This window comes from Myodes glareolus, chromosome 4 (assembly GCF_982192425.1).
Source record: "Myodes glareolus chromosome 4, mMyoGla1.1, whole genome shotgun sequence".
Lineage (NCBI taxonomy): Eukaryota > Metazoa > Chordata > Mammalia > Rodentia > Cricetidae > Myodes > Myodes glareolus.
The window spans coordinates 51140834-51206395 of NC_142029.1; the positions used below are offsets into that span (position 1 = coordinate 51140834).

Genomic DNA, 65562 nt, shown 5'->3' on the forward strand with positions numbered 1-65562 from the left:
AATAAAATATATATAATTTTATGTAAGAAACGAAAGTGGTTTGAGGAAGACAGAGGATGTGATGCTGCAGAAATCCTGAGGACGGAGTGGGACCTGAATGCTCGAGGAACAGAAAGATGTCAGGATGACTGGAGGACAAGGCTGAGCACACAAAAGTGAGAGAGGAGGTGGGAGCTGCTGGGCCACTTGGGTCACTGTGAGGACTTTGGTTTTTCCTCTGAAAAAGCAGGTGAACGCAAGCAAGCAAGTCAACTATTTTATTCTGAATTTTCTGGATGAAACTTCTAAGTAGCCCACAAACTCATATTTACCTGTTCCTAGAAGAGGAAGGTCTTTCCCGTGCTTCAGTTTCTTCTTGTCTTTACCTCAGGCTGTCTCCAGAGAGTCCATGGTCTAACAGACCACAGTTCTACACCAGTTGCTCATTCCATAAAACCATGGATCACAGTGCTTCACAGGCACACAGAAACTCACTGACTGAGAAGTAACAAGCCCACCAGAACTGCTGATGGAAGCAGGGTGACCATTTACTACTCCCCCAGAATCTCCTGCTCAGCAATCTGTACTGCATGCATTTATTGTGGTCCAATTCTGCAAAGTTTTTTTTTTCTTTTTTCTTTCTTACTTTGTCTGACTGTATCTGCCTCTACAACAGATTACCTAGTTCTGTGGCTACACATGACACCAGCATGTCTGGATCCATAATGTTTTCCTAGTATACACATCCTCACATTCCAAACTAATTAATAAAATAAGAAATCAACAATTAAAATGAATGCATTTTATAAATAAATCCATAACATTTAAGACAAATATTTACTTGACATTTTTCATTTTTTCCTTTTATTTAAACTAGATTTTCTCATACAATATATCCTGATTAGTTTCCCCTCCCTCTACTCCTCCCAGTTCTTCTTCCCCTTCCCTCAAGATCAACTCCCTTCTGCCTCCCATGAGAAAAGAAAAGACTTCTAAGATATAACAACAAAACATGACAAAACTAATAAGGTATAATAAAAATATAATAAGGTAAAACAAAAATTATTACATCAAGACTGGATAAGAAACATAACAGAAGGAAGAGAGCCCCAAGAGCAAGTACAAGAATCAGAGACCCTCTTATGCACATACTGAGAAGCCCCATAAAAAGAGTAAGCTGAAATCTATAATATTTCCCCAGTGGATCTGGTGCTTATTGCTTTAGCCTCTGTGAATTCATAAGAGTCTTTCTTAATTAACTCAGAGGGCCTTGATCCCCTGGTGTCTTCAACCCCTCTGGCTCTCACTTTTTTCTGCTTTCTATTCCAAGGAGTTCCCTAAGCTCCGAGGAAAGGGATTTGATAGAGACCTTGCATTTAAAGTTGTGTGTTCCAAGGACTGACTCTCTCTCTCCCTACCCCCCTTCTTCCCTCCCTCCCTCCACCATCTCTCATTCTTTGCATAACGTCTGGCTGTAAGTTTCTGCATCTGTTCCTGTCTGCTGCAGAAGTAACTTCTCTGATTACTGAATAAGACACTGATCTATGAGTATAGCAAAGTATCACTAGGAGTCATTACATACACACATGTATGTATGTATGTATGTATGTATGTATGTATGTATGTATGTATACATGCATGCATGCATGCATTTTTGTACCAGTAGTGTTTGGTTTTATCCTAGTTTTGGGGCTAACTAGTCTCTGGTTCTTGGTTACCCAAGCAGTGTTGGTCATGAGTTCTGTCTCATGGAGTGGACCTTAAGTCAAATCAGACATTGGCTAGTCAATTTCACATCTGTGCCACAGTCATTCCAGCATACCTTGAAGGGAGGACAAATTGTAGGTCAAAGGTTCTGTGACTGAGTTGGTGTTTATGCTTCTCCGTTGGTAGCCTGCATAGTAGGTTCCCACACCAAAGACATTAGAATGTAGGCATGGAGGCTCCATGTAGGCACCAGCTGGACTTCTGTGTGTTAAATGAGTTGTGTGGGTGTCCTTGACAATGGAACCTCTGCTGCCATTTTGGAGGAAGCAACCCATTATCTTAGCAATAGCCAGGGTTGTTTGGAGATTTCCATGGGACCCCCTTGTTCAACTACTCCACTGAATACTATCAGGGACCTCATTTTGACAGGTTCAAGATGTCATCTCAAAGTAAGCTTTGATTTTCATTTACCTGAACTAAAGATTCTGAAATTTCTTTTAAGTATTTCTCAGCCATTTAAGTTTCCTCTGTTCAGATTTGTAGGCTGTTTTTTTTACTTTATTAAAATACCGAGTTTATTTCACATGTATATTTTTGTCTCCCTAGCATTTCCACATCTGAACACCACTATTACTATGTCCTATTATAATGTTCCATACATACTTAAAACCAAGTAAAGGGTGGAGCTCCATTCTTGAAAACTAAACAGGCATTTTAGACAACACATTCTTGGCAATGGAACCTGGACAACATTTATCAAACACAGTAGGGAAAGTTCTCACTTTGCATTATAAAAAGGACAGCCGGATATACAACTGTTACAGAAATTAAGTAAGATGGAATATTTCAAACTGTTTAAACCATTTTCTTAAAGAGACTTCCTCCGCTGCCAGAGATCTTGAATAGCCTCCTGTTCAGTCATCCGGAAGCAATTCTTCACATAATTAATGAACTTGGCTTCCACTTCGGGAAGAGAGCCACCTTTTTCTATACTCACTTGCATTTTTTGCCTTACTGTCTTCTACAGAACTAGGTCCTTTTGATGTTTTAGGGTTTTTTTTTTTCCTGTTTTTTGAATGACTCTTGACCCTTTGATCTTGGTGTTGATGGTTTTAAGTCTTTTTTATTTTGGCTTGACTTTTGAGCATTTTTGGCTGGGGTATCTCGTACTGATTTCTTCACTGGAACTTTTTCTTCAGCTTCCTCATCATCAAAATTATCATCATCATCATCCTCATCAAGTTTTACTTTTTTCTGTGGAAACTTGTTGCCACCTCCAGGAGCAGCTCGCTTTCCAGACACACTCAACAGCTTTACTTCCTCCCCGTCTTCATCTTCGAACTCTACATCCTTCCTCGACAGCTACTGGGTGCGGTCCACTAATGTGCACAGGCCCTGAACCACACTTCAATCTTAAGACCACAGGAGGTGTGATTTCAAATCCCCCAAAAGAAACTGTTGGCTGTACCGACATTTTCAAAGTTGCCAGTGTTACTTTAAGTGGACTGCCTTCATAGTTCATTGCTTCTGCCTTACGATGTGCAATTCGTCTTTTGCACCCAGCACCTAACCGTTCTTAGTGATAACTGGTGCTCATTCTCATCATTATCCACCTTAAAGTGATAATCTTTGTCGGCTTTTAGTTCACAACCGAAAAGGTAGTTCTGAGGCCTTAGAGGGCTCATGTCCATCGAGTCTTCCATGAGGTGGAGGCGCGTTCTTCGGTGGCAGAGAAGTCGGAAAGAGGGTACTGCCTGCTGCTTCTCAGAACAGGCACACAGGACGGAATCACGCCGGGCTTGTACCCTGTTTTTAATTAGATTATTTGGTTTTGTTTTTTGATACCTTTCTTCTTGAGTTCTTTATATAATTTGGATATTAATCTTCTACTGGATATAGAGTTGGAAAAAATATTTTACCAATCTGTAGGCTACTACTTTGTTCAATTGACTATGTCCTTTGCTTACAGAAGCTTTTCAGCTTCATGTGGTCCCATTTATTTATTATTGATCTTAGGGTCAGCACTTTTGGTGTTCTGTTCAGGATGACATCAAGGCTATTCTCTCCTTTCTTGTTTTTTTTTTTTTTATATCAGATTCAGTGTACCTGGTCTTATATCAAGGTAATGATCTCTTTGGACTTGAATTTTTGTGAGAAGATAGGTGTTGATCTACTTGCATTCTTCTATATGTAGCCATCCATTTTGATCAGCACCATTTGCTAAAGATCCTGTCTATCTTTCCAGTTCATATTCATGACTTTATAAAAAATCAAGTGTACATAGGTGTGTGTATTTATGCCTGGGTTTCAATTCAATTCCATTGATGAGCATGTCTCTTTTAATGCTGATAGCTTACAGTATTTTCTTAGTATAGCACTGTAGTACAGCTTGAAATAGGGAATAATGAGACCGCCTGCTGTTTGTTCATTGTTCAAGATAGTTTTAGCTATGCCATGTTTTTGTTTTTCAATATGAAGTTGAGAATTGTTCTTTTAAGTTCTGTGAAGAATTGTGTTCAAATTTTGATGGGGATTGCATTGTATCTCTAGATTACTTTTGACAGGATGGCCACTTTTATTATGTTAATCCTACTGATCCATGTGCATGAAAGTTATTTCCTTCTGATAACCTTTTCAATTTCTTTTGTTAAAGAATTGAAGTTCTTATCACTTCACTTGCTTGGTTTGAGTTACGCCTAAGGGTGTTTATATTGTTTGAGGTTATTGTGAAAGGTGTTGTTTCGCTATTTTTTTCTTAGTCTGAATGTCATTTGTATATAAGAGGGCTACTGATTTTTAGGAGTTAATTTTGTATCCAGCTACATTGGGGGAAGTGTTTATCAGCTGTATGAATTCCCCAGTGGAATTTTTAGAATCTCTTATGTATACTATCACATCATTGGCAAATAACAATACTTTGACTTCTTCCTTTCCAATTCGTAGCCCCTTGACTCCTTCAGTTGACTTATTGTTTTAACTAGCTAAGACCTCAAACACTATATTAAGAACATACATAGAGAGTGGGAAATCTTGTCTTATTTCTAATTTATTAGTACTACTTTGAGTTTCTCTCCATTTAATTTGATGTTGGCTATAGGCTTACTGTGAACTGCCATTATTAAGTTTAGGTATATCTCTTGTATTCTTATTATCTCCAGGACTTTTATCATGAAGGGGTATTATATTTTGTCAAAGACCTTTATTGAATCTAATGAGATGATCATGTGTTTTATTCTTTTTCTTTCAGTTTGTTTATATTGTGGATTACATTTATTGACTTTTGTCTCTGCATCTGTGGGATTAAAGTCTACTTAATCATGATAAATGATCTTTTTCATGTGTTCTTAGATTCAATTTGCTAGTATTTTATTGCATATATTTGTATCTATGTTCATCAGGAAAATTAGTCTGTAATTCTCTTTCTCCTTTAGGTATTTATGTGGTTTTGATATCAGAATAACTGTGAACATAAAGAAGAATTGGGCAAAGTTTATTCTGTTCCAATTTTGTGGAATAATTTGAGGAGTAACTCAATAATTCCTCAATTTGAGGAATAATTTGAGAGTTGGTGTTAACTCTTATTTGAAAGTCTGGTAGAATTCAATGCTAAAACCATATGGCCCTGAGATTTTTTTCTTTTGTTTTGGTTGGGATACTTTTAATGACTGCTTCTATTTCACTAGGGGTTATAAGTCTATTTAAATTTCCTATCTGATCTTGATTTTTATTTATCTTTGGTAAGTGGTAACCATTGAGAAAATTATTGTTAGTCCTGGTCTCTGGCCTCAATCTTTGGAGGCCCTATCCCTGTGCCTGCAAGACTTGACCCCTCTCCGGAGGAGGGTCAAGACAAGCCCGCCAAAATCTTGACCACTCCCTAAGTTCCCCCAGTTTCACCTCATGGTCTTCTCAAAGAACCAACTCTTTGTTTCATTGATTCTTTGTATTATTCTTTTTGTTTCTACTTTATTTATTTTAACCCTGAGTCTGATTATTTCTTTCTGTCTACTCCTCATGGATCTCTTCTTTTTATTCTAGAGCTTTCAGGTGTGTGGTTAAGTTGCTAATATCAGATCACACCATTTTTTTTTTAAATTTAGGCACTTAGTGCTATGAACTTACCTTTTAGCGCTACCTTTATTGTATTCCACAAGTGTGAATATGTTGTGCATTTATTTGTATTGAGTTCTAGGAACTCTTTCCTTACTTCTGTCTTGACCCATTTTTCATTCAGTAGAGAGTTGTTCAGTTTCCCCGAGTTTGTAAGCTTTCTGCTGTTTTTATTGTTACTAATATCCAGCTTTAATTTGTGGTGGTCTGACCAAATAAAGGGAGTTATTTCAATTTTCTTGTATCTGTTGAGGCATGCTTTACATTAGAATATGTGGTCAATTTTGGAGAAAATTCTTGAGGTGCAGAGAAGAAGGTATTTTTTGTGTGTTTTGTGAAATGTTCTGCAAATATCTGTTAAGTCCACTTGGTTTATAACATCTCTTAGTTCCAGTGTTTGAGTTTTTAGTTTTTGTCTGGATTACCTGTCCAGTGGTAAGGGTTGGGTCTTATGTATTCAGCACTATCAGTGTGTAAGGGTCAATATGTGATTTAAGCTGTGATAATTTTTCTTTTACAGATTTGGGAGCAAAGATGTTAAGAATTGCAATACCCTCTTGACAATTTTTTCCTTTGATGAATATGCAAAGTCCTTTGTTATCTCTTTGGATTAATTTTGGTTTGAAGTTTACTTTGTTAGATATTAAAATGGCTACACCATCTTGCTTTCTATGTTTCTACACCATCTTGTTTCTTAGGTCTATTTGCTTGGAATATCTTTCTCCAACTATTTACCTTGAGGTAATATCTTTCCTTGTTGTTGAGGTGTGTTTCTTGTATGCAATAGAAGGATGGGCCCTGTTTTTGTATCTGTTCTGTTAATCTGTGTTATTATATTGGGGAATTGAGGTCATTTGATGCTGACAGATATCAATGAATAATGACTGTTATTTCCTATTATTTTATTGTTTTATCGGCATTGGCATAGATGTTGCTGTTGGTGGTGGTGGTAGGGTGTCTGTGTCTGTGTCTTCTTTATTTGGTTTTGCTGATGTGAAATTATTTAATTCCTCTATTTTCATGTGCATAGTTAACCTCCTTGGTTTGGATTTTTCCTTCTAGTGTCTTCTATAGGACTGGATTGGTAGCTAAACATTCAAATTTGGCCTATTATTTTCTCTATCTATGGTGATTGAACATTTTACTTGGTATAGTAATCTGGACTTGCATCTGCGGTGTCTTAGAGTCTTCAGCACATCTGTCCAGACCCTTCTGGATTTTAGAGATCTACTAAGAAGTGAAGTTCAATTCTTACAGCTCTGCCTTTATATGTTACTTGATCTTTTTCCTTCCAGCTTTTATTGTGCTTTGTTTTGTATGTTTAGTGTTTTGATTGTTATGTGCCAAATGGATTTTCTTTTCTCATGCAATCTAATTGTTTTTCTGTATGCTTCTTGTACCTTTATAGGCATATCCTTCTTCAGGTTAAGACATTCTTCTTCTATAATTTTATTTTGAAGATATTTTTCTAGGCCTTAGAGCTGGGTTTCTTCCTCTTCTATTCCCATTATCCTTATGTTTGGACTTTTCATAGTGTCCCAGATTTCCTGGATGTTTTCTATCATGATTTTATTTAGATTTAATATTTTTTTTAACTGATAAATCCATTTTTTCTATTGTATCTTTAATGCCTGAGATTCTCTCTTCCATCTCCTGTATTCAGTTGGTGAAGTGTAACTCAAAAGCTTTTGTTCAGATTCCTATTTTTTCATTTCCAGAATATTCTCAGTTTATGTTTTATTTATAGTGTCTATTTCCCTTTTCAGGTCTTGAACACTCTTCCCTGTTTCCTTCCACTGTTTGTTTATATTTTCTGCATTTCTTCAAGAGATTTATTAATTTGTTTTTTAAGGACCTCCATCATCTTCATACAGGTGGTTTTAAGACCTTTTTCTTGTGCTTCAGCTATGTTGGAATATTCAGGGCCTGCTGTACTGAGATATTTAGGCTCCAATGGTGTCATATTTGCCCTGGTTGTTGTGATTGTGCTTTTTCTCTGGTATCTAGGCTTCTGGGACTGGGATGTTTCTATGTCTAGGTGCTGATTTCTGGATTTGTCTTTGTTGGATGGGTGGTGGTTTTTTTTTCCTTTGTTGCTGTTTCCTCTTTGGATTTTCAGAGACTTTTATGGCTATGTGTTGCTGCCTGATAGAAAGTTTTCTTTGAACTTAATAGTCGTTGGTGGTTCTATGTAAAATATGTCTCTGGTTATTTGTAGTTGCATTTCATTTGTATTGTTATATAAAAAAAAGTTTGCCTGAAGATGAGCAGCCTTGCATACCAGGCAGTGGTCACACCCACCTTTAATCCCAGTAGCCACACTAGTTGTCATAGAAACCAGGTGGTCCACGGCTTTAACCCCAGTGGTGCATGCCTTGCCTTTAATCCCAGTCTTAGAAAGAATTATAAAATGGGAGATGACAGTTTTCAATCTCAATCTTATTCTGAGATTCCTAGAGGCAGAATCACCATTTCAGACTGAGGTCAAGGTAAGAGCCAGTGGCTGGCTGCTTTGCTTTTTGGATCTTCAGGATGAACCCCAATTTCTGTCTTTGAGTTTTTATTAATTGTGGTTCAGTTGTTGGGAACTGACACTTAGAAAAGAGGATAGGCTAGGAACCTAAAGGGTTTCACTAGAGGGAAGAGAGCAGTGTTCAACAAGGACCTGCTTTTTTCATCTCCTTTGAATGGGGAGAAACAGTGCAGAGAGGTCACCCCAGAAGGTCTGCTACTGCACCAGGGAGGAGATTAGGGGATTGGGCAAACAAAGGGAGAAGAAAAAAACTGCAAGCAGCCTACTTAGATTTCTGGTAGATGTGGCCTGTGGGTTAGCAAGGGGTACCTGCTGGAGTTGGGGCTGGGAAAAATCAACAAGTGGGGAGAGAGGGGGTAGACTGGGAAAATCTTGAAATCCACAGGAGATGGGAACAGGGGAGTTAGGGAAGGTTGACATGTGTGTTCTGCTGCAGAGCTGCAGGTGAGGCTGCGGGAACAAAGGGAGAAGCAAGGCAGGATCTGCAGGCAGTCATCTAGCTTTCTGGCAGGTGTGGCCTGTGGGTGCAGGCCAAGCAGCGCCTGCTGGGGTTGAGGGCTGAGATAAAGTTACTATGAGATAAAGTTACTAGTAGACAGAGGGAAGTTTGGAGGGGGTAGTCTGTGGGCTCCACAGGAGATGTGCACGGGGGAAGGAAAGCTGCAGCAGGTGTTCTGTTGTAGAGCTAAGGATAAGACTGGCGGATTGGATTTGGATGGGAGGAGCGAAGGTCTTCAGTTAATTTACCTGGTTCCCTGGCCGGCTCAGCTGGTGTGTTCCCAGTGAAAGCCTGCTGGTGTTGGAGACTGGGATAATGAGATGAGTTTGGGAAAGGAATGTTAGAGGAGAAGATCCTCGGGATCTATTGAGGATAGGGTCCAAGAGGAAAAGGAGACTCCAGCAGATTTCCAGATACAGAGCTGGGGATGAGACTGGCAGGATTCTTACCTGAGTTTTAACAGTGATTTTTTTTAATAAGACCATACTGTTTAATAAACCATAGTTTTGTTTAGATGATTGTAAAAACCAAAAAGCCTAAGTCTTGATGTTATAACAACCTATACTTGAGTCCTCCAGGGAGCTCTCATTAATTAGAATTATTCTTGCTTGCCACAAGCATCACTGATACTAAGTAAATTATTTCCAGCACTTTGTGTTATAAGTTCTTTATAGATCCAGTGTTCTTAGGTGTCAAAACTACCCATCAGTACTACCGATTGACAATTTGCTGGCAAAAGGGACACATACAGAGGGTCAAGTGCATGTTGGTAACATCTGGTCTTGTTTGACTGAACAACACAGCGTCTGCTCCCTGTCCACAAATGTTGGAAAGAATACAGAATATTTTTTTAAAACATGTAAATCTGTATTACAAAATCCTCCCTTCTGTTTGATCTATTGGGAAATTCAAGACTTGCCCTAATGAGCACCATTCAGCTTGCAACAGAGTTGGGCAGCAACAGCTTTCTATTCTCATCTCTGCCAGGATGACACGGGACAAGAATTATAAACATTAGCTCCACGGTTCTCTCTCCCTTAAAGAGACAGCTTTCATGCGAGGGTATTAACTAAGTCTCTGTCTTTGATTCTGTCTTCTGATCACCAAAGGGTATTGTGCCACAATAGAATGTAGTATACTAGTTTGAATTACTCATCAAAAAAAAAAAAATGGAGAAAGATTAGGAGAACAAATGTACTGTCTCTAACTTCTCAACTCTGAGGGCAAGTGATTGTGACATTTTTACTATCACCATTTTGTCCCAGCTGTAGTTGTGACCATTTCTAGAGAAACTCTTTCTATGATTAAAGAATTAGATATCATTGAACTACAAAGGAAATGCCCTGACTCGTGATCATGTTAAACTGTTGGAAGCAGAATAGAAATAATGCGTATGTACAGAGACTTTCAAAGCAACCCTGGAGAGCTGTGTGGGAGGAAGCTCTTTAAAACTTCTGAATATTACAAAGTTATATACTGAAAAGAAATTGTTTGCTTTTCCCCCGAGAATCTGATTACTTGCTTCTATCTGTAATTTACCAAGATTTCAAAGTTGCTTCTAAATATTTCTTCTATCTCATGGTAAGTGACACATTCTTCTTTCCTAATTTTTATTTGTCTGAGCTAACTGTCTGAAGCATAGCGTTGTTAAAATTAACGTGTTTGTACGTATCCTCTTCCTTCAATACCCTTCTTTAGAACACTTTCACCTTTCACAGTCTCGTTTGCAGTGAGGCCACAGGAGCTAAATGATGTTACAAAAACACTCTCATCATTGCAGAGTGCATAATCAATTTTACTTTTTGTGCAGGGACAGTCAGTCTCTACTAATATTGTCTACGTGTCCATCAACATCTTGAGCACTCACATGCAATTACAGTGCCTTTTGGAGTAGAGATGAATAACTGTGGGTTTTGCTTATATAGTGTTTATTTTCGTCAGTGTTGGCTATTCCCTCTTCAATTATGTTTTTGATGTTTTAGTGGACATCGATGCACTAAAAGGGGTGGCCCACTGAAAATCAAGTCATTAGCTCACTGTTACAACAATCTTCTTGAATTAATACAACAGTCAGTGAGCTCAAGTTTATGACAGTTGTAACACTTAAGTTTACAAATTTCTTCTTGACAAAAATTAAGCTTGCCTACCTTTGGTTTAGTGTACACACACAAAGAACCTGTAGAGTAAAATAAAAACAAAAATTAAAAATATAAAATTAAATGAAAAGAAAAGCTCTGAATGAAAATATAAGAAAAGGAACTTCCAAAAATGCCGTTGAGTTCATCTTCTGTTGGCCATCTACTGTCCGTCATGAGGCCTACTCTTAAGTGTTTCTCCATGAGACTTTCTTGGAGAAAATTCAATTTTCATTTGCAAGTGGCTATTGATGGAAGAGAGCTTCTGAGTTAGGGATGGGGCTTGTGTTTATTGTTCCTTTTTGCTCTAGGATCCCATCTGGACAGACCCATGCAGGCCGCGTGCCTGCTGCTTCAGTCATACGTGTGACTGTGAGTTCATATGTGTGTCATGAGAAGTATCAGTAATTCTTGGGCTCCCTCTACAAGAGCTGGCTGCCACATATTCTTTTCAGATGAACTTGCACAGACTCTCACTCAAGATATGTCTCTAACATCTCCTTCCACACTTTCGTAGGAGTCATGCAAGTCTTCTGTATTGGAAGTATTTTCCAGGAATATATCACATCTCTCTCTCTCTCTCTTTTTTCATCAATAGTACAATATTTAAAGATTATTTGTCAGCTTTTCCTAGAAAATTCTTTGGCACCTTTCTTTTTTATTCAAACCCTGGGTGGATTTTGTGGATGCTTTCTTTTTTAGTGAATTTTTATATATTTCTTCTAGCAATTGCACCAGATTTTTGTGACCGTCTTGTATTCTTTCATCTACTACCAATGAAGATTTATGCCAGTAAAGGAACCCTCACACAGGTCAAATTGGACCTGGTCTGCATAGAAATTTGCTTAGTCGTAGAACAAACATTAAACATAATAAATTCAATTCCCTTCTTGATATCTTAAAACTGTTACTATGCTTCCACGATGACACTAGTTTGTCCACGTTTTTTATGTTTCAGTGGATTCTTGGAACTTTATTTCTTCCATGTCACAGTGCCAGTCCATCTGCATAACTCACCAGAATCCCATGTTCACCCAGATCACATGATTTCTGATTTGTTTCTTCTTACATTGTTCTCACGAGTCTTGGTGGTCTGATTAGTTTCTTTCTCTTGTGTATTAATTCTCAGGAATCTTTTATTCCCTTCGTTCTCAAGATTTTCTTAAGACTCAACAAATAAGGTGATACTAAATTTTACTTTACCAAGAAAATGTTCCTTTAGTGTAGCTTCTTTTACTTCTGTGTTTTCACGATCTGTTCAATGACCTCAGTCTAATTTTTTATACTCTCCAATTAATCCTGACTTATTTTTTTCTGTCTTAGTTCTGTCTTGGTCTTCTACCACCTAAATGTCTTCTGTTGTGTCTCTTAATTTGATAGTAAGTTTATAAGAATATGCAAAAAATCATTTTCCCTAAGAAATAGAAAATACGTTCAAACATGACCCAAACCCCAGTATCAGGCATGCGAAACCCCCCTTAAAGTTACTGGTCATGGGGAATTCAAGAAACTCCCTGAACCATATAAGCTATTCCCATTGACTTTGATTGTCTTCCAGAACTTGAAGGAATCACCCCATTGCTGAAGACACTACACTCTTGGGACAGAAATCATGAAGAAATCAAGCTCTGTGTCGCCTGGAAGTCTCTTCGCTGAGGACTGGCTGTCTAAAGGAGCTGCAAGCTTCCAAGAGAGAAAACCATCACCTGCCCAGATGAAAAGTCTGTGAACATCAACAAAAATCATGCAGGCAAGATCTCTCCAATGGTGTAATATTGGGACTTTTTTTATTGTGGTCACCTACAACTGTCTAATTCAACTAAAATCCTGCATATCTGATCTTGTAAAATCATCCAACTAATCTTGACTGGAGGAGTCATAGACCCTAGGGTAGAACTTTCCATTGCCATTGTCCTAAGCCAGTATCATTTCTACCACTATTGTAAATACTTGTTTTTATACCCATGAATAAGTACACAGTTCTCTGTCCTCACCAGACACTTCCTTTTGTAGTAGACAGAGAGTACAGAGATCTACAACTAGACAAAATGCAGAGAATCAATGATGATGGAGTATCCAGTCCCAGTTGGTCTATCTATAATTCAATTCATATATCTGAGGCTCAGGAAAAATGGTGAAAGTGGAGGTGGATAGAACTGTAGAGAGTCAGAGGACCAGAGCATCTGATCATAGATGGTGCCTTCTAGGCATGACAAGAATGCTGCATCCATGAAAGCTCACCAACATGGTTGCCTGAAGAAGAATTGTGTGATGATAAGCTCAGCCAGCATGCGTATATTATGGGGGAGGGGCATTTCACAAGACCCTGTCCTTAGATAAAGAACTGCAGACAATTATTGGTTGCTAAGGAAGAGAGACAGTCTTCTCTAAAGATCAATCCCCTGATAGCTTAGCCAATTCCAGTGGTGGACCCTAAACACATGTACATAGAACCTACTCTGAAATTTCTCAGTAGGTGGTATACATATATATATATGAATATGTATGACAATAATAATTATAGATGGATCATAAACCTGAGAGAAGGGAATGGGAGGAGTTTGAAGGGAGAGAAGGATGTGTAAAAATGACATAAATACAGGACTCATGTATGAAATTCTCAAAAACAGTAATTTTTCATAAAAGTAATCCATAAAGGGCATAATCATAAAGCCCTTCAATTGAATAAGAAATTGTGAATTGTTCAATAAATTCGATTGTCTAGCATGCCGGAGTTACTCTAATCCTTTGAGTATCAGCGGTGAAGTTGCTTTCATGAAGCCTTCTTCCCGTTAATAGATGAGAAATTTCTTTGAAATACAAGGACTGACATGATTAGGACAATAATACATGACCATTCAATAGCTCTTCTGAAACAGTTCACAGATCCCCACATTTCTGTTTTCTCTAAACTTTAATAATATTATTTTGTTGTAATTTAAACTGTGTTTGTTATTAAGACAGTGAATAAAAATTTAATTATGAAGAACAATCATTGTGTCCTATTCTCATATTATACTTTTTAGCTTGAAAAATTCATAGTTTAACCTATTGTAGCTTGCTATCTTATGCCATAGTATACTTTTTAAAGCAAGTTGCCCCATTTTAAGTAGAACTTCCCCTTCTTACTTTGACTCTTTTCTTCAGAGACAGTTACAGCTCAGTTTTGTGTGGTTTTACACAAACACATTCCAAGATAATGAAGAAGCAAGTGCACACTTGGTGGCGCACAACAGGATATTCTTCCCACTAGATCTTTTGATGCCTCTGATAGGTATGGCCCACCACAGCTAAACTTATTGTCAAGAGCCCTTTTAGATTTATGAAACTCTAGGAAAATCCACTAATGAATGTGTTTATCATATATTAAGAAATCTCAGTCTATTTCTTGCCCAAAATCTTTTTCATATAGCCAAATAAGAATATTCATATACTAATTTAATCCAACTTTGCTGTGTTTTTAGTTCTAGATTCTCCCTTCTGGCCAAATATCTTACAAGATCATTTGAAATTACTTTTAAATTATCTTTTAAAATTATGAATCTCTGGTTGATTGTACTAACAATGACATTTCAGAACACACCTAGTTGAAATATATTATAGCTATAAATCATTATATCAAGAACCAGGATGTAACTTATGGTAAAACACTTATCTAGCATGCATAAGACCCTGGGTTTAGTGCCAGGACCTAAGTAAAGTATTAGTGAATAAAACTATTATATACCCATACTCAATTTAAAACTTAAGTATGCAGGACATGATCATACAAAAATAAACAAATGGATAAACAAAATCAAATCAAAACAAAGCAAGACAAAAACCTCTAGTATACAGTGTCATTTTCTAAATCCCTAAGCTGATGGTCTTTTTCATGGGTAGGCAGAGCAGGACTGGAAAGAGGCAAGTCAACAAGCTCCATGGAGAAGTGAAAATACAAATGAATCAAACTCATGAAGAGAACATTATCACATACCACCCTCTCACTCTAGCAGCACAGTCTTGTTTGTTTTACAGGATTCATATCTTTTTTTCATTTTTTATTTTATTTTTCCATTCAATTATTTACACTTCCTTCCCTCCTGCCAATCCCCTCCCGCTCCCCCACATCCCCTCCTCCCTCTCCCACCCTGCTTGAGAGAGGGCAGGGAACCCTGCCCTGTGAGAAGTCCAAGGCCCTCCCCACTACATCCAGGTCTAGGGAGCTGTGTATCCATATAGACTAGGGTCCCAAAATGCCAGAACATGCCGTAAAGTCCCAGTGCCTTTATCAATGGCTTCTCAGTCAGCCCCATTGTCAGCCACACTCAGAGAGTCTGGTTTGATCGCATGCTCATTCAGACCACGTCCAGCTGGATTTGGTGAGCTCCCATTAGAAAAGGCACACTGCCTCAGTTGGCGGACCAACCCCTCGTGGTCCTGACTTCCTTGCTTGTCTTCTCCCTCCTTCTGCCTTTCAACTGGGCCTTGGGAACTCAGTCTGTAATTCTAATTAACCCAATTAAAAACAGGGGCAGTGAACTGAACAGAGAATTCTCAACAGAAGTTCAAATGGCCAAGAGACACTTAAGATCGTGTTCAACTTCCTTAGTGATCAGGGAAATGCAAATCAAAATAATTTTGAGATACCATCTTACAGCTGTCAGAATGGCTAAAATCGAAAACACCAATGATAGCCTTTGCTGGAGAGGATGGGGAACACTCATCCATTGCTGGTAGGAATGCAAACTTGTGCAACCACTTTAGAAATCAGTGTGGTGGTTTCTCAGGAAATTCGGAGTCAACCTACCTCAGAATCCAGCAATTCCACTCTTGGTAATATACCCAATAGATGCCCAATCATACTACAAAAACATTTGCTCAACTATGTTCATAGCAGCATTATTTGTAATAGCCAGAACCTGGAAACAACCTAGATGTCCCTCAGTGGAAGAATGGATAAAGAAAGTGTGGAATATATACGCATTAGAGTACTACTCAGCGGAAAAAAAAATGGCATCTTGAATTTTGCATTCAAAAGGATGGAAATAGAAAACACTATCCTGAGAGAGTTAACCCAGACCCAAAAAGATGAATATGGTATGTACTCACTCAAGTCATGACCTTAGCCATAAACCAAGGTCATTAAGCCTATAGTTCACAAGCCCAGAGAAGCCAAATAACAAGGTGAACCCAAAGAAAATCATATAGTTATCCTCCTGGAAATTGGAAGCAAACAAGATTGCAGAACAAAAGTTGTGAGCATGGGTGTGGGGGCAGGAGTGGGAGTGAGGCTGGGGGAAAGGGGAGAGAGGGAGAGGAAAGGGAGAAGAGAAGGACTGGCAACATCTTGGGGGAGTGGAGCATGGAGATAGAGGAAGGGCGGATACAGGAGCAGGGAAGAAGATACCTTCATTAAGGGATCCATTTTAGGCAAGAGACTTGGCGCTAGAGGGGATTCCAGGTTTCCACAGGGATGTCCCCAGCTAGGTCCTTGGACAGCAGAGGAGAGGGTGCCTGAACTATCCTTGCCCCACTATCACACTGATGATTATCTCAAATATCACCATAGAATCTTTCAACATAAAGCTTATCTTTCCCTCAGGGTGGTTCTGCTTTTCTGTCTTTATGTGCATGTACATATTTATTTTTTTATCTCATTTTTATTTCTAATCATTTGACATGGACACCACTTTCTCAAATGATCAAGGACCTTTTTCCAAACATTTGCAATGGAATCCACCCCTTTATCTTCCATCTCTTTACTAATTTATTTCATGGATACTATTTATCATGATCTAAAGTTACTCTGAAGTCCACTTATTTATTTCTTTATTTTCATTTATTAAAAGTCAAAGTTCCTTGACAAGAAAGTCCACCATCATATTTCTACATAGGATCCCCAGCACAGGACTGAGTTCAGAATATAAGAATGGAAAGATAAAGAGAGATGCCCAGGGCATTTGATACTTTGAGATTGGAAGAATTAGAAGCTAGACTGAGAAGTGGGGACAGGTGGTGATAGTATTATCAAGGTCATGACTCTCACAATAAAAAACCCTCTTGAGCATAATAAGGCAATTGTGTATGGCGTAAGAAACATAGGATGAACACAGCATGGAGCATGTGTGGGGAAATGGTAGGTAGTAGGCCAGATAAGTAGGTGCCTTTAAAAAGTCAGGACTTTCCATTTTGTGATAAATACTGAATTCATTTTGAAAACAATACTTTATATAAATATATTTCTTTAAAAATGAATTTATTACAGAAAATTTGGGGAAAAAATATGCATATTTGTTGAAACTAGATTTTCTTTCCTTATGTGACTTACTTATAAAACATCAGTAATTTTTTTAAAGTTCCTCATTTTAAAACTCTAACTTATTATAAAAGTTCACATTGCTGAATATAGTTTTAGGTGTCAGGCTACTCCAATAAAGTCCCTGTATAAAACAGGGCTCTGTTAAGTTAATTATTTGCCTGTATTTAATGACAAGAGATAAATCCCTCCATATTAGAATAATTTTATAGACTGGGAACCTGACATGGGTAAACTGAGTTTGAAATTATCTTATAATCCACATATGAATGAACTTCCAGACTTGAAGAAATAACTGTTCTTCACCATTTTTCTTTATGGAAATGCTGATCCATTTTGCAGTTCCAGAAATTTTTGACAAATTGCATTAAACATTTTTGAAACATTATTACATTTAGCATTATTACAAAATTTATAAATAAATGTTGAACACATAAATAAGTCATTCCTGATATAATTATTCATACATAACTTAATATATTTAGATGATAGGCCATCTAAATATATTCAACACATAATAAGCAAAGGAAAACCACACCCTATCTCCCGATTGTGTATAATAAGTAAATGGTATTTATTACTCTAATAAAGCCATAAATAAGATTTAATATAAGTAAATTTTTATTGAATCTGTTATCATAATTACAACTCAATAAAAGCTTAAGTAATTAGTGTAGATTTAATAAATACTCTGCTTTGGACCTTTGACCCATTACAGGGTAGCCACACTACTTGACTCTCTCAAGCCACACTGTCCCTATTCCTTGTCATATTTTACCACTGATGCATTTCTGATAACCTCTTCCATGAATTCTTGTCTATCCTTTCCTCACAAGATCCCAGGCACAAATCTAAGTATGATTCCACCAGAGGAATCTTGGGCTTACTTACAGAACATGGGTGAGGACAAATGCCTTACTCAGCATGACGGTTTCTCCATAACAGCATAGGTAGAGCCCTTTCAGTTAGCCTTCCCCAGCTACTTTCTCTAGCATCTACTGAGACCAGCCAATAGCTTCAAACTAAAACAGAGTGTTATACAAATGGCTGGGAGGAGTAGGTGGAGTCTCAGGAGAGAGCTCAGTGATCGCTCCAATGCCTGTCTAGTCAAAGGATGTCAACAGTCAACAATCTCCATGATGATGATCTTCTACAGTCAGGCACAACTGATCCACTGAAGATGGTGGCTGTTTTGCTCAGAGACTGTGTTCTACGACATGGGTTATATTTATAACAATGATTTATGCTTAACATTATCAGGTTTATATAAGTACTATCATTGTGTTATGTACATATATATGCATATTAAATACATCTGTTTTATTGTTCTAATTATTATTAGTATGTGAGGGAATAAGTACAGATGAATGGGTGGCATGTACTTTCAGGAGTCACTTCTCTTTTTTCACCCTAAACTCATGATTTGGGCAGGACTGAACCAGTCAGACTTTCACTGGAAGCATTTTTTTTTTACCATTAAACCATTTCACCGCCCCTTCTATCTACTGTCCTCTTCTGCTACTTGAAAAAAAAAATGGTTTTATACTAAATATACTAAAAACAGCAACAAACTATAACTCTCAGCTCTGGAGACAAGGATATATAAGACCATAGTTCCAGAGGATGATTCTGTCACCATTTCCTCCTTCCAACTCCTGCTAGTGACCCCCACCCTATCTTCCTCCCAACTTCATGTCCTTTAGTTTTGGTTCTTAAAACACCTAAGTCCAGTTAATACTGCCATATGTTCTTGGGTACAGCGCTATTCACAATGAAATGTACAACCTACCATAAGCTATGTCCTAAAAGAGAGTGAATCTTACTCTCTAAACAATCACCCACTGGTAGTAGCCACTCTACCAAGGGTAGAACCTCTGGAGACCTATCATTCATGCTGGAATTTTGATTAACGAGACTGCATGGGTCTGATGCAGGTAACCATAGCTGCTAGGAGTTATATATGCAGCAACCATGTCTTCTTCAAAAGTCAGCATTTCACAGCTCTCATCTTCCCTCACCACCTCTTACATCTGTTTCCCCTATTCTGCGATGTTCCATGAACAAAAGAGAGAAAAGGAAGACCTACATCCCAATATCTCAATCAAGGCCATAGCTGTAACCACTTTTCCTCCATGAGGCCTCATTAGCTACAAGTTCTGTCACCTTTCAATAGTTGTCATGGCTAGGGACTGAGAATTTATTAACATGCTCTTGCATGGTGAGGTTTGGAAGGACAAAGCTTAGCAGAGACTCCTATGATATCAGCAGGAGATTGAATGCAGCAGATGGAAGGATTAGACAAAGATTTCAGGTCTTGTCCACAGCAATTTGGGATTTGAAAAATGGCAAAGATAGATAAGTTTTAACCTCAGGCATTTAGTAGACCTGCTTAACCAGAGTATATACAAAGCTCTTTAGAAATTAATGATTAGCCTATGACCACCCAAATGACTAACTCTTGAGAGGAGTAAGATAGAAGTCAAAATCTTTATTACCCACAATATCCTGCACGCACACACACACGCACACACGCACACAGCTTTGCAATGCATCCTAAGAAACAGGCGCACATGACTCATTGCCAAAGATCAGTGTTAGCCCACAGAAACAGAGGAAGCAATATTGGAATACAGTAGAAAAGAAATGTTAAAAAGATGTTAAAGAATTCAAAGAAAACAATGGTTCTCGTTAATTACTGGTTATAAATTTTCATCAAGAGATATAAATGTTTCAAGAAGGAATCAAATAGAGACAGTTCAAATCCAATATTTGACTTCCTAGCATATTAAAGTTTATATAATTTAAAAGACAAAAGTGTAAACAAAGACTTGGTAGACAATCAGTTAGCCTAACACAAATTTAACTGAATTGCCAGCAGGAAAGGAAGAAAAATGTTTGAAGGGAATATGAATAAAAGAAAGAAACTGGTTCATAGTTTTCAAAATGGAAGAAAGAAACCAAACCATTTATGAAGTTTAAAGAACCCCAAATAGCATTAATACAAAGAAATCAAACATTGTAGACTAGCTGCACAATAGTAAATATTGGAATGTTAGTATTAGAACCATGACTATAAGTCCCAGCAGATAAAAGGAAGCAAAAAAAAACTATTGAGGAATTAAAGAAAAATCTGTGCACACAGAATTCCATTCTCAGTGAAAATGCTTTTAAAAAAACGCATGACATTCTAGACAAACTGGTGTTGACAAGTTGTTTCTTCTGTGATCTATTGAAGGATAAAGTCAGGAAAGAAATGAGTAGACTCCATCCTTAAAACAGAAAGAGTGTAAGAACAATAGAAACAAAGCAGGAAAGTAGCCAAGAGTAGCACAACAGTTGAAATGGAGTTTGGTGAGCACTGCAGAACGAGGAAATAAGCAGAGGAAAGAGCTACAAATCCCTCTGTGGGAGAAGTAGAAAGGAGCAGCCACCAGCTAGTGCTCTTAAAGAACCATGCTGTACACACTGGACTGGTTGGCAATGAAAGAAAGAGAGCATCTAGTTCCTCCTGAGTTTGGGCGCCAAAGAAATGGCAAGTTGGAAAGAGACTAAGGATTGCTGAAGAGACGTGACCAGGGCATAGAAATTGACTACAGCCTGGGTATAGAGCTACCTAGGACCGACTGGCTATGGGAAGTGTGGTAGAAGTGTGGCTCAGGGGCCTGAAGATCGTATTCTTCACAAGAATCCCAGTGACTAACCTTAAGAATATATAGAATATATAGAAGGCACTACCAGGCATCACTGTCTAGGTAGTTAACACAGGATCCTGGAAAGTGTGCCAATACAAGTATCTCAGGAAGAACCTGTGGGGTATTGCCTAATAAAACAGCCAGGATGCTGGCAGGAAGGGAACACCCAGGGACAAAGGTTAAAGCAGATGTTTCAGAGTCTGAAACACAGAAAAGCTCCATGGAAAGTAAGATGCCCAGCTCTTCAGAGAGAGGGTATGTCTGGTAAGCAGAGTCTTTGACTGGGACACTCTTACAGAATGGTGAACTCCATGCAGAAATTTCATCCAGTAAGTAGGACTGTCCATCAGTTTTGAATTACAAAGTCTAGAAGGTCCTCTTGCCACCTACTGAAAATCCAAATAAGTTGGGAAGAACACATTTCTTCCAGGTATGTGACAGTATTGTTCTATTTAATTTAACTTACCATTTTGAATGTACACTTTTGTATCTAAATCTTTTATTTGCTTTTAGCTTGTATCTTCCTTGGGTAGGCTTTTATAAATGTTCTTTTTCTGTATTCATTCCGCAATTTTTAAATCTATTATTTCTCACATTACTAACCCATAGATTTTCCCCTTTCATTCCAATTTTACTTCCTCTTTTCATTTGTTCCCATTCCCTTTTTAGGCCTTATTTATTAATAGGTTTAGATTTAAAAGACTGTATACTATGTGCTCTTCATTTAACAATGTTTTAAGAATTTCACATGGGAATACTATATTTATATTATTTCCAATCCTTCTTCTCCCCTCACTTCCTCCTGTATCCATCCCTCACCATTTCCCCCGAAGCTCATGATCTCATAACTTATTCCTTCCTTATTGTGATGTGTGTGCTATGAAAACATACACACTCACACACATATGTGTATATATATATATATATGCATATAAATACAGCCTGAAAAGTCTTTTCCATGTTGTTTATATGTGTATGTATTTAGGGTTGACCACATAGGGTTAGATAAAGTACTGAGGACTAACCCCTGAGAAAGATTGATTCCCCTGTCAGGAGCCATTAATTGCCTGCAGCTCTTCATATAGGGGTGGGGTCTTCTGAGATTTCCTCTATCCATTTTGACATGCCAATTCACAGTGTTGTCACTGTGAAGATCTTATTTGTGACCACAACTGTTGAGATTTCATGGCTGTAATTTCCTTGTCATGCCTCACAGAATATTCTGACTCTTACACGTGTGTTGCTTCTATTTTCTGATCGTCTTAGGTGTACAGAGTTTTTATTGTAGATATACGAACTGGGGATAGTCACCTCACAATCACTTCATTGTTTTCTACTTTTCGATCAGCTGTGTCTCTCTGTGGTGGTCTCCATCTACTGAAAGAAGAAGCTTTTGAAGGGTGAGAGCTACACTTATCTCTTTGGATAAGGAACAGTATTTGGAGTAAAGTCAGAAATTACAATCATTTAGGAAAAGGGCAGTTGTAGGTTTACCTCTTGGAAACATGACGTCATCAGTTATGGGTAGTTAGCGAGGTATACAGTATTGGCCATGAATTCCCTCATATTGAATGGACCTTAAATCCAAATATACAGCTGTGGATTGCTTTCAAGTTAGTCTCATTTCTAGACAGTACAGCTGGATAAGACTGTTCATGGCACTATATTTCCTTCTCTACCTCTGCAAAAGCACAAACATAGGTGACTTTGCTTCAGAACATTACCAGAAATATATGTGAAGTTCACAAGAGTCTTTCACTTTAAGCAAATAACAAGATTGTAGTAGTAGGAGACCACTTATTTCTTTCTGGCTGCTTAGTCCTGAAATAATCACACAGAAACTGTATTAATTAAATCACTGCTTTACCTATTAGCTCTAGCTTCTTATTGGCTAGCTCTCACATCTTAATTTAACCCATTTCTCTTAATCTGTGTATCGCCACATGGCTGTGACTTACCAGCAAGGTTCTATCTGGCAGATTGTGTCTTTCCCTTCTTGTGGCTCCATGGCATCTCCCTGACTCTGCCTTCCTTCTCCCAGCATTCAGTTTAGTTTTCCCCGTCTACCTCTACTCTGCTCTGCACATGTCCAAGACAGTTTTCTTCATTAACCAATGGTGTTTATAGCATACGAAGGGGAATTTCACACCAGATTGTGGTTTCCATTACTTCAGGAGGTTTGCACTTAAATGGAATGGAAAACAGAAGTTCAAATGAAGATAATTTACCCAGCACCAAACATCATCCTCTGACTTCTACACACAAGCCAAGGCAAGTGCCTGCCCTCCTACATACACCAAAAATACAAAAAATTAAAAAGCATGAGAATGATGACAAATAAATGGCCTAACAGTCTACTTCAAGATCATAGATAAACAAAAATAAGCCAAACCCCCAAATAGTAGAAGACAAAGAATAGTAAAAAATAGGGCAGAAACTAATGAGATATGTATGAAAAGAACACCACATAGGATAAATCAATGAAATGTTGGTTCTTTGGAAACAATGAATGTGATTACCAAATCTGCATCTAAACTAAGAAAAATAGAGAGAAGAGATGAATTAATAAAATTAGAGATGAAAGAGATGTGTTACGACAGATTTTAAGGAAATGTGGAGAATAATTAAAGAGTATTTGAATATTTATATTTTAAGAAATTGGAAAATCTAGAAGAAATGGAAAATTTTCAAGACACACATGACTTTCCACAATTAAATCAATAAGACATAAGCAACAAAAAAAGATTCATAACAAGTAATGACTTTGAAACAGTAAAAAAAAAAATCCCCTAAAAAGAAGAGTCAATGATTAGGAAAATTTACTACCCAATTTTACTAAAGCTTTAAGGATAAGACAATGTTAATATTTTTTCTGTTTGTTCCATGCAATAGAAATAGAAGGAACACTACTAAATTTTAAGAAGCCAGCATTACCTTTGCAACAAAACTGGCTTAGAAAACAAGAAAGAGAGAAAAAAAAGCCCAACAAAATAAATTATTATCAATTGCCTTTATGAGCAAGGATTCATGTGTTTAAACATATGTTTAAACCAAGTCCTAGAACATATTAAGAACATCATGTACCATGACTAAGATATCTTCATCCCGTGGCAGGGTTGGTAAAACATACCCAACTCAACTCCTGTATTTAACACAGAAAAAGACTTGAGGACAGAAATGAGGTGCTCATCTCAATCGATGCAGATAAGTTCTTTGACAAATTTCAGTATCTATTCAGTATAAAAGCCCCAGAAAAACTAGAGAAATATATTTCATCATAATAAAGGCAAATATGACAAATTAGGGTCAATGTTTTGCTAAAACAAGAAAAAGCAAAAAACAAATCCTTCTTACCATTCTTATTCAGTACAGTGCTCTAACTTTTATTCAGCAATAAAACTAGAGGAAGAAATAGACAGGAGAAAATGGGAAAAAAAGAAGTCAAAGTATTCCTGTTGTGGATGAAGTGGACTTCTACTTAAAAGAAATGAACATTTCAGAACACTTCATGTGGTTAGTTAGTGAAAACTGTCAAGACAACCTAGAATCACTTGGAAAGAAAAACTTAATAGGGAATTTTCCAGGTCAAGGAGGCCCATGGGCATATTTGTATCTATTGTTTTTTAATCAGTCTAAGAAAATCTAGCCTTGTGGACAGTACCATTCCCTAGTAAGGGATCCTGAATAGTATTAGAGAAGAAAGAGAAGGCTGACTGAGAACAAACAAGCAAAGATCCATGCCTTTAATCTTTCTCTCCTCTTGACTGTGAGTGTGAGGCTTTAAGTTTCTGCCTTGACTTCCTTTCATCTGTATAACCCAGAATTGCAAATCAAACTCTACCTTCCTTCAGTTGCCTTCACTAGGCTATTTTATCACCTCAACTAAAATGAAACTAGGACAGTTTTAGACATAATAAACTCTTTCAGCAGAGAAGTAAATTACAAAATCAAGATACAAAAGTCAGTTCTTTTGGATGTAAACATAAGGGGGAAAATCTCATTCACAATAATCTAAAAATGTTTTTACTTGCAAGAAAGAAGGAGGTAAAAAACTTGGTAATAAAAGTTTAGAACACAAGAGAAAGAAGTTGAAGAATATACTAGAATATATATTCTATTAACAGAGTGATATCCCAACGGCATAGACTGGCAAAATAAATACTCTAAAAATGGCTGTGTAACAGAAGCAAAACCACAGATTCAAAGTATTCCCCACTAAAATTTCAATGGTATTTTTTTCACAGAATAACAACAAAAATTTAAAATTCATATTGGAAGCACAAAAGACTTAAATGGCCAAAGCAATACTGATTAGAAAGGTGATGGCTGGATTATCTCACACAATGTCTGATCTCAAATTATATAAGACCTGGAGTTGTAGAAATAACATGGCGCTGTCCCCAAAAGATGGAGTAGGAGACACAACCCAGAAGTAAGATCCAAGAGCTATAGTCACTGTCACTTAATTTTTATTTTTTTACATAATTGCCAAAAACTTACACAGGGAAAGAGGGTGAGCTCTTCAGTAAATGTTTCTCAGAAAACTAGATCCATGTAGTTCACCAACACAAATATCAATTAAAAATGAATAAAATAATTTAATGTAAGACATTAATGCAGATAGACTATCATATAGGTAAGTTGTAACATCAAGATACAGGCAAAGACTTTCAGAAAAGAAAGTGCATGTCACAGAAAACAATTCTCAGGTTTGACAAATGGGACTACAAGATGATAAAAGTTTCTATACAGCCAAGAAAACAATCCTCTGAGACAGCCTACAAAATGAGAAAAAATATCTGCCAAATATATATTAGAACAGAGGTTAGTGTTTACAATGTATCAGTGATAACTGCCAAACAAAAAAATCTAATCAATAAATGGTCCAATGAATTAAATAAATGTAAAGGGCCAATGAATATTAAAGATGTTTGATATCTTTAGCCATTAGGGAAATGAAAACTAAAATTTCTTTAAAATTCCTACGTGCTCCAATCAGGATGCCTAGCAACAAGAAAGCAATGTGGTAAAGATGTGGGAAAGTGAGACCTCTATCTAGGGTTGGTAGTTCTGTAAACTAGTGTGACCACTATGAAAAATCATTATCGTGACTCCCTAAAAAACTAAACTACCATACAAACCTTACCACTCCTGGTTATATACCCACAGGATTCTAACTGTTAACTACAGAGTTACTAGTGGATTTACTTTCTACTAGGAAATAGAAGCGGTTTAGATCATCATCATCATCAAGATGAGTGAATAAAGAAAAAGTGAAAGCATACCATTTTATTTTATTCAGTCATAAAAATAAATTAGAACATTTGTATGAAAAAAGAATGAAACTGGAGATCATTACATTTAGCAAAAAAAACATTTTAAAATATCATATGGAGTCCTTATTGTTGAAGACACCATGTACTTTGGACACAAAACCAGGAAGAGCTGAGGTTGTTCTAAGCCAAAAGCCTCCTCCATGAGAATTAGCCTACATAGTTCCAGAAGATGCCATGGAAGCTCCCAAGGGAGGAGTAGTCCTAGTCAATAGGAACCAATAGTCCTAGTCAGCTGTGATTCCTATGAACCACAGCAATGACCGGTATCGGGGGATAACACCAAGGGGATAGTAGTGGTGCACAAACTTTGGTGATAACCAGCAGCTTACTGGTTGAATGTGAGGCCCACCCAACATCAGGGAAATCATGCCTGGTACTGGTAACCACAGAACTGCTTATAGCTAGTGAAGTCAGGAGTCTTGGAAGTGAACCTACAGCGACTATTTTACTAAAACAGGAGAATTCCTATCTACATTTTTAATATTTTTCCTTCTATTAACAAATAAGTAATCATAGATCGTGCTATTTATGAAATTTTAGATTTATAAGTAGCTCTGTCTCTCCCTCCCCCTTTCCATACCTCTTCCTCTCTCTCAGCAGTGGATCATGGGGAAAAAGCGGGTTCATGTGATAATTAATGCCATCAATTTTTTAGAATTTAGAATTACATAGGAGAGCAGCCTCTGGAAATATCTGTGGAGGAGTGTGTGTGTGTGTGTGTGTGTGTGTGTTAAGTTAACCTCTGGGCATGCCTGTGGGGAATTGTCTTAATCAGGTTAGTTGGGCTTGAGTGGTCCTTTCCCTAGGTTGGGTTACACGGAAATGAGAAAGCGATCTGAGCATCAGCATGAACTCTTTATTCTCTGCTTTCTGACCATGTGTGTGGTATGACCCCCTACTTCCAACTCTTGCTGCCTTGACTCCATTCATGATGGGCTGCAGCCTTGAACTGTGAGCCAGAATAAACTCTTGCTCCTTTGAGTAGCTTTTGCTGGAGATCTTTATCACAAAAACAGGGAAAGAAACTAATGAGAACAGAAGCTAATGGAATGGATGAACATGAAACCAGAAAGGGAATTGAGGTAGGGTGGGGTGGCTCCTAACCAGAAGGGAGACCTTACAAGAAGGGAGAAGGGGGATGAGACAGGGTGGTGGAGAGCAGCATGAATAACAACAAGATATATTGACATATATGTAAGAAAATAGCGCAATGCAATCCGTTACTTTGTGTGCTTATGTATAAGTTTTAAAAGTCTACAAAATATACAGGATAAAATATTTTCAGATTTTATGAAAGCTGTGCAATCAACAGTTGTGCCCTACAAAAAAATATTCATTTCCAGGCTTAAGAGAACTGAAAAGACAGATATAAGCAAGCAGGCAAACAAAAACAGTAAATTACAAGAAATCACATCCATGGAAAGTTATACATGCTATCTTTTTTTTTCCTCTAAGTTTTGACAAAAGACAAATGATTGACTGCCGACATAAACCTCACATTTTATACCGTTTATAACATGTGTATGTCAACATCCGGGCAGAAACACAGGATTGTGAAAAATGCAAGGTACCATTATTAAAAATTTAATTTTACTGGACTACTCCAATAGGAATTGTCTCAGCTAGGGTTTTTATTGCTATGAAGAGACACCGGGACCATGGCGACTCTCATAAGGGAAAACATTTCATTGGGACTGACCTACAGTTCAGAGGTGTATGTAGTCCATTACCGCCATAGTGGAAAAAGGCAGCATGCAGGCAGACATGGTGCTGGAGAGGCAGCTTAAGAGTTCTGCACCTTGATCTGCAGACAGCAGAAAGTCGTCTGAGAGTCACACTGAGCAAAGCATAAGCAAAGGAGACCTCCATGCCCACTCCCACAGTGACTCACCTCCTCCAACAAAGCCACACCTCCAAATAGTGCCACTCCCTACGAGCTTATAGGAGTCAGTATATTCAAACTACCCTATTCATTAAGAATTGCAAATCGGACACAAAAACAACCCAAAACCCGAATTTCAAAGAGACGCTGGCGGGAAGCAGCAGGGAGTCACACAGATGGCAGTTTATCAATCACCCACTCTCCCACAGAAGGGTTCATATTGGAGGCTCACCCGATCTGAAAACACAGAACCCCTTGGTTGCTGGTCATTCTGCCCGCGGCTCAAGGCTTGTGAGAGGGGCGTGTGGTTGCTCTTATATTTATTTTGTATCCCAAACAATGCTTCACAGACATGTTTTGATCTCGAACTTTTGGTGTCTCTCATGTGGCCACTGCTGATACTAACACTCATTAGCTCAATTTCTTGATTCCTTCAACAAGTCTAAAACAAAGCTAAGCATTAATTTTTGCTAAGACTTTGATGTCAACTTCTCCGTTTTATGCTTTCAATACAATACCATTTCTTCATTTGAGACGTGTTCTTGGCAGTTATTACTGACAAGAACATTATTAATTGTTAAATCAATTTTGACAAATCACGTGCGAAGCAAAATGGAAAATTCCAGTACTTCACTCCCTAGGGCCTGCCCCTTGTAAACTCCTCCCAGAGCACAGCAAGGCCCAAGCTCTCAGAACTGTTTGGGTCCAGCTGTGGTTTTGTGTGAGATCAACGGGCATTTCGGTTCGCCCTCTTCCTTCATCTTCCTATGTTGGACTGACCCACATTAGTCTGATATAGCATTTGTGTCCGAGAGCGTTAATTAACCAGTTAACCAATGTCCTCTTTCTAGAGTCAGAAACCATAAGCAAGCCTGCTCTTGCCCCCACCAGAACCCCATTCCTGGCTGTCCCTCCTCCTCCCAGATTAGAGCAGTGAGGCCAGACCCAAAACAGAGGAGCGGATTCGGAGCTCTGCCCTGCGGGCTCCGTTGGCGACCACAACACGTTTTCCCCGCGCTTGGCTGGGGTTCAGGAGGCCGGTGCCCCACCCTTCAGGAAGCCCTTCTCCAAAGCCTCGCCCGCTGCCCGCTCTGGATCGCCCCACCTCCTCTGCACCTCCCGCCTTCCCGGGGCTGAATAGTGGATCGCGGCTGGAGGCGCCTGCAGATGTGGGCGGTGAGCGGGGGCCGTCGGGGAGCGGGGGTCTCGGGAAGTTTGCGGGATGCGGGAGGGCGCCGGGTGCCTGGCAGCGGTGGAGGCGGGGCAGCGCTCCCGGCTGGACTTTAGCTGCAGGTGGTTGCGCAACTTTGGCGTGGTGGTGTGGGGCGGGATTTCCTGCCTTGGGATCCTGTGTACACCCCTGCTCTGATAGGGCAATGGGGCACCAGGTTAAGGTTCCATGAGAGAGTCATTCGACCCTGGTAACCTTGGTGACACGAACTCTTAAGGGTGCGGGCCATATTTGGGCAACTCCCTCCAGTTGTTTCCCTCTTACACCAGTGGCAGCCAGCTTCAAGGGTCTTCAGGCCTCTGCCCGGTTAAGATGTCTTCAGATAACTGCAAAGTTTGATAGACAGAGGCTGTGTTACAAGATACAGCCTGTTTCTCCTGTTAATTTACAGAGTACAGTATTTGCCTTTTGGGACTTAGAATTTTATATTTATTGTGTGAATGTGTATACACTTTAGATCCGCAAATTTGCTTGTGTAGAGTATTTTATGTGAAGCCGGTAACAGACGGACAAACGAAGACATTATGCAGTAAGGTTGTTTTCCAGGGTACTGCAGGGATCCAGATACTACTATGGAAGTAAACACAAAAATTGCACCTTCCTGTACCTGGTCACAGGGAGATAAGGAAACAATGCTATTACCATTAAATTAGTTACACTGTGACGTTATATGGACAAATGGCATCACCAGAACAGAGGACAGAAAGCTGCCACTTTATGGATGATATAAGTACATTCTTTAAATGTGCACAAGGAGCAGCTGATTTAGGGACAGTATGAAAGTTTAGTAAACTTTCTAGTAACATCACACCTTTTTTTATGTCATTTGAGACTCAGCTACAGGTAATCTGGAACGTATAGTAAAAAAAAAAAAAACAGGCTTTAATATAGTATAAAGTAGCACAAAATTGGAAAAAAAATCTCTTAAGTTTTGTAGACTTTATTTTATGTTGCATCAGGAGATAGAAGATATATAGTCTAAAGCACTCGACTTTGGGAAGGCCTAATGCTCTAACGCGGAAGTATGGCAAAGTACTAGTTCAAATACAAAGGTGAGCAAAAGAACACGCGTCACGTGGATGCTCAGTTATAGCTTGTATGGACGCTGCAGCCTTTGAGAACATTTGAAATACAGAATGAATTACTGTTACTTAGGGTGTTCGTATCCTTTTATGCATTTATGTATGCATGTTTATAAAGAAAATCTGATGTTATAATAAGAAAATTAATAACGTTGTAGAGAGCATCTGTGGTTTGTAATTCATGTATCTGTTTCTTTTCTGGATGGAGTAGCTATTATTTACTATGGAAAAAATGTGTTTTCTCTCACGAGGATTTTCATCTTCTTTTCATTTTCTCTTTTTAAAGATTCTTTTGAGATACTCCCTTGGGAAACTCCGATTTCTTCTTCAAGAATACTGATGGTTATGATGCTTATTATAAAGGGGGAAAAAAGCACAAAATTTTTGTATATTGAGTATCATACTCATTAGTGTTACCAAAGGCAGAAAATAAAGGGGAGTTCATATTTCTTATATATTTCAACAACATTGTGCTAAACCCCACCTTAATAGGTACATATTCTTCTGGACTAAATACATAGATATATTGTTACTTAAGAAGTAAAACATCTTTCCTAAGAAACAAAAATCAAATCAATGAATGAGAAAAATAAAAACTTTTGGAAAAAGTCTTAATGTGAAATAAAATGTTAATACCCTTCCTATAAATGACAAAGAAATGAAAATTAATAAACAGAAAATGAGCAAATGGCAAATGAGATATTTCCTGCAGTGGAGGTAGAAATGACTTCCAGATGCAATTAAAGCTACGCACCCTCCTCCATTGCAAGATATCTGGGAAATGAAGCCAAATTTTCTTTTCCTCAAGATCGACAACAACTGTGGAAAATCTTCCACAAAACTGTGGAAGATTGTCTATTTTTCGTCCAGCGTGTGAATTTGTTTAAAGTCTTTGGATATCAATTTAACAGTGTTTAAAGCGCACAAATATTTTACTTCTGGAATTTAAGACATTGATATACAGAGTTGACTAGATAAGTTTATTTCACAATTGTTTGTTATAGAATAAATTTTGAAATAATTTAAAATTTCACTGTGAAGCTACCGGTCAGTCAAATACATTCAGTTGTTAAATGAGAATAGTTCTATAAAATGAGAATAGACATTTTACTAAGACAAAATATGGAAGATGCTCCTCTCTACTAAAAGATAAACCACACATCCACACTCACATACACAATATATATTATATACACAAAACTACACAGAAATACATATAGGTGAAGCACGAAAAGTCCAATATACAGATGAGAAATGGAGAGTGAATTCATTTTATGCAACTGCTTAACTGCTTGTGTAAGTGTTTTCAGATCATGTATGCTTTACGATGTCTCTTTAATACATGTAGCTGTTCAAGGTTTTCTAAAGTAAGCCACCTGCCTTTCTGTTTACCTAGCCAGAAGACAATGCAGTCATGACTTGGCAACATTCCTGAGAGTGCAATAGGCTAGGTTTTGATCCTTATATAAAAGGGCCTAATATAATGTTCTATATAAATGTAGTGAGAATATTTTTGTACACTGTGCATAATAAAAACACTGTCCATTTGAAAGCAAAAATGAAAAGAACAAATCACCTTTTTGCTTTTACTTTCTTTATTTTTATTTTTTATTCATTTTACATACCAACCACTGTTCCCCTCCCCCACCTCCTCTAGCTCCCCACTTCCCCAATCTACTCCCCATTCCATACGCCTCCAAAAGGATAATGCCTCCCCTGAGGAGTCAACAAAGCCTGGCACATTAAGCTAAGGCAGGATCAAGCCCCTCTCCCTTGCATCAAGGCAGAGTAAGGCATTCCACCAAAGGGAATGGGCTCCAAAAAACTCATGCACCAGGGACCCACTGCCAGGGGTCCCTCAAACAGACCAAGCCACACAACTCTCGCCCACATTCAGTCCCTTGCAGGCGCCACAGCTTTCAGTTTAGACCTATGAGTTCCCACGAGCTTGGTTCAGTTGTCTCTGTAAATTTTCCCATCATGATCTTGACTCCCCTTGCTCATATAATCCTTCCTTCTTCTTTTCGACTAGACTCCAGGAGCTTGGATGTGGATTTGCTTGGATGAAGCATTTGCTTCCCCCAGTTACTGGATGAAGGCTCTATAATGACAGTTAGAGTAGTCATCATTCTTCCCCATTATAGGGGAAGACCAGTTCAGACACCCTCTCCACTATTGCTTAGGGTCTTAGTTGGGGTCATCCTTGTGGGTCCCTGGGAGTTTCCCTAGCACCTAGTATCTCTGTAACTTCATAATGACTCCCTCTATCAAGATATCTGTTTCATTGCTCTCCCACTCTGTTCCTCCCCAAACTCGACTATCCTGTTCACTCATGTTCTCATCCCCATCTCTTCTGCTCTATCATTCCCTGCTTCCAGTTTACCCAGGAGATCTTATGTATTTCCCCTTCCCTGAGCGAGCCATACATCTCTCCTAGCGTCCTCTTTGTTACCTAGGTTCTCTGAGTCTGTGGATTGCGGTCTGGCTATCCTTTGCTTTACATCTAATATTCACGTGGGAATGAGTACACACCGTGTTTGTGAAAAGAACGAATCATCTTGTCAAACAATCTGTATAGGTTTAATTTTAATGATTGTGGATTTGACACTCACTCTGCTTCCATATCACCACACCCTTATTTTGGAATGTATCCCCATAGACAAGACTCTTAACACTCAGTAAAGGGAAGGAAATAGTCAACTCGACATTTTTTCTTTGGGAGGATACACGGTGTGAGTAAACTAAGAAATATTTTAGGTTGTAAGTGCGACACCAATATTTGATTTTTTTTCAATGCTTTTCATTTGTTCATTGACAAGCAGCTTCTCCAGTTTCTTGTCAGGTTTCGTTTGTGTGGTGAAGTCTTATGAATATTTGTTATGCATATAATTCTGGGGAGTTTATCTGCATAACTGCCACCTGTATCTTGACAATAAAAAAAAAAAACCCTTATCTACACTGCCAGCATTGGGTAATTTCTCAGCTCCAGTCCCCACACAAGCACCTCTTCCACTCCAGAACTGTGGGATATGCTGCCTGGGTCCTGTAGTGACTCTTAATGGACTCAGCATCCAGTTCCTCCACTACTAGTTCTCTCATCAAACGAGCAACACTTCACACCCCAGAAGCCAAGAAACTGGTATGCATTCGACTGTCCTGTCTGGTAAACCCTAAGGATTACTTCTCTAGGAATTCACTGTGAAGGAATACATTGCTAGCTTTGTTTTCCATTGGTTTTCTTTTAAGTTTAGACCATAATATACCAATTATAGACAATGTAAAGAAGAAATAGGGTTTACTTTTGACATATTTTCTCCTTTTTGTATTGTGACAAACTATATTGTAATATGACAGATTGTCCTGTAAACATTTTCTGGTTCTTGAAAAGCCGTTTGCGTCTATGCTTCCATGGATTCTTAATTTATGTTTTGTTGTGAGGTGCCCTCCCAGCCAGCGTGCGACAGTATCAGCTGTCATGCAGGTTGCAACTTGCTTCCAGTCTGGATTACTTTTCAGAAAATAAGGATGCTGCTCTCTTTCTAGGTTTTAAATGGTTGGCTTTATACTTTTTTAAAAAAAGAAAATTGGATTCTTTAGAAGTTTTTCAGGGCTCTATTGAGAGTGAATGAAGTTTTGCTTTTCATTTTAATAATATGATACAGTTGCTGATTTTTATATTAAAATTATATTTTTGGTTATAAAAAGAATATATATGAATAAAAATTTTAAGAAAATGTAATAAGGAAGTATATTCAATTAAATAAAATCTGTATAGTTGTTGAAATAAATCCCACTTGGTTATAGTGTACATATAGTGATATGGCTAGAGTTTGTTCTGTAGTGTTTTGTTGACTTTGACGGTCTAAGTGCTTAAAAAGTGTTAATTTAGCTCTCTCTTCATAGTTTCTGAGTTTGATTATATCAGGGTCACTCTGAGTTGACCAAGTTAATTGGGATGCAATCATTCTTCTGGGAGATTTGTAAAAACTTGGCATTCATTCATTCTTTTTTTTTTTTAAGGAACTTTGTGGCTTATCAGATAAGTCCTGTATTCTTGGTTTCCCAAGATTCTTCAATGTGGGAAGATTCTTCAATGTTGACTCATTGTTTCATTGTGATTCTGTTTAATTTTTCTGTTTATTACCAAGCCACCATTAGTAGTGTGTCTTTCTAGGAAGGATTGTGTCATTTAGTTGAGCTAAACTCTCTCTCTCTCTCTCTCTCTCTCTCTCTCTCTCTCTCTCTCTCTCTGTGTGTGTGTGTGTGTGTGTGTGTTTTCTATAGTAAGTATGTTATAGTATGACATTTAGAAAACAAATAGGCAAAAAACTGACATGGTGCAGGACAGGGCTCAAACTCAGGACCTCACCCACCTTGAGAATTCATTCTACCATTGAGTTGCACCCTTGGTCATGATCTTTTGTTTTTCTATAATGAGTCTGTTTGTTTGTTTTTCTTATAGTTTCTCTGTTTGGCTGGATACTTTTCACTCACTGATCTACTATTAAGTTAGTAGCTTTTTCACAGTCTCCATTTTACTATTGATTTCATCCTATTATGTTTAGATTTCTTGTGGGGTTTTTTTGCATTATCTTGTTTCTAAAACTTATGTCTACTCTTCCATATCTTTCATTTCTTTGCTGAGACTTTCAGTCTTTACAGACTTTCTGGACCATTTTTAAATGGTTTAGCATCTGTGTACATGATGTGTGTGTATGTGTGTGTGGTGGTGGTGGTGGTGGGGGTCCTGTGCCCAGGGCACACATGTGGAGACCAAAGGGTAACCTTGTGGAGTCAGTTTCTTCTGCCACGTTTGTGTGGGTTCTGGAGCTCAAACTCAGGTTATCATGCTTGTGCGGCAAGCTCCTTCACCCAGTGAGCCATCTCTAGGCTCTGGAGCATTTTAAAAAATACCTATATTACTTGTTAGGAAAGTCAACATTGATATCATACCAGCATTGACATATTTTGATATTATTTTCTAGAAGTTGACCTTGTCTGGATCTTTTTGTGCTATAATTTTGTGTTGTTCCCTGGGTATTTTGAGTATGATTTAGGAGAATCCAAGTCTTATTAAACTCCGTGGAGAAAGTCAGCGGTCCCTCTTTTGCCAGGCAGTTCATGCACTTGGTTTGAGGTCTGTCTTCCTGGCCAGCTTCTGAGCGTGTGGCTTCAATGCCAGCTTTATTTTCTGTGACTTTCAGCGAGCTCTTGAGTGGACGTAACCCAGCATTCAGTCTCACACTGGGCACTGTTCTATCTTGTTTAGTTCTCCAGGTCTTTGTTAGGTTCTGGGAAACATTATTGAGAGTTCTCTAGAGTAACCCTTGCCTGCCCAAACCAGAACCAAAGGCATGCAAGCCCTGATGACACCAAGTGCCTGGCCTCATATTTCAGACTACTCTGAAATGATATGAGACCAGGAGTACCAGAAACAAACTAGAAGTTTCTTGCCCTGTGTTCCTGATTATATCCCTAATGTCAAAGTGGGCTAGTAACTTTTTTAGTTATCTGGGTATTTATTTCAATTTAGTTCTGACATTGACTACCCAGAGTCAATACCGACTCTGTGCTTTCACAACCCACAAGACTTCTCTCCCATCAGGCATTTGACACGAGTTCGAGGTTTCCAGATCACTTACAACGCTCTGTCAGTCTCATGAGTCCCCTGACCCCTTCAGGGCTGTCATTTTCTGTAACAATTCACAAGACTCAGAACAGTACTCTACAGGTAAGTAAAGATTTATTCTAAGAATACAAATCAAAATTAGATAAATAAAAACACACATGAGGGAGGGGCTGGCAAATGGTTCAGTGAGTTTGAGTGATTTCTACTGGACCTGAGGACCTGAGGTCAATCCCTGGAACACACACTGTAGAAGAAGGCACTGACTTTTGAAAGTTTTTTTCTGACCTCTGCACAACCACCATGCCTCTTTCATGGTCTTCACTTACGCATATAGGGTGTGGGTAAAGCTTGGATTGTTGCCCTAAGCAAAACCTTCACCCCTTCACCCAGTGGAATTGCAGTGATTGCTTTCCTGACACTTTGGGGTTTACTAGCTGGGAAGTTGACTTGAGCCTCAGTGTTCAGCTTGTATTGGGGTTTCAGTACTTAGGCACGAAAGCTAAAATCTTTGGCTTTGAGTTGGACTAAGTCTCTAGTCCCCCACCTCCCTAGTAGTCAGTCAAATAGGAACATTCTAACCCTCTAAACATGTGATGTGTCTTTCTGGCATGACCAGCCTACATCTTGAGTTACCCCTCTACATAACCTCTGGTGTGATCTGAAGGGTCACCATGTATAACAAGAATAAACCTGTCACTGAGACAGAGTTTAGAACCCAGAACAAGGCCAACTACATTGGCTTGTTGCTATCTAGCACTAAACTGCATATATAACAACAAAAGTTTAATAACTATTGCTTTCAATGGAAGTGAAAGAAAATAATAATTCAAATGGCAGCAAACCCTAGCAAACTTCCCTTTTTAAGACCTAATAGGGATGTCTTTTTAAAGACCTAGTAAATGCACTTTACTTAAGGCCTAACAGAGCTTCCTTCATTAAATAAGGCCTAGGCACTTCCTGAGAACTGTTAAAGCAATAACATACTCAACTGTCTTGGATCCTTGTGACATATGAAGCTAAACATGAGTATAGGAAGAGAACTACAATATTCTATTTAAGCTTTTCAGATTCACTAAATGTAATAGTGATATACTCACACATGAATATAGTATCACTTAGATGCCTACAACACTTAGGTTTCAACTGTGAGTACTATGTTAAGGCATGTAGTTGATTCTTTAGTCCAAGAACAATGATGTTGAAAATGCAGTGAGCTTGGTAAGGTGACTCAGGACTGTTATCCCAGAACTTGGGAAACAAAGGCAAGAGGTTCTCTGTGAGTTCAAAGACAACCTGGGATACACTGTGAAATCTAGGATAACCTAGGCTGCCTAGTGAGACAAAGGGGGGGGGCTTTAATGTAGCTAACTTTTAAAAAAAAAATAAATTTACTTATTTATTTATTTTACATCCCAGCCACAGTTTCCCCTCGCTTTTCCCCTCTCATATCTCCCCAGCCCCTTCTGTTCCACCCCCAATTCATGGGTCTTGAGATAGATTGATTCGCAATTTTCTGAGAAACCACCATACTGATTTCCATACTGTACAGGTTTGTCTGCCCACCAGCAGTGGAGGAGTGTTCCCCTTACTCTATGTCCTCTCCAGAATGAGCTGTCTCCTGTGTTTTCGATCTTAGTCATTATGACATGTATAAGATGAAATCTCAGAGTCCTTTTGATTTGCAGCTAGCTTTTTTTTTTCTTTGTAAAATATACTGCTTGGTAAACAAATTCTGTTAGCCAACATTTGTTACTTGTTTGCCTACAGCTAGGGTGCATGTTCCTTTCTAAGCTTACAATTCTATCTGCTAGAACTTAAGCCTCTGGGAGAGGTTAAGTCTTTTTCACAAACCCAGCATAGTCTGGCAGTTGTTTAGCCGTACATGCTGTGTGATGGAGTGACAGAGAATTTTAAATAGTAATTCTACCTATGCCTAATTTACTGGTGAATTGATAATAATACAAATTTGCTAAGGATTTTCTCTAGTTCTGACACATTTACACAGACGTATATGCAGGCAAAACACCAGTGCACATAAGATAAAAACAAGTAAATTATATTAAAAGAGAAAAACAACATAGTTAGGTTAGAATGTGTGGTATTGTATAGGTGTTCTGCTGTTGCCAGGTGTCATTTGAAGTAGAAGCTGCCTTGCAAAGATGTATCTTGAGCCACCCTGAATCTCTGAGCTAAAGCCATCTTGGTCATTGTGGGCAATCTTGTTGATATCTTCTTGAATTCTATATGCAAGTATTTTATGAGAATTTTTCTATTTGTATGTATAGGGAATATTGGTCTGTTTTATTTCTTTATTTTTCCAGGTCTTTGTCTGTTTTAATATCAAGATAGCAATAGCTTCATAAAAATAATTAGGAAGTGTTCCTTCAGTTTACAATTTTTTGAAATAATGTGTTCTTTGAGGGTCTGGTACAATTTTATTCTACACTGAATCAGTCTGGCTTTGGTTTTGTGGGGAGATATTTTTTCATTTTTGATTTGACTGGGGGATTTTTAATTAGTGGTTCTATTTCACTAGGGGTTAGGGATCTGTTTAAATTATTTATTTCATCTTGACCTAACTTTATTAGGTTATATACATCAAGAAATTCACTCTTTTTATTGAGGTATTCTAGTTTGAAAGGATACAGATTTTTAAAATGTGTCTGTATAATGCTCTGAATTGCTTCAGTTTCTGCTGCAATCCTCCTTTTCGTTTCCAGTTTAGTTAGTCTGGATCTTCTCTCTTTCTTTTAATTAATATGGCTACTGATTTGTGAATCTCGTTAATTTCCCCAAAAGTTCAAATCTTCACTTCATTTGTAGTTTGTATTTTTTTCCTGTTTATTTCAAGTCATTGATTTCAGCCTTGGACTTGTTTCTTACTTTCTACTCTTTCTGGTGGTACTATTTCTTTCTTGCTTTTTTCTAGAGTATGGAGGTGTGTCACTAAGTTATTATTATGCAGTTTTCCAGGGTTGGTTTGTTTGTTTGCTTTATCCATTCTTCTTTCTTTCTTTTTTCCCTCCCTCCTTTCCTCCCTCCCTCCCTCTCTCCCTCCTTCCCTCCCTTCCTTCCTTCCTGTTCTTCTTTCTTCTTCTTTTTTTAATGTAACCACTTAGTGCTAGAACCTTGTTTTTTAGAACTGCCTTCATGGTGTTCCATATGTTTGGATATGTTGTGTTTTCATTTTTATTCAATTATAAAAAGTTTTAAATTTTCTTCTTTATTTCTATCTTGACCAATTTTTCACTCAGTAGTGAGTTGTTTGGTTTCTATGAATTTGTAAACTTTCTGCTATCTCTGTTGTTGTACACATATATTGTATTTTTATACATAAATTAATTCATTAACATATTTTATTTTTCAGGTATAATTGGAATTCATAAAAATGTCAGGTACAATTTTATTAATTTCTTAAGATTTATTTTATTATTTTAAGGTGTGTGTGTGTGTGTGTGTGCACGTGTGTGCGTGCGTTTGGGTTACACACGTGAGTTCTAATGCTCATGGAGGCCATATGTGTCTGATCCCCATTAAGCTGGTGCTATAGACAGTTGTGAGCAGCCTAGTATGGTTGCTGGGATCTGAACCTGGAAAAAGCAAAATGAGGACTGCAAAAGCAATAAGGACGCAACTGCTGAGCCCTCACTCCAGCCCTTTTACTTTTACTAGTTTTTAATGTTTTGTTCCACATGTGAATTATGTGATTGTTTTCTTTGAAGAGGCCTATTTTATTCTGAAATATTTGTCTAGTTAACATTTCGTTATATTTGTGTGGCTGTTATTTGTACATATAAGCCTCTGTAAGGGGAGGAAAAGCAGCTCGTATTTGCACACAGACCTGAAAGGTCTTTAAATGTTGAGAATAACTCAAATGAAACAAAAGAAAAAATGGGAGAGCAAATGCAGACAGAAAGAACTGTGGCCTTTGGTCTGGATGTGGGAGAGCGAAATGTTGGCTCTCCTTTTGGGTATAAGAAGGGAAACATCACAGCTACAGTCTTTTGTTTTCTTTGTCAATCATTTGTTTATGAAATTGAGACTCTCCCTCCTTATAGCGTGTCAAGTAAGGATTTCCTTTAATATCAAGAACAAAGTATAATATCATGAACTGGCTTCTGTACTACCCTTGCAGCAACCACCGAGACACTGTGACCAAGTGGCTTTTGGAAAAATACAATAAGAATGTGCATCATTACAGGTGTGGGCTGTACCAACTCTGACCGATGTGTTTATGACTATATTAGATTCTCAGCTAGAGAGAATTTGTTTATTTAATGTTTTGAACTTAGACACCATATTCTCAAAAGATTATGAAGAATCAGCTTTCTATTTCCAGTGTTTCCCACATAATAATAGAGTGAATCATGATGGTCTGTGATGGACTAACTGTGCATGCAGGAGTCTGCAGAAGGTCAGCTGAAACAGGAGCATGAATGCTTGGCCTCATTCTCTAAACTATGGTCAATGTAAAATTTATGAAACTTATAAATAGATATTTTTCCTAAGAAATATGAGTGTATTTGCTGGTACCTGTAAGAGGAAAACAGTGCATTTTATGATCATGCTATCACTTACTGTGTGGGTTGTTCCTCTCTTCCTCCAGGTGTGGTCCCCACAGACCCTGAGCAGCCTGCAGGAGAGATGGAAAAGCAGATAATATCACCAACTGCGGTGCCCGATGCCCCTCCTGACTACAATTCTCATTTTGTTCCCGGTAAGGTAAAATTTTAAGAATAACCCTCCTCCCGAACACCATAGCGATAGTTAAGGTTACTTTCTCAGCAAATATCTGATTCAGCAAATACGTACCGAATGTTGAGAGAGTGTGACGTTTAGCATATTCCTGTGATCACAGGCTGTGCTGTGGAGGCCCCGAGGAAGGAAGTTGTCAGAGTAAGGATGACATTCTCTATGTTCCTAGTGGACAGATGAAGAGGGAATGGTGGGAACACAGAGGATGCTGCTGTCTGACCCTTCCAGAGATTGGAGGGGAGCTGCAATTGAATAAAGCAGGCTTTGCTGTATAAGAATTTGTTAAAGTTACACAAGTGTTGATGAAGCTCTGGTAAATGGCAGGAGGGGGCAGAGACATAGAAAAACATAGCTATGAACAGTGATTAAGTCACTGGCATAGATTTTTGTGTCTTAAGACTATTGGTGGAGACTCAGAATGAGAGGTTCTCCAGTACTAGAGTAAATTTTAGATAGTATAGTCACATTAGGAAGTAACTACACCATTTCCAAGAAGTAAACATTGTTAGAATTGGTCACTATGGGAAATATTTGCTTTTCTCTATATCAGAAATAGGTGAGACTGGGGATTTAGCTCATTGGTAGAATCTTGTCTAACAAATGAAGGCCCTGTTCAGTCCCGGGAGGCAGCCTTCAAATTAAATAGGTAGATTGAAAATGTATCCTTTGCCAAATGCACTGCTGATGAACTGTCTCGACAGGGAAAAGTCACTGTGATCGCCATCTAGTGGCTAGGCCATATCCTTCAAAAGTGGTTGACAGTTTCACATATGTGGGTCCGGTGAATTATGGCGGATCTCAGTAGCTTTCATCTGTGTTACTTTGTCACCCCCCCATCTTCTTTTTGTTTCCCTGAAAGTCCCCTCCTACTTGGGTATCTCTCTCTCACCCTTCTCCGTATGTGTGCGCCTCTGTCTCATTGTTTCTGTCTCTGTGTGTTTCTCCCTCTCACCTTCTCTCTGTCTCTATCTGGTGTGTGTGTTCACGTGTTTGTGTGTTTATGCATGTGTGTGCGCGTGTGCGTGTGCGTGTGTGTGTGTACGTGTGTGTATGTCCCAGAGTTTGGTTAGCATTGCTTTCATGAAGATAGGAGGGAGGCTACTTAGTTACAAGAGTATAAACGGTAAAAACATGATACCGTTTTTCCCAGCAACTATTAACTGCTAGGAGTTCTTCAGGGAGATGTGAGGTCTCATGAGCAGGCAACCACAGGTGCAGTTGGTTCGTGAAGGCAACACCTGTGCTGTGTATGCAAGATGCCTTTTTGCAGCATGCCTCTGTTTTGCCAGCGAGCACATTCTCCTGGAAAGTCAGTGTTGTAGCTCACAGGGTGCCTCGCTGGGTAAGATGACTGCTGGCGGTCCCAGCAGCTTGTGTAACACCTTCTTCTGGCAGTGTGAAAACCAGCCATCAGGGAAGAAGCTTTTACTTCACTGCCAGCTTGATTTCTGTGTCTCTGTCTATATCCAAAGAGTATGGTTTGTGTTTTGGCAGTAAGATTGCACCATCAAGTTCAGCTGTGGGACCAAGAGCAACGACAAAAACCTAGTTATTTTGAGAGCCTCTGGCACCTCCATGACCAACAACTCAAAAAAGTGTCAATTCTTATGACACGAATTATGTTCTTATAACTCACAGAAACCAGAAATAATATGCTTGTAAAATTTGATTTAATGAAATTATTTAGACTCGGATTTAATTTTAATTTCCATTATAGTTCTAAATGTATTCTCCAACCAAAAATAATGCTATCCAGAATTATTCTTTAAAAGAGTAGTTAATAAATAAACCATTGTTATATGGAACCTATTTGAGAAGAAAAAAAATGTCATGGCTTTTTAAAATAAAAAACAATGGTAACATTAAAAATTATTAAGAATGAAATCCCATAGGTAGTTTCTCACAATGCCATTGGTAGGTGGCTTTATTCTAGAGTTTTCTGTAAATTAATGTGAGCTCTTGTGGTTACATAAATTTAAACATGGATTGCTTTGTTTCAGTTTGTTTTCTTGCAGAAACAGTCAAAACCCTTAAGGTCAATTTTCAACTCAGAGAAGCATAGGTTACTAGTTTCTTACACATAATTTTACCACTTTTTTCTTCTTCATTTTTAATGTGGATTAATACATCTTTACAATAAAACTCACTCATTCATATAAATTGGTTATAACTACAGAAATTTAATCATATTGAATAAGTCTATAACATAAATTCTACTTTTCTTCTGGCTATTGATCATGAACTTTTATTGCTTCAAGTGCTTTTATATTAAAAGTACAAGATATGGTAATTAACTCCTTTACATAATATAGTGATCAGTATTCTTTAATCGGGGGCTTTGTGACTCTGAGGAGGCTCACTGACTATTGTAAGGGTAAAGTAGTCCTTTTGGGGATGAAAGTACATTCTTCATGATAAACACAAACTGTCCCTCATTCTTCTTCCATAGCTTCTCACCTTTGCTCTCATTTAGTTCTAAGTTTAAAGCATTTTTAGATACTACTCTCCATCATTTAATTATACTTTATCAAGAGCTCTATCCCTATTCTTAATAGTTAGTTTTGCCCAAGTTCTTTGGTATACTCACCTGGCTCCCCTTCTTTTCCAACCTCATTTCCTTTCACATTCTCTCTCATCAAGCCATCTTGATAATCCCACTAGTTTTGTGCATTTTAACGTAGTTGTAAATTCCATCCCGACCCACATGGGCATGCTACACTTTAGATTTACAGTTGCAACTTCCTGTAGACCATTCTCTGTATAGATACAGGTTCTCCAACATAATCATCAAACCAACTTTGACATTTTCCTCCCAGACTTGTACTGTTTTCCACATGTTGGAGACGTGTAGGAACATGAAGTAGAAACTTTAGAATCTTCCCTTAATAACCAGTCCACTACCAAGTTAACACATTTTTAAATGTCAGTTTTAATGGCTTCTTCTTTTTACTCTGTCTTTGTCACAACTGAACTTCCTTGCCTTACATCTGAACTCTGGCAAGCAACTCCCGCTTAATGTAACCTTGTATGGTGAGGGTTACAAATGTGAAGCATCCACTCTGCAGTCTGTTGGTACAAAGTTCAAGCTCTAGATACACATACAGTTTACCCATATTCTTTTCTTCCCCCCTCTCTCCCTTCCTCCCTCCCTCCCTCCCTTTCTTCTTTCTTCCCTCTCTCCCTTCCTATATCACTCTCCCCCTCCCACCCCTCTCTCTCCCTCTCTCCCTTTCCCTTTTTCTCCATCTCCCTCTCCCCTCCTCCCTCTCTGTCTCTGTCTTTCTGTCCCTCTCTCTCTCACCCTCTCTCCCTTTCTCTCCCCCCCCCCCTTTGCTTTTGGAGACAGGGTTTTTCTGTGTAACAGCCCTGACTGTCCTGCAACTCATTCTGTAGACCAGGCTTGCCTTGAACTCACAGATACCTTCCTGCTTCTGTCCCCTGAGTGCTGGGATTAAAGGCATGCGCCACCACTACCTATCAGGTTTGCCCATATTCCTACCTACCTTATTCCGAGCTTTGTCCATCAGCACTCCACAAACAACCCTTACTTCTGCAGGGCTAATCCCATTTTGTAAAGTTCTTCTTCTGTTCTATATTCTCATAAAACTGTTTCTTCAACGGAGGTCAGGTTAAATGAGTTAGAATTTATCATAATCCATCTTGCCTACATGGGTTAACAGCCACTCTTCTCATCCTTTAGTACACTAAGCATCTCTCTGTGATTTCTTCAGCTACTTGCTTTATAATGATCATTTGCTTTTCTTACAAGCATGAATATGCTCCAAAATACCAATATGTGTTTAAGTCTGTTTCTAGTCTCAGTCATAGCTACTGGTCCTCGAAGTTGGTATGATAAATGCTTCCTAGACAAAGTAATATATATCTCATAGCTTCGTTTTGAGATTGTGTTAGAGAATTGATTTTGTTGTTCATGACTATTTATTAGTCTGCTTTTTATAAGAGATTGGAATGTCACAGATTCCCTTAGCTTCAAAACTATTCTTCCTTGATGGCTTTTTCTTTTTTTAAATTAATTTATTTATTTGTTTATAAAAATTTCCACTTCCTCCCCTCCTCCCCATATCCTCCCATTCCTCCCACTCCCTCTCCTCCCCCCCCCACTCCCTCTCCTCCCTCTCCAGTCCTAAGAGCTCTCAGGGTTTCCTGCCCTGTGGGAAGTTCAAGTTCCTCCCCTCTCCCTCCAGGTCTAGGAAGGTGAGCATCCAAACAGACTAGGATCCCAAAAAGCCAATACATGCAGACAAAACAAGACCCAGTGCCATTGTCAATGGCTTCTCAGTCAGCCCCCATGTCAGCCACATTCAGAGAAGAGCCCCCAAGGTCCAAATGAGGAGCAGAAGGAGGGAGAACATGAAAAAGGAAATCAGGACCGTGAGGGGGGCGTTCACCCTCTGATACAAGGGGACTGATCTGATGAGAGCTCACCAAGGCCAGCTGGACTGAGACTGAACAAGCATGTGACCTTGATGTCTTTTTCAAAATTACTCTCTTTAATATCTAATACACAAGGATTTGAGTTTTTACACAACTCGTTTTGCAGAAAATGATATCTTTTGCTATTTTTCACTTCAAGAAACTTCTTCAAGCTCTGAGATTGTGTCTTTCTTGTACTTACTTTTCTCAGCATTGGTTAATCCGAGACCACTTTGATTCCATGACTGGGATGTGTGTATGTAGTTTAAGGATTGAGATAGCTGTTGGCACTAGAGTTGCTAAACCAAAGGCCCTCCACAAAATCCTTTAGAGAGTGTTCCTATTTTTACTTATGATAGCATATTTGCTTATGATACAGTGGGATAATGATGTAATGCAGCTAAGTGTACAATAAATGTTATATAATGAAGAAATAGATGCACAAAAGGTCTTTGAAAGTTCAACATTCTTTCTCAAACAAAGAAAAAAAACCCTGAAGAAAATACAAATAGAAGAAACCTTTCAATATAATAATGGCTATATAGGTGCCATATATAATGTACACTATACTCAAAAGAAAAAAAATGAGTATTTTCTTATCTGAAACAAATGCAACCACTTTCTCCATCTTATTCAGCATAATGCTTGAACTCTAAGCTAGAGCAGAAAAACAAGAAAACGAAATTGGAGGACTACAAAGAGAAAGGGACAAAATCTAAATACTCCCATTTGCAGATGACATGATTCTATACTTAAAAGACCCAAATAACTCCAGCATGAAGCATTTATCCCTAAAAACATTTGCAGAAAATAGCAGGATGTAAGAACAGCATTAAAAAAACAGTTGTCTTACTCTAGACCAATTACAGCTTTCCAGGAAAAATTCCATTTACAATGCTTTCAATATAATAAAATACATTAGAATAAAACCCCTAACCATAAAAGTTTCAAAAAAGTGAAACCATGTCGGAAAGAAGTAGAAGAAAACACAAGACTTCTCATGACCATGAATTTGGGAGCTGATGTTATAAATATGGCTGTATTGTTAAAAATGACTTTCAGGTGAAGAACAATCTCCAACAAAACCTCAATGTATTCTTCATAAAACTAGAACATATAATCCTAAAATTCATACAAAAGCAAAACTGTCAGAATAGCCTAAAGTTTCCTAAGCAGAAAAACCAATGCTGAAAATATCAAAATGCATAATCTTAAATTGTATTAAAGACCTGTTGTCACAAAAATTGAATGATACTGGCACACACACAAAAAAAAGAGACACAGATGGCTCTAATTTAATGTCTATTGCTGAGATAAAACATTGACCAAGACTAACTTGGACAGGTAAAGTTTATTTCGGTTTACAGATCATAGCCTACCATCCATCATAGATGGGAACCTGAGGCAGGAGCTCAAGGCAGGAACTAAAGTAGAGACATTGGAGGAATACTGCTTCTTTCCTCTGGCTTGCAAAGCTGTCTTCCTTGTACAAAGCCCAGGACGACCCAGGTCTCCCATCCCAAAGATGGCACTGTTCACATTGGCCTGGGCCATCCCACATCAACATCAATTACCACCCAAGAAAATAGACCACAGGGATGCCCATAGACCAGTCTTATGGAAGCATTTCCTCAATGAAAGTTTTCTCTTAGAAGTGTGTCAAGTTGACAACCATCACATAAGCCAGTAAAATAGAGGATTTAGAGATAAATCCAGAGATATAGCCACCAAATTACAAAGTTGTCACAAACATACACTGTGTGTGGGGTGGGTGGATGTTGCCTGCACTTTTCTGTGAAATCCCAAACCCGAAACAGGCGCGCGCTTTCCCGAATCGAGCCCACGAGAATGGATGAATATCCTAAGGGTTGAAACACAAAGAGACCATGCTCATTCACCAAAGAGTAAATGGCAACTTTATTAAACACAGGTCGGGTGGCAAAAGGGCAAAGCCCCCTCCCATCCGGAGCAGTGGAAGAGGTTGTCAGGTGTCAGTGCCCAAGGCCAGGAGCAGCTGTGGGTGGCAGGCGTTTAGGGCCTGCGGCAGGATCCTTGCTTGCAGGTGGAATTACCATAACAAAAGAGGGCCAAGTTCTTTCTAAGCTAAATCCTCAGGCCGGTGCAATATCAGAGAAGCCAGGAAGCCAGAGGTAAAATGGCCCTGCATAGCACCACGAACAAAAGGGGAAGAAACCTGAGTACCTACAGGTGGAGACAGTATCTTTTAACAAATGATGCTAGGGAAAGAAATTAAATGATCAGGGGCTTCGGTGAAAGTGTTGTAGAAAAACACTTAAGATAAAGGCACAAGCAACACATCTATGAGAAGGGCTTTAGTAGCACAGGAGACACTTCCAGGAATGGACAGATGGGATTGCATGCAATTAAAAATCTTCTGCATAGCAAAGGTCACAAACAACAGAAGATGCCAGCCTACAAAGTGTAGAAAATATTGCTGGCTGCACATCAGATGGAGCATTAACATCTAGAATAATAAAAATGTGAACAAAAACCTAATCAACAAACAGGCTAATGGCATGAGTGGACAGTTCAGAAGAGGAATACAAACACCATAAAACACTTTTAAAGTTTCATTATGGGGGAGGACAGTTGGTACAAGGGTCAGAGTGAGTGTGGAAAGAAAGGCTCACTTTGGAAGTTGTTTCTCTCATTTCATTCTGGGTTCTGTGGACAGAACTCAAGTTCAATACTAAAGAGGATGTAGAAAAAGAGTCTCAATTTACTGTTGGTGGACTGAATATGTAAATTCAGGCAGCCACGATAGAAATCATCAAGGAACTTCTCAGAAAGGTGAACAGAACTGCCATATCAGTCCTGGTTATGCATCTGAAAAATTCTCAGTCAGAATGCCACAGAGATACTTGTCTAGATGTCCATCAACACACTTGGTATGATTTTATTTTTCTTAAGGACATGGTTTCACTTTTGTAATCCTCACTGTCCTGGAACTCTCTCTGCAGATGAACCTGGCTTTACACTTAGAGAGTGATGGATATCCTCGATGTTCATCAACAGGTGAATGGTGAGGAAGACTAGTGTAACATAATAGAATATATATGGCATGGAAACAGAAGGGGAGGTGGTTTGGAAAGGAAGGGTACCATTAGGGAAGAAGAAGGGATGAGGAAGCAAAGAGAAGGGAAAAGATGACTAGGCACATGTGTGAAAATGCCCTAACGAAACCACTTTGTATGCTAACTTAAAAAATGGTTTAAAATGATCACCAAAAAAGTCAGAAAGTTTGAATTTTCCTATTTATACATACTAGCTCGTGTCCTTCAGTAAGTTATTCAATCTCTGGCCCAAGAAGAGCTGCCAGCATATATCCTTTTAATGCCAGCATTCAGGAGGAATGCAAAGGCAGGTAGGTGGATCTTAATAAGGATAAAGCCAGCCTCATCCTGGAAGAGTTCCAGGCCAAACAGGATTACAAAGTAAAACTGTACTTTAAAAAATGTTCATACCAAATGTGTACACGGATGGGATGACAGCAGTGTTATTGTAATCACCAACATGAAGGTGACCCAAGTGTCCTTGAGTTAAAGGACACAAATAGTGTGGTAGATTTCATATTATAGAATATCACTCAATCATAGAAAAGAATAAAGTATGAAAAACACTATACATGTGCTGTAACATAGATGGAAGACAAAAACGTACAGATTGAGAGAAACCTAGCACCCAGGTTATATGCTGTACACATTCATCTATGCGGCATGACCTGCCTAGGAAAACCACAGATAACGGTTTCAAGAGATGAGAGAGGGAAACGTGAGTGGCTGCTAATGGATGATAACGCTTCTGGATTTAGGCAGTGAGGATAGTTTCTCAAATTTGCTAGCACTAAAGCAACAGCAAAGCCCACTGAATTTAGAGAAGGAAAGAAATCAAGATGACTTTCTTCATTATGTTGAATTGGAAATAGTGGAAAACTAGGCCAGGCATCTGTTATTGAGAACTCCAGGCTATTTTTTGAAACACTATGATTGTGGTATACTGAGCCACAATTAAACAAACAACCCTGAAATAATTTACTTATATGTTTGAGAGTAGTAGATTTAAACAACCACTTTTAAAAAATCTTCATCTGATTTTGTTTTTCCATACATCCTTCCTCTGTAGCAAACATGACTTCAGCAGGCCTGGTGGAAGAGGAGATCATGCATTAGTTATTGTATGGTATTTTATTATTCTGAACGCCCCTCTAAAAACACTGGGGAATGTTGTTCCTGGGGTCTTGAATGATTTATGATGGCCTCGATATGGCTTATTTGATTTTGGATTACTTTTGAGTGTGGAGAATTGACCATAACTATGGCTAAGAATTATGAATTGAACACTGTCTACCCTTACTCCAAATTTACCTGCTGGGCCCTATAATGAGGATTGGGGGGTGGAGTCTTTCAAGGAGTTTTTAGAGGTTCTGAGATGAAACCATTTATGGTGGAGTTGATGCTCTTATGACAGATGGCAAGAGAGTGATGACCAGAGTATTCTTGAAGAGTACGCTCCTTAGATCAGGAAAAGGGTGAACACAGGCTGGATTTACAGTTGATCTTGAAGTTGCAAGCTTAGAGCCAGGGAAAGTAATGCTTGTTATTGAAAATAATCCACTTTCAGTAGCCTGGTAAAGAAATGAGCTTAAGAAGTTGGGTCTGAGAGATATCAGTGTTGGTAATCGGTCTGATGTCTAGATGAAAAGACAAAGAAAAGTGATTGAGCAAAGGCAACCCAGCATAGATGGTAAAGACCCCTTTGCAATAACTAGTGAAAATGACAATGATAATTGCGTGCTAGACTTTGTACTGACCCCATTAAAACCAATGAAGTGCATTTATGATCAGTAAAGGAGAAGCCTCATCCAGTGAGAGGCTACTTTGTTTCTCAGTGTGTCAATCTCTATTTGCATATCTGTTAAATGGGAATAATTATGTTACAAGTTTTAAGAGGATCAGATTAACTAATATGTGAATAATTCCCTTAGTATGTTGCTAACATATTAGGTACACACTCAGAAAACAGAGGTCTTATTTTCTTTAAGAACATGTTGCACGGTTACTTTTTAACGTAAAAATTATATAACTTCAATACACTAAAGTGATAATACATGATATTTTCATCTGTTTGAGAACACAGGCCCTGCTGGACCAGCTGTCCCTCCACCTACAGGCTTGCCTATGGGATACAACATTCCACAGCATTCTGGTGCCATCTTTTTATATTATCCTACTGGTAGTACCCATCCTATTCAGTACCAGCCTGGCAGATATCCTATGACCAACCAGCCTGCTCCAGTAATGTGGATGCCAGGACCACCTCCTATGCCCAACTGCCCTCCTGGTCTGGAATACTTAGCTCAGGTACTGTAATACATCAAAAACGTTTTCCTTTGAAGTTTGCCCCTGGGGTGTGAACAGAGGAAACAAGGTATTGGCTAGAGTGAATAGGGTCACTGACGACAGAGGCTGGCTCGCTGAGAGCCATGATGGGGGATTTACAGGTAGACAGTGGGTACAAGGACACATTCATAGGGCACATGAGTTCCTTTTGATGGAATAAAAGTGACTTTCAAATTATTCAATGTGACTTTCTCTAGGAAATAAGAAAAATAGGAATGAGAATCACTAACCTGATGCTATGCCATTTACTTAGAAGTAAAGTGTTCACACTGAGAAAAAGAGAGTAAGAAGAGAGAACTAGACAAGGGGAGGCGGTGGGTCACAAAATGTACAACTCACAACTTCTTCTCAACATCTCAGACTCTTTAACATTCCTGAGCCCCCAAACACATAATTCTAAGTAAGTATAAGATACTTCTTCAAATCAAAATCCATGTCTTCTTCATATAGCACAGTGACTGCCAAATTTCTTGTACATGTAAATCAAAGAGCCAGAATAAAAACTGTAACGCTGTTGTGAGACATTTTGGTGGATAAACGTGTAATGGTTGTCATGTTGTTAACACACAGAGGCATGCACAACAGATGCTGGCTGCGGACACTATTAATTACACATTCTTGTGTTGTTTCTCTGTTAGGTGGCTTGAGGTGACACATACAGATCATGTGCTACTTTGTTAAGACTACCAAGTGGCCTTCTCCACCCACGGCAGCTTTAGAATCTTTTCAGAGTCTTGTACTTGACAGTGACCCCACATATTTTTCTATTTCCTGCTGGCACAGCAACTCACTAGGAAATTTCAGCATCAGCAGTGATAACAACATTTCTCCCTGCAGTAGGCACTTTTACGACATAGTCAATGCTTTTATTCTTATTTCCACATTTTAATTTCTTAGTATTTTACAAAGGGAAGTGCAAGGAATTGTAGGAGCCATTTTGATGTCCTATATGAAATGATCCCTTATTAATTTGTAAGTTTTATATTGAACATGGACTGTGTCCTCCTATATCCTTTTGTAGCTAATCACACAATTTCATCCATAGCCAGTTGTTTATTTTTCTTGTTATCACACTCACATACCTTTCATTATTTAATGAATTTTGATGAAATGCAACATTTTAGGCAGTATACTGGGTTTAGTGATTATGGATGGTCTAATGACATAAATGATTTCTAATTATGTTGGTTAAGATCTGTCTGTCCTAGAGGAGACTGTCTGTCTTCTGCTGGGGTGTTCTGAATTGTAACAGAAGATAAAACCACTAAACTATCCATCATCAAAGTAATTCCAATACCGTTAAAGTAGAAGTTTCTCTGATGGTGCTCCTAACTTTCCTTTCCATAGACTGCTACTTTAGAATGTTTCCCTCCAGACCCCTTTTCCCAGATGCTACCCACATGGTGCTACCCTCATGCATCCATACTGAAGTAGGCACTTGGGCAAGAACCTGGCATTAGGTAAATGCAGGTGAATGCAAATCCATGCACTTAATCTCTTTGAAAGATACTCAGGAAGTAATGTGGAGCAGAGGTCTTATTCAGGCTTACTCTGGCTTGTTCACCTTCCCTAAACCACAAGAGCATCACATGTGTCTAGTCTATGTTAAGTCATCCTGACTGGCTCCCACGTGAACATCTCAGAAAAGATGACTGAGAAACAGCCAGAGGTCCTTTACATGTACCTGGCTCCCCAATGTGCTGTCTCTGTAGCAAGCAGATGTTTTCCAGTTGTCAGTCAGCTCTCTGATTTTTAATGTGAAACCACCTGAACGTGTTTTTCTGATTTAGACACCTTTGCTAATATCCATCTAATTGGATGCTGATAAGATAATCTCAGCTGATTGCATTTTTAGATTCCATTCAATTTTCAGAGAGATATTTGGCATCAATTGATACATTCCAATTGCTATTCTTATTTTATTTCATGCACATAGGTGCTTTGCCTGCATATATATCTGCTCACCACTCCCATCCTGGCACCCAGGGAGACCAGAAGTGTGCATCCGAGCCCCTAGAATGTGGGTTAGAGATGGTTGTGAGCAACCATGTGGGTTCTGGGAACCAAACCTACATCGTCTGGAAACATGACTGGTGCTCTTAAGGCTGAGCCAGCTCTCCAGCCCCTGGTTGACAGATTTTAATATCGTGTCATCATATTCTTTCCTCTTACTGATTAAAATTAATTCTGGTTTTCTGTCTTCTAATTGCTTTGGCTCTGTTCCCACAGCTGGACAGCATACACGTACTTCAGCATTTTGAGCCTCTGGAAGGTATGTATAATTGTGTTTTGACTAGCATTGTGATTTGAGTAGCAGTATTTTTTAAAAGATGTGTATATTTATTATGTATACGGTGTTCCATCTACGTGTATGCACCAGATGTATGCATCATTACAGATGGTTGTAATCCACCATTTGGCTGCTGGGAGTTGAACTCAGGACCTTTGGAAGAACAGCCAGCAAGCAGCCAGTGCGCTTAACCTCTGAGCCATCTCTCCATCCCCCTGATTAGCAGTGTTTTAATCAGATAGAAATTTGTATTACTTCATACCTAGTGCCTTATTTTCTGTCGATGAGCTTTTAGTGATTCAAAGAGAGAAGGCTATTCTTTATTACCTTATCTTCACAAAAGCAGTGGAGTGAATTTTCTATGTAGTTTTATCGATCAATACTCCATACACTGATAATCTCTTAGATTCAGAAATGACTTGCATTTAATCTGGCTAGTCCCTTGGACCACATGTCTTTTTTTCCCCTCTGCATTCATCTTATTTGGAAGAGTACAAGAAGAAGAAGGTGAGAGGTGATCGTAGCTAGCCAGAGCCCCACACTCTGCTAGGGTCAGTGGCAAAGAGAGAGCAGAGTCTTATACCGCTGAGTTCCAGTCTGTGGCTGTTGCTATGGAAGTCTGAATAAATGATCCCAGTCAGGTGACGCTGTGCTCTTCTCAATTACCTGCTTGCTTACCCATTCTCGGGTAGGAGCTGGGCACACCCCTATGGGGACCACACAGGGCTGTGATTTTTCTGGATTTATTTTCTTATCTTCGGGGAGCACGTGCCTAGCCATTTCATCAGTTCCACATGCTGATTAATTCATGATCTGATATCTGATTCTTTAAAATGGATTTATTACTAAAATTTCTGAATTCTTTTATTCCAGGAAAACTGTATTAACCATTACTTTATGTGGGAAAACTTAAATAATTTCATATTAAGCTTAGCAATTGCTTAAAATTCTTAAAATGCTTAACCCTCATGGCTCACATGGTTGGATTTCACCTGAAATTTTAAAAAGCTATTTGGCTTTCATAAGTCCTAACCATACTTCTTCCTTTTTTCCTTCTTTCTTCCTTTCTTTTTCCTTTCTTTCTTCCTATCTTCCTTTCTTCTTTCTTTCCTTCCTTCCTTCCTTTCTTTTCTTTAAAGTAGCAAAGGCAACTTTAGACCTGCTTTGACTGGTTCTAATTTAAGATTCTTTCTTCATTCTAACTTTTAGTGATGACGGGTTTTGAAACTAATAATAGGTATGATGTCAAGAACAACATAGACCAGATGGTTTACATCGTAACTGAAGACACAGATGACTACACCAGGAATGCCTATCGGAACCTACGACCCTTCGTGCTACGGGTCACTGACTGCCTGGGCCGAGAGATCATGACCATGCAGAGGCCTTTCCGATGCACCTGCTGTTGCTTCTGCTGCTCCTGTGCGAGGCAAGAGGTCAGAGAACAGGAGCAGAATCGACACTTGTTTCCTGACCTGCCCTTTACAATGTGATCTGTCTTTTCCTTTCTATACTACATGGGATGGAAATTTCTCACCCTACCATTCAGAATAAAACTGAAACTGAGTAGTGGGGAGGAAGGAAGTTGAGTTATTTCACAGGATAGAAACACACACTTTCCCTTTTTCTTCCCAAGTAAGAGGTGGGGATCAAGTACAACTTGAGGCTGTTTTGTGAATAACGGCTTTCTGATCAATTAGGTACCTACAGGGATTTCCAGTAGTCATAGGATATGTAATGGCACCTACATATTTCCCGGTTTGTTGCTACAACTTTCTCTAGGTTTGTCATAATTTTTGGAATTTAGACTTAATCATATACCTTTCTTCTACTCCAGAGATTCTTAGATCTGTTATCTTACATGTATTCCAGAAATCTTAGAAGCTTTGTTAATATGTGTTAATTTATATATGCATGTGATGTTTAATAGTATTATATATAAATGTACATATACATATCTCTCTTTATATACACACATACACACATACATACACACATACACACAGATAGACAGACATATATGTATTGTTGCCTTGCCATTGCCCTGAGTCCTCAAACTCACGCTTTTGCTTGGTCTTGCCTGTCATTATGCCTTCCACTGTGTGTTTTAGTTACTTGACTGATGGCTAATTTCATTTTCATCATTTCTCTCTTATTGTTTTTCAGAGTCTCAAATTCCTTGCTGAATTTTTTTTTCTCCTCCATATGTCTTATAATGTCTCCTCAATTTCACCACTTTGAAAACTTTCTTGTCTAGGCCTGGAATTAGACTACCTAAGAATTTTAAAAGGTATGCTGTGTTTCTAAATATTAATCTGCATATCACAGTCTCTGTTTATCAATTTAACTGCAAATTTGAGATTATAATTAACAGTTCTTCTCTGACAAAGTGGTTACATTGAAGATTGAAGATTTTTCAGTACACACCACTCTCTAAACTCAATTTCTGATTATAGATAGTATTGTTGTGGCCCATCAGTGTTTCTGTTGTTCTTAATTCTCCTTTGCAGTTATTATCTTCGTAATAGGAGCTTTATATCTGAGGTGACTATCTCCAGTCCTTGTTTTTTTTTTCTCAATACAGCAGGCATTTATAATCATACATGGCATTTGGTTTTCAAATCAAAGTCTTTAAGTTCCTATAAAGGAGATCAGATATAGATTAACGCAAACAAAAACTGCAAATTTATAAACTTACTTTTTGTCTAACGTTATAATTAAGACAGTTTTATACTCATTTTGTGTATTTTCCTTGCACAACCTTATCATCTATGTAGACTCCTTTACCTATCACCACATAACAAAGTCCCAACAATTTCATAACTATAAAAACAGTCTTCATTTCTTCGCTACTCTTTCTTTCTCATGCCCATCATTAATTATTGGAAATCACTAATTTGTTCTGCATCTCTGTAGTTTGTTATTCAAGGATGTTACATAATAAGCGAGGCATTTATTAGTCATTTAGTCAAGGCATAGTTCTTCACTAATATGCATCCTCTTATGCATTTATGCATTATTGAAAATAGAATTAACTTTTAAAGGATTTTAAAGTAATTTGATTTTACACAGTTCTGAGGTTTTTTTTTCATTTCATAGGCATAACATTTTGGTTCTATCAAATTTAATGTTTTGTATAGGTACAAATTTGTATATATGAACAATGGCTCTGGCAATGCAACTCCTGGCAGCTTTTTATATAACTTTAACATACAGATAATTAAATAAAACAGCCTTGTGTACAATATTTTTGAAGCCTTTAATAAAATGCTGTTGTCGGTCCCTACACACAGGCCCTTACTGCTACGGCATAGCAGCTGCTCCACTTCCACCAGCAGGTTTACTTTTCGTGGTTCTAGCTACTGTAGACAAATGTAGTCTGAAATATCAATGCCAACTTCCGGGAACAAACAATCCATAAGCTGAATAGTATGGCGAATTCTGGATCATGAATTATTCTTTTGTTCAGAGTATCCAAGGTGCACCTGCCGTACACACGGTAGCAACTGAAAGGCTGCATTCACATAATTTCTATCATAGGTCAGATTATTGCAACCACTCTATAGTTAATGATTGTTAGTGCTGTACTATGGATAATGGATAAATTAAACATTGCTATAGACATGTGTTTTATGGCCATAGGCATGTGTTTATGGTAAAGGGTGGTATGTATTGGGGTTAGAACTATTTGAGACCGCCACTAATGTCTTGGAACACATTCCCACCAAACAGGGGCACTTTTATACAATTTCCCCAGTGCTTCTTCCTCTTTTGTTTCTCACTGTAGTTGTTATGTAGGAGATTTAGTTTTGCTGCTTATGATTCTTTAAGTGAACTAGTCATGTTAAATGTATTTGTTGAGGAGACATGAAAGTCCTAGATGAAACAAAGGTCATTACTACATTGTTGTTTTGGTTTTCTCTTTTTGTTTTTGTTTTGTTATTTTTTTTAAGGTAGGGTTTCTGTGTGTATCCTGACTGTCCTGGAATTCACTCTGTAGACCAAGTTGACCTCAAACTCATGAGACTCACCTGCTTTTGCCTCCCAAGGGCTGGGATTAAAGACGTGGACCACCACTTGCTCAAAGATCTTTATTATGGCACAGAAATATGAATGATTCGTGTCAGGTCCTCTTTGCCTCAGACCATTTAGAATTAACTGGGGGAGGATGCAAATCTAGCCAGACAATGCTGTATGTCCTGTAAGGAGCATTGGACTTAGATAACTGGAATCTACATCAAGCAACTTATCATAATTAATCCTGTCCCTTGCCCCACAGTAAAACATGACCTCTTCTCTTTAGAGTGCTTTTGGAAATACAACTTTGCAAATGGCCTCGTGGAAACATGGGTCCCTCCCAGCATTTATTCCCCTTGCCCTAGAACGACCATGAAAATGTCCAGGTGTGTGCACATGAGTGGCATAGATGTGCATTGTGCACATACAACACCATAACGTCTGTTCCTATTTCCTATGCAGCTGGAAGTGCAGTGTCCTCCCGGTGCCACCATTGGATTTGTTGCAGAACACTGGAATTTATGCAGAGCCACTTACAGCATCCAAAATCAGGAGAAAGAGAGTATGATGAGAGTGCGTGGGCCATGCGCAACCTACGGCTGTGGTTCAGATTCTGTCTTCGAGGTCAATACATATGTTACTTCTACATTGTCCATAATAACCTCATAATGTTCTTGCCTTCAGTTTTTATGTGAATGGTATGAAAAAAAGTTATTTGTAAGCTGACAGCAAATCCTTTTCACATGGTTTCTCATGGTTACTTGCCATTTTCCAAATGTGAATGGCATTGCCTTTTTAAAAAATGGGATTTTTTCCCCCATTTAGAACTTTAAAACTTCTGGAAGTAAAGATGATTAGATCAATAACTGTTCTTGATATGTATCACCTTTTTTCCATAGTGATTTTTAGAATGGGAGTAAGGGTTTTAATTGCCAAAATCTAGCAAATCGCAACACTTAGAGAATTCATAAGGGTAGGAATATAATGAATGGCAGGGCTATAGTGCAACATTTTCTCAAAAAAGAACAATTTTTTGTTTTGCATTTTCCCTGGGACTGGCAAAGAAATTGCTAGGAAAAAAGCCCTGAGGTTTGGAAGACTTTCTCAAAGCCTCTTAAGAAGACAAGGCTTGCAGCACACTAAATTACTATTATTATTATTTATTCCTTCTTCTACTTCCTATGATACAAAGAAAACTTTCTAGTTTTTATTTTATATCACCATGTAATGAAACATCATTCACTTACTAAGAACATTGTAGAAAATGTCAACAAACCAGGTTTCCGGCACAGGCTATGTGAGGTCATTCTGTTTCTAGGTGACATTAGAAGCTAGGTAAGAGGTAATTTTACTGTCAAATGTTGGGGTCCCGTTTTTAGAAGCTGAAGTCCATTCTTATACCTAGAACGGCTGATACTAGTTGGGCTTAGCTCACAGAAAATTGAGTGTTGTGCAGTGTGTATTACATGTCCCTTAGCTTTGTTTAGAGGCTCCCTTGATTGGAAATGAGTTCCAATTCTCAAATTCTCACCCTCTACTACAGAAAATAATTTAATCATCAATTAAAACCGTGCCTTCTGACAAAGTCCCCAAACGATATATTTAAGGAGGAGGAAAAGTCACTAGATTGGGGGTTTTAAGGTATATCCCAGGTCAGTTATTAACCATTTCAGGACACTTGAAATTCAGGATTCCTCATTTGAAATGATGTCATTAGTGGGTTTCTTTTATATTATCCTATCACAAACTGCTTCTAAGAAGAGGACAGAGGCATGTCCCTTGACACTTTTCAGCCATCATAAAGTCCCACTCTTGGCATTGCAGGTCAACTCTCTAGATGGAGCATCTAACATCGGCAGTATCATCAGGCAGTGGAATGGCTTTTTATCAACAATGGGAAACGCAGACCACTTCGAGATTCGCTTTCCTTTGGATCTGGATGTGAAGATGAAAGCGATGATTTTTGGCACTTGCTTCCTCATTGTAAGCCTTTTGCTGTGGGCTTGAGAGCATCATTTCATCTGATGAGAAGCAGTATTCTATAGGAGAAAATTCATTTTGAAGCTAGGCCAGCTTCTGTCTGTGCCACTTCTAGGGGCAGGTTTGGCACTGGGTGATGGGGTCTACAGGTTTGTAGCAAGGAGAAAAATACTGTCATCACAGAGTGATTGATCTGAGCTAAGTAAAGGCTTCTGGGGCATATCTGGAGGGTGTCAGACAGGATACAGTGGTCATGGTTTCCTATTATCTTTCTCACTAATTCAAAACAGTTGTCCAGTGATACTTAGTATAATAAAGTAACTACGAAACAGCTGCCCTTTTCCTCTTGCCTGTAAACTGTAATCCTGCTCCTCAGTGTTATATCACTCTCAGTTTTACTCCGAGGTTTTCCTTCAGTTAATGCTAAAAATTAGTCGGTGTTGAATATGAAAAGCTTTATTATTCATCTGCATTCTCACATGTTAGCCGTACTCATAAATATTTTATTAGATTTACTTTTACTGGAATAAGATGTTCCTGTGATAAATTACAAAGACTGTTATATGCCTTGGTATAATTATTTCTATCTATCTGCCATTCATTTCTCAACCTAAATATTATAATCCTTTTCCCATTTCAGGACTTCATGTACTTTGAAAGGATTGCTTCGCGGCGTTCATCAGTATAGAGGGATCAAGCAAAGCATCAGTTGAAAAAAAATTAGAGAAATGCACATTGGACTCACAGCCAGCCTGCAGTTATTCACAAGGATATTTCTCTGGCTTGAACATTGTTTTCACTGGTATAAGTCAGGATATGTGTCCCAGTGCCTTGTCCATTTTCTTACATACACACTTAACATTCACACACACCTTATATCCGAATGTTTATCCTGAAGTCGAGGATTCCATATTGTATCTCATTTGACATTTTTTTTTTTAAAAAATCAGTCTAATGACCAGGGTGTCCTAATGAGAAACAGTTTATAAAAACTGAATGTATAAATCGTATCATTGCTCAATACTACTTGACCTGACTTTCATGTTAAACAATTCTTCACACACAAACAATCAGGAAACAGAGTAAATATGTGGCCTCCACATTCCCTCGATTATCAGTGAGGACTATGGAGGACCAGCAGGTCGTACTAAGGACAGTCGGTGTATGTATGAATACCCCGACTAGTGAGACTCTCACTCTGCCTTCCTGCCTTCATGTGGACTGTGTTCTTTCATGAATGTTTCCTTTTTTTAGACGTTGTTAAATGAAGATTAATAGAAGAAACTTAGCCCTCCGCTCTTTTTGAAACAAACTACAGGTGCTTCACTTTCAATTACACTAATCTTTTTATGATAAAGTTTGATTTACTCGGTTATTCCTAACAAATTGCTACTTGCTGCTATTCATTTTTTTTTAATAAATGAATATGGGTAGTTGGCTAGGTTTAAAGTACTGGACCTGAATTCCTTTCTATTAAGCAGGCCTTCAATTCAATTAGGCAGCTGTTAGTTACTTTAGGGATATAACTGCCTCTATAGTACCCTAGGTATATTTTGGTATTCTGGGCCTTGTTATGGTTTCTAAGCATGACAGCTGCATCTTAGTGCTGTGATAAAGCACCACAACCAAAGCCACTTGGGGAGGAATTAAGGGAAAGGGTAGGGAAGTCAAGGTAGGAATTAAGATAAGAAACTAGAGGCAGGGACTGAAGCAGAGACCATGGAGAGGTGCTGCTTACTGATTTACTCCTTATGGCTTCCTCAGTCTGCCTTCCTATAGTACCCAGCACCCCCAACCCAGAGGGGCACTGCCTTCAGTGAGATAGACCCTCTCACATTAATCATCAATTAAGACAATGCCCTATAAACTTCTGGCAGATCAATCTTATTGGGTCATTTTCTCACTGAAAGTTCTTCATCCCAAATGACTCTACCTTATGTCAAGTTGACAAATACCTATCCAGCACATGGTGGGGAGGAATATTGATTACTTTTCTTCCTGGGCGGCTTGTATTGCACCTTTCAATACTTTGAAAGCTAGCCCTCAGGAAGGAGGCCTCCAGGTCAGTTCCAGCTCAATTCCTCCAAGTCTCTTGTCCTAAGTGTGTGGTATCTTCAGCAATAAAGTTTTCCCTTCTTTTTCTGGAAGGCACACATGGGCAACAGTGCTCTTGTTGATTTTGCTGTCAACTTGATTCAATCTGGATTACGTGAGAAGAAGGAAGCACACGATTGAGAAAATGCCTCTATAAGTTTGGCCTGCTGGCAAGCTTCGTAATTAATAATTGATGTAGAAGGACCCAGGCCACCACTGAGCAGGTGGTAGACATCAGTTTAAGGATATTTAAGTTATATCTGTTTCCTAGCTATTGTAAATAGAAGATCAGTGAATGTGGCTGAACAAGAATCTGTGGAGTGCGGCATCGAGTCCTTTGGGTACATGACCCAAAGGTATGGCAAAGTCATATGGCAGTTTTACTTTTAGCTTTTTGAGAATTTTCTGCCTGGATTTCCAGAGGGGCTGCACCAGTTTGCAGTCCCACCAACAGTGAACGAGGAGTTGCTTTAGGTTTCATTTCATTAATTGCTAAGGATGTTGAGAACTTTCAACATATTTCTTAGCTATTTTCATTGCTTCTTTTGAGAACTCTCTGCTCAGATCCCAAGCCACTGTTTTTTTTTTTTTACTTTTGTTTAAAACGGATTTTTTTTTTCTCACATAACATGTCCTGAATATGGTTCTCACATGTTACTTTGCACAAAAGGATCAGGAGTTATACCTTAAATCTATGCTGTGTTCTTCTGGGTAGTGTTCGGTTAATTTTCATTTTAATGGCATATGTGAAAACAGAACAGAATGGCAGCATGTTTAATATTCTGGAATACAGCTGAGAAGGACATGAGGCAGGAAGGAGGTCTTCTCTGAGGTGTGCTTTCTTCAGAGTTCAGTGTCATTCCTGCTAGTGCCACAGTGGTGCCAAGCAGTCATACTTCCTGTGTTCGTACATGTCTTTACACATAAGATCCTAAACAATGAGGACAATACTTTATTTTTAAATTCTCCACAAGTAATGTAATTTTTTTACCCATAGCACAAGAAAAAACAATATAAAACATTATATAACTAATATATAATATTAATTATAGCATAATATATACATAGGTAATTCTCTTCATGTCCACTTAACAGTGTTACATCAGTGTACCTATAGGGCTTGGAGAGTCTCTGTTCCTTTGGTTTTTCAAGACAGGGTTTCCCTTGGTAGCCCTGACCTTTCTGGAACTTGCTTTATAAACCAGGCTGGCCTTGAACTCATGGATATTCACCTGCCTCTGCCTCTTGAGTGCCAGAATTAAAGGCACCACCACCACTACCACCAAGCCCAAGTCTCTGCTCTAAAAACACACCTGTTAAGACCAAGGCTGACCGCCAGCCTCAGCAGGGATGATAAAATTGAAGCTGTCTGTTAATGAGGACAGTGGACTCCCATCCAGCATCTCTTCATAGTCCGATGACTTCTCACCTTTAACTTCTGCACAATTCTTACTCATCTAGAATCAAGCTGTACTCTGCTATCAATATCTTTGGTTTAGACTTCAGCCAGAATTTCTAGGCTTCCTACAGCAAGGGAATTTTGTGATCATTTACTTTGCAATCGTAACAGCAATAGAAGGGAGATGCTGGAAACAACAAACAGACAAGCCAGCATGAAGTTTGGTAGTAGGCGAGCATGGCAAATTCTATAATATACGTATCGAGCAGTTACATTGTACTTGCAGATCATTGCAGTATGTTAGGCCTCTGTTTTCTATTTGAAATGACATCATCTTTCAGTCATCACATCATTAAATTCCAGATTGTACTTAAATCTTAAAACTCCTAATATTGTTGTTAGAGAAAAGATTGCTGATGCAGAAGCAAAACTCTCACCTCAAAGGGAACAAGGAAGAGTTTGTTCTGGAGCCAAATATGTGTGGCCATGAACACAGATTTAGTAACCCCTAATTCCTAATTTTCAATGGAAAAACAGTTTCAGGAAGCTTTCATAGTAACAGACAAAAGAAAGTCATAAACCGGATACACTGGTGGGAACATCAGAGAGGCAGGCTAAAACAAAACAGAGAACCTCAGCCATGGCCCCAGGTTCTCTGTGTTGTCTCGTAGCCTTTGATTTGGTGGAAATTGGTGTTCTGCTAAGTTAATATGTTCCAAAGGCTTTCATCTGTGACAGAACATTAGGTCCCACACTGAGGTGGTCAAGACACAAGCCCAGGATAAATTGCAATCGAGCTCGAGAACGTCTCAACCTCCCCACAATTGTAGTCGTTCCAATTAGCCTAGAAGGTGCTTCAGGTGGAAGGTACAGCTTCTAAGAACTTTTGTCCTCACCACATTTATTATCCTAGACTCAAATAAAGTCTTTTGCCAAATTATAGGGCATCTTCACTGAACAACCTTTTAAAAACTTGGCCCAAATTGTCTTCACTAACAGTCATTAAGAACAATTAGAGTTTCAATTCTTGCATTGTACTATATAACAACAGAATTAAAATTGTACTGTCTTTCACACTGTTGATTTTGTAGGAATGCATAAATGCAGGGTACTCCGGTAAAGCAACTGAAGACCAAAGTATTGTCTGCTTTTGCAGCCTTCCGACCTCTGAAGTCAGGAAGCTGAATACGATGGTGGGCGACAGGGGGCAGCACAGGCTTACGGGTTTCATTCGCAAACCACAGTCATTCTCAGCCAGACTCAATCTGTTTCCGTCCATGAGGTTTAAAGATTTGAGCCGGGAAGCGACATTTAGGACCACTTGCTCTACATTCGAATCTACAAATGAGGGAATTGAAAGAAATAGAGGTGAGACGTCAAGGAACCCTGGAAACTCACAGCAGAACCAAGAGTGAAAGCACAGGTCTGGGTTTTGTTTTTTCCTTTATTTTCTTTTCCATGTCTTTGCCATAAAACCACGACTTTCGCAGAGTTTTGAAAACATTTAACGCAACGTGATTCACAACGTTGGTATTTTGAATTATTCTTAGTTTTCAAAGGTGTTTTTCAGCATTCATGCGGTCATTCTACATAAGTAACCTAGAACCCGTAGAGATACGCTCTCCTTGCTGGGGCTGTCCAGTCTGCAGGGCAAGAAGAAAGAACATCAGCAACAGTTATGTTTTTCTTGCCGCTTCAGAGGTCAATTTATCCCAGGGTGGTGAAAAACGCCAGACATCAGAGTTGTCCATCCGTCATTTGGTGGAAAATGATTCTTTCCAGAGATTCACTGGACTGATCCCTTAATGTGGACCCTAATGAGCTCTAAGGAACACCTTGGTCCTCCTGAGGAAGAAGCCATTGGGTGTGGCTTCTTTTGGCTGCTTACCATTTCTGCGGTAATGAGCTCTGTAATAACGGGAGCTCTGTGGGCGCCGCTGACGACTCAAGGCTTTGCAAACAGACGTACTACATGAAGGGCAAATAAACATGGTTTTGTAAGGAAGCAAACACTTTTACAGCTTTGAGATTTTTTTTTTTAGTTTTACTTATTTTATGTGCATATGTGCATGCCCACTTGTGTGTATAAGGTCAAAGAGGGCATCAGATCTCTTGAAACTGGAATTATAGGTAACTGGGAGCCCCCATGTGGGTACTGAGTCATCTTTCTAGCTCCTGTAAGTTTTTTTATAATGAAAATGATCCATCTGTTTCAGGTAGCTGTTGGGCAAATAATTACTTTCCTGCATAAAAACACAAATTTAAAAATTTAAAAAGGGTATGTTTCATTTATGTGTTTGTGATGGTAATTTCAAAGCAGGTAAATCTATGAACATATTTGAATAAATCCATACTATTCCTATATCCCTAGCCATGTCCTCCAGGTGTCTAAGAGAAGTTTCAGACAAACAAAAATAAGATTTTATTATTTTATTCATTTATTTTATGTTTTTATTATTTTATTATCTTCATAATAAATTAAGGGGTTGCCTTGAATTTAGTAGATAAAGGAAATAAGACCAATGGCATCATTAATCTGCCTACATGTGGCCTGGCCTGCCTGCTAGCCCAGAAAACACCTTTTAGACAAATGACTGGGGCATGAGAATTTTTTATGCAAAAAAATTGACAAGTCGAATGTGAAGCCTCATCAACTGTAAAGATGGGGTGGCTATTCTATCTACTTAATTTCCTTATTACTTCTTTTCTGGTTCCTCTGCTTCTTCTTTCATCTTTATTCCATTTGGCTTTCCTGTGGTTTTCTGTTTATAAAGTGTCCCTGCTATTTCTTTGAAATATGAACAGAAGAAATCACATTCAGATGGTGTTGTTTCTTCACTTCATAACTTCTATAGGAAATGCTTTTATTGCCAGTATTTTGTGATCTTCCCGTGTGACTAAAATCAGTTTTGAAACAGGCACAGGAAGGAAACAAACATCACTTTTATCCTGGTTAGGCTAATTAAAGAACATGCCATATTCTCTTGTAACAATCAGCCTAACGGTGCTACAACAGCATGAGCTTCTTCCCTGTCCGAGGCAACCAGAGACCCCATAGAG

At 38.5% G+C, this 65562-nt stretch overlaps 1 protein-coding gene and 1 pseudogene across 3 annotated transcripts; one reads left to right on the top strand and one right to left on the bottom strand.

Annotated features, from left to right (window-relative positions):
* Positions 1–2239: 2239 nt before the first annotated feature.
* Positions 2240–3473, bottom strand: LOC125412048 (nucleophosmin pseudogene; annotated as a pseudogene).
* Positions 3474–28895: 25422 nt separating this feature from the next.
* Positions 28896–60461, top strand: Plscr4 (phospholipid scramblase 4). Of its 3 annotated transcripts, none has more exons than XM_048452500.3 (9): positions 28896–29347; positions 39481–39508; positions 40720–40830; positions 50460–50683; positions 52952–52994; positions 54222–54448; positions 57492–57653; positions 58854–59012; positions 59650–60461. In XM_048452500.3, exons 2-9 carry the CDS (start codon positions 39502–39504, stop codon positions 59695–59697), a joined length of 981 nt encoding a protein of 326 aa, XP_048308457.2. In that variant the 5' UTR covers positions 28896–29347; positions 39481–39501; the 3' UTR covers positions 59698–60461. The 3 variants fall into 3 exon arrangements, with proteins under 3 accessions (XP_048308457.2, XP_048308460.2, XP_048308461.2); XM_048452503.3 differs by lacking the exon at positions 28896–29347 and adding an exon at positions 33510–33623; XM_048452504.3 differs by lacking the exon at positions 28896–29347 and adding an exon at positions 36115–36215.
* The last annotated feature ends 5101 nt before the right edge of the window (positions 60462–65562 follow it).

Bases quoted from the DNA above. Each gene is read 5' to 3' on its own strand.
- Plscr4 (XM_048452500.3), top strand. The intron at 40,831-50,459 runs GTAAGGTAAAAT...TTGAGAACACAG, and splicing joins CAATTCTCATTTTGTTCCCG to GCCCTGCTGGACCAGCTGTC. The intron at 57,654-58,853 runs GTCAATACATAT...TTGGCATTGCAG, and splicing joins GTTCAGATTCTGTCTTCGAG to GTCAACTCTCTAGATGGAGC.